Consider the following 72,089-nt stretch of genomic DNA (forward strand, 5'->3'; position numbering starts at 1 on the left):
ACCTTTTTAAATGAAAATAGTGTCTTTTGCAGCCCCTTTGTAGAGCTTGGATATATTTGATATCATTTCTTTTCCCAATTCCTACGTGCCCAAAAGGTCAGAAGAATCTTTCAGATAATTCTTGCCTTGGTTTGGTAAAATAAGTAGGAATTGAACAAAAAAATCTTTAGGCAAAGGATCTTTTATTTTAGCCACCAGACTGCAAATAATTTGATATAACGTAGCCAGTAATATCTAAAACAATTTACATACTCTTACTATTATTGTGACTGACTTGGAGGACATTAAGTAATTACAAAACTTTTCAGAATTTTACTCTAAAATGCTATCTGATGCTTACGTTTTTGACCCAAAGGAGGGGTCAAAATTTTTCTTCTATTTCTAACTCTCAGTTGCACCGAAAGAAAATATTAGCAGTTTTCAAACCCTTCCATTTTTTTAGTCAATGGAATTCTATCGTATTTGGCAGTCTTTGATCTGAGTTTCCATAAACCTCTACCTGCATTGACTTCAGTAGAATGGCACACAGCTCTCTGACTGAAGTTGAAACCCATCACCCTGGTATGTTATCACCATTCCTACTTCAAGGCAAAATGAAATAGTGTTGTTAGTTTTATGGCTTTGGAAATTCCTCCAGTAGGGGGATAGAGAGTACGTTGAACTATTTCTCACTGTATTATTTTCCTACCTAGCTAAAGAGAAAGGCAGTAGAGTAGAATAAAGCCTGTTTACACAGCTTTTTCAGCACTTCTCTTCTGTGCCATACCTGCATTTAAGTATTTTATGTCTCCCTAAATCTTTACTTTCGTCCTACTCCTTTTCCCTCTCCATCTTCAGACAGCAAATGGAACCATAACAATGTGTAAGTAGGATTTGTAACTCTCCCTGAGGGGTTTGAACTCTACATGGGCCACAAGAAGACAGATACTGATGGGGTGATTTGCCTGTGGGATGAGGAAAAGCTCCCACACTTTTGTAGCATACCTTTTCTAATGCAATGTGACAGAATGATCTTAGCCCAAAACGTAGAGTCAAGTCAATTTCTCATTGGCCTTCAGTGAGGATTTTGCTTAAGTGTTGAAGTACTTAACCCATCACTCAGTAATTGTCTCCAGTAGGAACATTACTGAAAACTAGATTTGAAATGGCAGTAGTATTGGTGCTTTGTTTGGCAATAGATGTTGCATGAATTCAGCTGCAGTTAGACAAGCCAAGCTTTCAATTACTACAGACACCGTGGTGGAAAGAGGATCAGCATGTGGGCAATAATTTTAATTGTTTGCTTTACTCCTGTATCCTTTGGTAGCCAGCTGGTGATGGATGGGAAGTAGTGTAATGATGCAACCTCCCTCTTCCAAAAGCTGTTTTGTACAGCAATCCAGATACTAATAAAACTCCATGAAATACCACATTTTTATGAACTGCTAAAGTGATATGACTGTTATATGCTGATAATGATAAACTGAAGGAGTAATTGGCAATAATTTATTATCCTTTTCCTTGAAAGAAAATTACTCATATAGCTAAATGATACCAGTATGTTATGAAAATAAAGTTATTCTCTTCCCAGACTATGCCTCTCACAGCTAGAAGCCATGTCTGCTATTTTTGCATCTTTCACTGCTGTCCAATTCTGAACTCCATGCAAAAAGGACTACTCTTTCTCTTCTTTTTGTGGTACACAGAATGCTATGATCCAGACGAGGATCACAGGGTTTAAATCTTCCAATAGGAATAACAGCACCAAAATATTTTTGTAACCTAAGGAGATTGAAAGAAAACATTTCTTTATACAGTGCATAATGATACAGTCTAATTTCCTGAACAGGTCACTGGTTCAAGATAGTAATGCAACAAATATCTTACTGAGGAAAAAAAATATCAAAATTAATTAAAGAGGTAGAAAGAGAGAATTATCTGAATAATTATAGCTATGGAAAGCAAGATTAGTATGCAAGAATACCTCTTTAGTCCTCATCTCTGAAAACATATCAAGGACTACCTCCTTCGGATGAGAAAGAAATTCATTACATCATTAGTCACCCAGTAGAATGATTCACCCCAACAAAATTTGTCTTCTGTCAAGTTTGTAATTTCGGAGATGTCATGGCTAGGCTTCGCGAATGAAGATTTGGGAAGGGCACTACCCACATTTGTTGCAAGCGTGTTGGTGGCTAAAAAGGCCAATACGAGATAGACACATCCGGTTGCAAAAGGCACAGCAGAAAGACTCCCTAGGTGGTATATTCTGCAGGGCACAATTCTTTCTGCATTGTCTTTTCTCCTCAAGGGTGATCCTGCGTGCTTTCTCAAAGGCATCAGCAGCATTATAGATAGTGTGTATCCAGGCCTCCCAATTGGAGGCCAGAGTAGACCAGTTATGGTGATCAATATGCCCGAGGCTGAGATATTGTTTCAGGGACTCCTTGTATCTTCTCTTTGGGGCTCCTCTCTTGCGGCAGCCGGCGGCAAGTTCACCATAAAGCAGGATCTTAGGGAGGCAGTGATCTTTCATCCTTGAAACGTGTCCTGCCCAACGCAGCTGTGTTCTCAGCAACATGGCCTCAATACTTGAGATTGCTGCTTGTTCTAGAACAGATGTATTGGTCACATAATCTGACCAGTGGATGTTTAGGATTGTGCAGAGACAGCATTGATGGAAGCATTCTAGGAGACGCAGGTGGTGGCAGTAGGTGACCCATGATTCAGATCCGTATAAGAGAGTAGACAGCACTATGGCTCTGTAAACACTGATCTTTGTACTTTTCTTCAGGTGTTTATTTCGCCAAACTCTTTTATGAAGCTTTCCAAAGGCACTGTATGTCTTTGGTAACCTGTTGTCTATCTCTCCATCAATCTTATCATCTGAGGAGATGAGGCTACCTAGGTAATTAAACTGCTGGACTGATTTGAGTTCTGACTGGCCAATGATGATGTGGGGATGATGGAAGAGTTCCTGAGGTGCAGGTTGATAGAGAACTTCTGTCTTCTTTAAGCTGACTTCCAGCCCAAAGAGCTCAGCAGCATCTGCAAAGCAGGATGTTAAACGCTGCAGAGCTGCTTCTATGTGGGCAACAAGGGCGGCGTCATCAGCACAAAGCAGCTCCCGGACAAGATGGTTTAAGGTCTTAGTGTGGGCCTTCAGTCGCCTTAGGTTGAATAGGCTTCCATCAGTACGATATGGAATGTAGATACCATCCTGATCATCGAGGTCTGCCGTGGCCCTTTGGAGCATCATGCTGAAAAAGACTGTGAATAGGGTAGGAGCGAGAACACAGCCTTGTTTCACACCATTCTTTATTAGAAAGGGCTCAGAAAGTGCATTGCCATATCTGACTTAGCCGTGCTGATCTTCATGCAGTGAGATGATCATTTTAAGGAACTTGGGGGAACAACCTAAACATTCCAAAATCACAATCCAAATCACAGCATCGAAAGCCTTGGTGAGGTCGGCAAAGGTTACATAGAGACCTTTGTTCTGTTCCCTACACTTCTCTTGCGGTTGTCTGAGAACAAACACCATGTCTGTGGTACTCCTGTTGGCTCTGAAACCACACCGACTTTCAGGCAGAATTCCTTCTGCTATAGCGGGTATTAGTCTGTTCAAGAGTATTCTTGCCAGGATTTTGCCAGCAATGGAAAGCAGAGTAATACCACGGTAATTTGAGCAGTCTGATTTAATTCCTTTCTTCTTATACAAAGTGATGATGACTGCATCACGAAGGTCTGATGGTAGTTCGCCTACTTCCCAACAGCGCACCACAAACTCGTGAAATTTAGCATGGAGTGCAAGGCCCCCATGTTTCCAGACTTCGGGTGGAATTCCATCAACCCCAGCCGCCTTGCCGATTTTCACCTGCTGTATGGCCTTGAGGGTTTCTCCTAAGGTGGGGGCGGTATCCAATTCATGTTTCACCGGTTGTTGTGTGAGGGACTGAATTGCTGAGTCTTGGACTACATGGTTGGTACTGAAAAGAGTCTGAAAGTGTTCAGACCATCAATTCAGAATGGAGGTTTTATCTGTTAGAAGTGTTTGACCATCAGCCCTGAGTAGAGGGCTTTGTACCTGGTATGTAGGCCCCTATGCTGTTTTCAGGACCTCATAGAATCCTTTGTGATCACCGGTATCTGTGCATAATTGAGTTTTTTCAGCTAGATCAATCCACCACTTGTTCTGGATGCCACGGAGTTTCTATTGGAGCTTGCTGCATGCAAGACGAAAGGCTGTTTTTCTTGCGTGACAGGATGGCAGTGCAAGGTGTGCTTGGTGGGCAGTTCTCTTCTTCCTCAACAATTCCTGGATCTCTTGATTGTTTTCATCAAACCAGTCCTTGTTCTTCTTGAAGGAGAACCCTAAGGATTCTTCAGAGGATTGCAGGATACTGTTTCTAATACGGAGCCAAATTTTTTCAGGAGAGGAATCTGTAGAGTCTATAGAGTGGTTTTCGAGCCTAGTTTGGAGGTTTGCCTGGAATCTTTCTCTTACTGTGTCTGATTGGAGATTGTTAACTTGGAGTCTTCTCCTTGGGATACTGCCCCTTTTAGGTTTGAATTTGAGATTGAAGTTGAGTTTGCAGCGCACAAGCCGATGGTCTGTTTGGCATTCTGCACTGGGCATCACGCGGGTATGGTGGACATCGTGGACATCTCTCCATCACACCAAGATACAATCGATGAGGTACCAATGCTTAGACCTGGGGTGCATCCAGGTTGTCTTCAGACTATTTTTCTGCTGAAAGATAGTTAGTGATGGTGAACTGTTGCTCTGCACAGAATTCTAGCAGAAATCGACCATTATCGGTGCAGTTTCCAACACCATGCTTGCCTAATATTCCTTTCCAGGCTTCAAAAGTCTTACCTACTCTGGCGTTGAAGTCACCAAGGATAATGATCTTATCATCTGCAGGCACCTTTTGGTTAAGGCGGTGCAGGTCAGTGTAAAATTTATCTTTTTCAGCAGGGTCAGCTTGGAGAATTGGGGCATATATACTAAAGACGACAACGTGTTGCTTGTTGTGTAGCAGAAGGCGTAGGGAGATACTGCGGTCAGAGTGACCTGTCAGCAGATTTTCCAGTTTGGGAAGAATAGAGTTTTTGATCATGAAGCCAACTCCTGAGAGATGTTTTTCAGTTCTGGGCTTACCTGACCAAAAGAGTGTGTAACCGGCACCATGTTCTCTGAAGCTGCCTTCCTCGTGAAGGCGAACTTCACTGAGAGCAGCTATGTCGATGTTCAGACGAGCCAGTTCATGGGCAATTAGGGCAGAACGACACTCAGGACGTCTGCTATCCGCAGAATCGAGCATGGTTCTGATGTTCCAACATGCTAGAGTTAATTTGGGAACACCTTTGGAGGCAGGTGCATGCCTTTGTCTTTTGCTCTTTGTGCGACCGCATTGGAAGAAGATGCCCGTTGGCTGCGGTTAACCAACGGGGTGAAGGTGGAGATAAGATCTGTTTAGGCCACCTTTTCTAGGCCCCTCTCCGAGTGGAGCAAGCAGTGCTGTCCTTGAAAAGACTGCTTGGTCGTTCAGGGTGCTGCCCCAAGAGACTGTCATCTCCGGTCAGTCTCAAATGACCAATATCCTGCAGGGATGGGTCTGCGGCTCCCAGTGCACCTTTCACCTGCCGTTTCGACCCTCGCCCGTCGCTACAGGGCTTTTTGAATGTGGGTAAAGCCTTCAAGCCTGCGCAATGGGTTTTTTAGGTGAGATGCAGCATGCACGGAACTGAACCTACCCTTTAATCCTAAGGTTCATCTGCCAGGGCCGAGAGAGCTTGGAGAGTGGCAGCGAGGTCCTCAGGACGTAGGTTTGATTAGAGTGACCTTCTCTTAGATGGGTGGCCTTACAGGGCTAAGCGAGCTCCATCTGCCCAGATTTGGGATGAGAGTTGTCCTTCTCCTAGGATGACTGCCAGAAGGCTAACGAGCTCATCCTGCCCAAGAATGGATTGTATCTGGTCCTATGGTTTTGACCTGTCTGGCATGGACAACCCTACCAAAGGCATGTACCATCGCCAGCGTAGCTCACAACCACATAGGGGTACACAGGTTTCGTTCCTATTAGAACGAATAGGGCAAGTCTTTCATTTTCTACTTTACTTCACCTATCTATATGGCAGTCTCAAGGAAATACTCAGGAACAACCCTTTGTCCTGTCCACCCTTTCAGGATGTAACAGAGCAAAGCTAATATATCCAGAACATGCCAAACGTGGGCAGTAGCCACAGGTGAGCCAAAAACAAACAAACAAACAAACAGTTCTGGCCCCCATACTCATCCAAGGCTGGGGTGCCTTTCAAGGCCCCAGCCCAGCTGGGACCCCCATCACTCTAAAAGAACCCACTATCTGTGGGGTGAAGTCGCAGCCCCACAATTGAAGTTTGAAAGGTTTGAGGTATTGCAAAAGTTAGGCCGTGTTCCATGGGAGCAGTGGAGCTAACTAGATAGTTTCCATGGACACAGCCTTGAGTTGTAAAGACTACAAGGTTAAAGCTGTTTGGTAATGTGCAGGTGCCGAATTCCTGTGTATTTTTGTGAGAATATGTTTATGTTGTGTGGGGGGGAAAGTAGAGGTTAGCGATCTCAATAAAGGCTGCCTGCTGTGCTGAGCAGGCAGACATCTCTCCGTCTCATCACCCTACTGTGTCTCATCACCTTATTGTGTGCCGTGCGTCTTTCTTCCCCCACGGACCAAGACCCTCCGACAGGTACCCTATGACAATGGTGGCCCGTGTGAGGAACCAGAAAAAGACTGTCGAGTATTGCCCGTGTCATCTGGGATGTCACGACCAGAGGTAATTAAGCTGCGGGGCGAGGCAGCAAGGTCTGGGTGCTCAGGAGCTGTTTAGCAGCAGGACAACGCAGGATCCGGGTCCAATTATTTTTTTCACACCTGAAGGCAAGTGTTTCTGCCACACTTTGAAGGCACAAGATGCCTGGAGAGCCTGGGTGCATCTGGCACTTGGTAGGGCACAGGTGAGCTCCTGAGATTTTTTTTCCTAGTCACTATGGGGGCAGATCATGAGTGCAAACGAAAGGTGTGTTTTTATCGCCTGGAAAGCTTTGTTATGGCATCTTGGTGTTAGACGCTAGGAAGCTGAGTTATGTCGCTTGTTACTGTTGCGTCTTCGGAATGGGAGAGAAGCTGCTTTGCCTGGGAGGACATTAGAGCATTAAAGAAGAGGGGCCGACCGGAGCTGAAGGGAGTCGAAGTGGGATCGGAGGTCGCGGAGCGGGGCCGGGGGCAGCTGAGCGGCCCCACTAAGATGAACGCGGTGCTGGCGATTCGGCAGTACTTGTCTAAGATAATCAAGGACAGCTACGGCATGAATGTGCTACTGATGGACCAAGAAACGATCTTGCGAACGCAGTGACTGATTTTCACCTTAAGGAGCTTTCTACGTCTCCTCCGGACAGTACCGTGGCTGTGCACCCAGTGCCGGGTTCATACGCCATGACTCCAGGTGCCTGCGGGGTGGCGCCGGGTCCAGCCTCGGCGCCGCCGAGTCCGTCTGTGCCTGCGCGGGCAGCAGCAACCGCGGTGCAACCCCGGCAGCAGCGGACGCAGCCCTGGGTGCCGGCGGGCTGGTAGCAGCTGCGGTCCCAGGCGCCGGCTCTGGGCAGAGCGGCCGCGGCCCCGGCCCCAACCCCGGCCCTGGCCCTGGCCTCGGCGCGGCGGGCGGCAGCGGCGTTATGCGTGGCGCTGGCCGGCACACTGCTGGGGGCTGCAGAGCCGGGGGGCAGTGGGATTGCTGCGGCAGCCCCAGCACTCCAAGCGGCGCGCCCACGCATGCACCGGTGGCAACTTCGTGCACAGAGGCAACTCCGTGCCTGGCGCCCGTGGCGCCGACCTCGGGCAGCACTGTGCCCTGTGTGGCAGTGGCTGCGGGTGGCGCAGCATCGGTAGCGGTGGCCGCGGCCCCGAGGGCCAGCGCAGCGGACGGCAGGGGAGTCTGTTTCCCTCGCGCTGCTGACAGCCATGGTCCCGAGCTGTATGAAGGGGGGGTATCCCTCCCTCTTCTTCAGTAATTCTACTTTCGCGGCGGGTGTTTCCCCTGACAATCCTCCTCTCCCTTGCAGCGTGCCTGCAGCAGCGCTGACCCTGGGGGGGTGGCAGGCTGGCAGCGGCGGTCGCAGTGTTAGGCAGTGCAGTGGGGGGACTGTCTGTCTTCTCCTTTGTTTTGCACCACCACCCCACCCCCCACCCCCCCGGAACGTGTCCATCTGCAGCTGTTCCTCTCCTCCTATGTATCACTCTTTTTCTGCAGACCACATAGCTAAAGTTGCGACATGAGGAGAGCAAAGGCAATTTGACTCCTCTTCTCAATTTTTCTCCGAATGAACCCAACCTCTATTCCCCCTCCTCCCCCTCCCTCCCTCCCTCCCTCTCCACGGAAGATGCAGGGGGGGCAAAGAGCGGGAAAAGGTGAAGAAGGGAAGACAAAAGGGGGTAGTCCTGCCCCCTGCAGAAGTCGTTCTGTTGCCTAGAGATCCTGGTTCTTTTTGGGAAGGTGTTCAACAAAAGGCTACCCTGAGTGGAAAATGGAATTTTTGTGATAAAACAAGGGTGCCCTTGTTCTACGAAACAGTTTGAAACTTCCCAGGATGGTATCCTGGCCTTTCCTGTTGTACTTGTCTTTTGCATGGAAAGTTGTACAAGATTTCTAATTTAATGTTACCAAATGTGGTTTAAATTCCCCTCAAGTTATGAGACTGATAAGAAGTACACAGCTAATAACTACTTAAAATGTGTGTGTGAGTGACAGATGACTGAGGTGGCCACCTATGCCTGCTGGGAAAAAGACTGTGTGAGAGAGAGAAACTGTGTGGAAATGCAACTATGCAGACTTAAAAATACTTTCCGTAAGTGTCAAGATTTAAAAAAGATGTGTAACATAATTCTGTTGAACCATAGTGAGTCCTTATTCTGGATGGTATATGAACTCTTCAAATTCCCACTATAAGTAATTCCACTCTTATGGAACCTGGTGAGGTTTTGGTTATTTCAGGACTACCCCTGTCTGACTGGCCATTTGATTAGGACTGAAGTTAAATAAGAGACTCTTGCAAAATTTGGTGTTCTATTTCAGCCTTGTATGAGGTTTGTGGAGGTTGAATCTCAGGTGGAGCCTTTCCACTAATGTTGTTCCTTTTTCATGTGTCGTGCTGCCTATGGGCTGTATCTGTGTGGGCTGTGCAGGAGGCAGAGTCGTTTGAGCTTTTCTGTGTTTTCCAGGGTTTAAATCAAAGGTCGTCAATGTTACTGCCCTGCTTGATCAGCCTGTTGCGAGGGGGCCCTGCAGACTGTCAGGGCCATCCGGCGTGCTTTCTCAGAGGTATCAGCTGCGTTATAGATACTGTGTCTCCAGGCCTCCTGGTTGGAGGCCAGAATGGACCAGTTATGTTGATCAGTGTGCCCAGGGCTGAGATGATGTTTCAGGGAGTCCTTGTGTCTTCTCTTTGGGACTCCTCTCGTGCGGCAGCTGGTGGCAAATTCACTGTAAAGCATGATCTTGGGGAGGCTGTGGTCCTTCATCCTCGAGACGTGCCCTGCCCAGCGCACCTGTGTTTTCACCAGGATGACCTCAATACTTATGACTACTGCTTGTTCTAGAACAGACGTATTACTCACATAATCCGACTAGTGGATTTTTAGCATTGTACGAAGGCAGCGTGGGTTAAGTGCCTTGTTAATTAGCCGTTCTAGTAGCACAATTGCGGGATTTTGGGATTTTTTTTTTGTTTGTGTTGGATTCATTGATGCTAATTATGCGGGACAGATCTCTGCTATAGTTTCCACACCTTATCCACCAGTGACAATTCCTAAAAGGGACATGAATAGCTCCACTTATACCTTTTCTGAGTTGTGTTCCCCAAGCAGAGCCTTGTGAGCGTCGGGATGGAGGATTTGGTTCTACTGATGCACCACGTCTTTTGGTCAGTGCCGATCTCTGCGCAACATCCACAGCTGACTTGTACTCTCCACAATACTCAAAGCTTGTCGTCAGTTGTCCAGTGAACGAACTTCTGCATTCGGGAGCTGACGTAACTATCATTGTATGGACATCCTGACCGACCTCCTGGCCCGTGCTCACACCAGGGGTCGGGGTTGTGAGACTGGGAGGTTCTGCTCAGAGTTTTCTTTTAGAACATGCAGTGTTCATTACTGATACTGAGGATCAGCTGTGTGTGTGTGTGTGTGTGTGTGTGTTGGAGCTGTAGCGAGAGGAACCCTGGAAGCATTTTAGGGTTCAAAATTACACGGAAAGTAGTTATTCCTCAGCCAGTCCAATTGAATATTAATGTCAAAACTCTTACTGATGTACAAAAGCTATTAGGGTCTTTGAATTGGATTGGGTCCTATTTGGAATTGACAAACACCCAGCTGGCACCTCTATTTGACCTACTCAAATATTCTGACAATCCTCAGGAACCAAGGGAACTGACTAAAAGAGCAGTTCAAACCATCCAGCGAGTAGAGCAGGCTTTACATTCTAAATTTGTTTCATGAATTGATCATTGTCAAATTGTCCAATTTTTCATTCTTGCAGATCACAGTGTTTCTTTTGGAGCATTGGTACAGTGGTCGAACCACTGGTCTGATCCACCACACATCCTAGAGTGGCTATTTTTGCCTTATCGGGCCCCAAAAAAAACCAAAACAAAACAAAACAAAAAAAACAACCAAACAAAAAAAACACACCTGCTCCTGGCTTGTTTGAGCTCATAGCTCAAATCATCATTAAGGCTAGAAAAAAGGTGCGTAGAGTGTATTGGCAGAGATCCAGCTCGCATTGTTGTACCCGTACAATCTCATTACTCTGAATGGTGTCTAGAAAACAAATATGAATTGCAAGCTGCTTTAGCTGGGTTCCACGGCCAAATTTCTTATCATTCACCTTTACAACCCCTTCTTAAGTTTTTTAGGGAAATTCCAAGTGGGCAAAAATACTATGCAGCAAAGAACCCCTTGATGGTCTTACAGTCTTTATGGACAGCTCAAGGAAGGCAGGTAAAGCTGCAGTAGTGTGGACAACAGAATGTGGATGGTAGCATCAAATCGTTCATCAAGAGGATTCTCCTCAATTTGTGGAACTTCAAGCTGTAACTCTTGCTTTTCAGTTATTTCCTAATCAGCCTTTAAATGTTATTACTGATTTTGCATATGTTGTTAATTTGTTACAGCAACTTAATCAAGCAGTGTTGTATTGTCCATTTCCAGGTCTTATTTTTCAAGAGTTGTTTGTACTTTAAAGAACTCCTTTGTAGAGGTTAGAGTCTGGCCAGGAATCCCTGCACAGCCAATAGGGGGGCCTTGTACATCTGGAAGGTTGGTGATTGTGGTGGTGTTGCTGATGCTGCCTTATCTACTGTCATTCCTGCAAAGGGCCCTGCAGGATACGATACGGGCAGTCTTTGTTGCACAACTAGAGACAAGGGGGGAATTGTGTGGTGAAGTCGCAGCCCCACAATTGAAGTTTGAAAGGTTTGAGGTATTGCAAAAGTTAGGCCGTGTTCCATGGGAGCAGTGGAGCTAACTAGATAGTTTCCATGGACACAGCCTTGAGTTGCAAAGACTACAAGGTTAAAGCTGTTTGGTAATGTGCAGGTGCTGAATTCCTGTGTATTTTTGTGAGAATATGTTTATGTTGTGTGGGGGGGAAAGTAGAGGTTAGCGATCTCAATAAAGGCTGCCTGCTGTGCTGAGCAGGCAGACATCTCTCCGTCTCATCACCCTACTGTGTCTCATCACCTTATTGTGTGCCGTGCGTCTTTCTTCCCCCACGGACCAAGACCTTCCGACAGTTACCCTACGACAACTATCCACCCTGACCTTATCCTTCCCCCACTGTGTTGCCACATATCTTCAGGCACACCGCTCACCTGCGACATTTCATACAGGATTGTCCCGCTCACCCACCCGCCAGTCCAAGGACCCCCACAGCCTGCTCGACACCCCTCCCCTCCCCCTCCCCCCACCCCCCTCACCCCCTCCTTCCTCCCTCCTTCCCCCCTCCAAACCTGGAACGGTAAACCTCTGTGTGCTCCGAAGCTCCCCTCTCCTCTTCCACAGGGGCATAGTACCCACCAGCGAGGCTCCCCTCTCTCTCCTTTCTCCTGTTGGGGCCAGGGCGGGGGCCGACTGCGCCTGCGGCGCGGGGGCTTCCAGGGTCCCCAGAGCTCTTGTGGAGGTGTAATAAATACACAAATAGCATGGAATATCCTTCAAAGAGCCAAAGGAAAGTTTTTTATGGCCATGTTGACAGTGGCATGAGCTCTCCTGAGCATTTTTTTAATAGGAAATGTTTAATTGCTCTTTATTGAGCAGAACCTTTCCTTCTGCTTGTAAAAGAAGTTATTGCTTTCTCCCTCTGGATCAGTCAAAGGAAGTTAATAGTCCAAGTTTCCTCTGGCAACAGAGACAGTTAATGACTGGGAGACTATCATAAACGGGGTTTATTGCCCAAATTATAATCCAGTTCCTAACTAGCCTTCTCAGTTCAGATTGTCCTCCTGGCATTTTTGTGGTTTTCTGTCTTATTATCTGGTTCACAAAGACAGTTCTCTGATGTTTAAAAATTTAACATGCTGGGCTTTTTATAGTATTCACACAATATTGCTGGAAATTTTCAAGATCAGTGTGATAGGTACGTTCATTGACTTCATGACACCAAAGTGCTTCTCAGCAAAGGTGATTCTTTGGCATGCAGCAACACCTACGTTCACATATAAAAAGTAAGTAATTTCCTGTCTGCCCTCATGCTGTTAATTTTGGTGTGATGTCTAAGAGCTGTTATGAAGGCATTCATATAAAAAATATAATTTTACATGCAAATACTTGTAAAATCTTTAAGGTAAAAAAAATTATTACAGTTAATAATCATTCTTACTATGACATCATAAATGCACACAGAGATTTGCAGTAAAAAGACTAAAATCTCTGCTTTATAGTGCTAACAAAGAAAGCAAATGTAATGACCAGGTGCAGCAGGTATTGTGGCTGGAACACATCATGGAATGAGGAGACTTGAAGTTTAAGATAGGTTTTCTCTAATTATTTAGCAATTTAGAAATGAGAAGCGTTATACAAAACAAAACCTAAAAATTGAATTTCTTTGAAGGAGAGATTTCAGAAATGAAGATTTTGGGAATTTCTTTTTGAGAATTTCTTTGCTATTACACCTCATAATTAGATGCTAGATTTTCTAAATAGATAGATAGAGAGATCTGAGGCAGACACTAACTCAGAGTGATATACAGCAGCAAGAAATGTAAAAGCCAAAATTCCTACCACGACAAGGACATCAATACAAACACTGTGTGAACTCAAGCTTGAAATGTGATCAAGTCTCACCATGAACTCCAAATACCATTATTGAATTTTTGTATCAAACAAGCCAAAATTTTGCATAATTAAAAAAAAAAAGAGGGTATGCAGAAAAAAAATCTGAAATCCATTGGAAGTGGGAAAAAACAGTGATTCTTCCTAAATATACCACCCCATCCCTAAGCCTCTGAAGCATCTGAAGACTTCCAGCTCTATCAGGGCACATCCCTGTTCTCAATAATTCAGACTGGTGGTCTTTTGAATTTAGAAGTGTTGTATTATCATGGGTATTGCAATTCTGAAAACATTTACCATCACTACATCAAGATTTTTACATCTCACATCGTCATTTTTATACCCTAAATATAAATAACTAGGAATATATTATGTCTTTTAACTCTTCATTGAACATAATGAAGCTACTATAAAGCATTTCAATGTTGATGGGAAAAAACCCCAGCTATTTAGTGTAGAGATAACATCTAGTCTGCTTATGGTTAAGGATTCATACAAGAGTGTATCCATATCTCTATAAGAGGAGTTGCAACAGGCACAATAAAGATATTGTAAATACTTTGAAAAATAAGGATGATTTATTGGAATGTTCAATTAATATTTATAGAGCATTTCAATATCACTGGCTACTACATGCTACAGGATTGAATTAGAAATCAGCAATAGCAAGTTACAGAGGACTGTGTAGCCAGGGGATAAATGACAAGTCTTCCAAATATTGCTTACTGTTAGCTATAGTATAGTAGAGATGGTAAAAATAAATGTATTATTTCTGAAAAGCATAGACTACTCTGAAATGTAGAATTTTGTTTAAATCCAGTTTCAGCCTTGCTTTATTCTTTCCATACTGTGTCAGTATTCTCTTTGGCTCAGAAACTTATTTTGTGCAGGGTGAAATACAGAATAATAATGCAAAAGACTGCAGCTAATGACAAATCCCTTAACACTTTTATTTCATGTTAACTACTGTGATATATAACAGGTGATTTCCTGAGTCTAGTACCACACTCTTTGGGGACCACAGTATGTGTACAGATGTTCCAAAATAGCTGCTCCACTCCCCAGTTTCTGCCCGGAAATTGCAAGCTCTTCCACAACATTAGTAACAGCTGTCCCCCAAACACACTATAAGACTTACATCAATCTGAGAGAAAAAAAACACTATAAATTAGCCCTGCTCAGTAGCACCACTTTCAAGGGAGCTCTCTTTCTAATAAAAGCCATCAGACATGAAATTTGTCACTGTGTGTCTTTCAGCAAGCAAGTGTCATCATTTCACATTGACAGGAGAGAAAGGAATTAGTAGCCTCTTTAAAAAGTATCAAACAGACATGCCTTGAGTAGTACATGAAAGTCAAGTTGAGGGCTAGGTTGTTGTCTGCACCAGGTACTTATTTCAACAATTCCAGCAGTGGGAGAGAAAAAGGATATCTGAAACCAAACCAGAGCCTTGTAACAGTGACAAAACAGCTGCTTCAGCATTTCTATTCCAGCATGTCATCTTAAGACCTTCAATCTATATTTCAACCTGACTAAATTCTGAATGCCTTGTCCGAGTGCTAAATAGACAATAAGAGGACTTGGAAATCAGAGCCTAACATAGAAAGAAGCATGATACAAGAAGGGCACCTTGCAGAGCATCCCTTATGACAAAAGTGCACCCCAATTTTTTCAGATCCCACTGTCTGAGCATAATACTCAGCCCCATCTTATAGACATCTCCCCTACTCCCAAAAAATGTACCGGCACTCCATGCACCTGCAATGCACATATTTGATAACTGTCTCATGGCACAAGCCTGTAAAAAAGAAGGATAACCTGAGGTTTTGGGGCTGGCCTCTGCTTAAGAGGAGATATCCCCTGGAGCAGCCCAGTGCCTTACTACCTGCTCTGGCACTTGAGCTCCCTAGTCTGGTCTGGGACAAAACAGACTGGCATTATGGTAAACTCAGTAGCCTGTAGCTCTGTTCTTAAGTTTCAGAAAGGCAGACCATATGCTATATGTATAAACTATACGTACAACAACACTGTACTGTTACTTTACATGTACTGTTAATGGGACCTTTACTTTTTAAGTGAAACAAGATCAAAACAGATTAATTTGATCTCTCAACCTCATGGGTTGGAGATGAGAAGATAACTAGTTTGGGGTTGAAAGATGTGCAAGTTTGGAGCTGGCTTCCCGTCAAGTCTCCAAAACTCAACAACAGAGCCTGCTTCCCAGAAAGGGAAGGGAAAAAAACCAAACAGCCAAAGCTATTGCAAAAAATATATTTTACATATAAAACAGATATATACAGTGAGAATACTATATACCTATAACCCCAGAAACCCCAAATAGCTTCCTAAAAGGGAGCGGGGGAAGGGAGAAGGGAAAAAGGACAAAAAAAGGACGAAAAGGGACAGAAACAAAACAGGTCTACACAATCTAAAAATCCAGTAACCAGCAAAATAGAGAACTGGCAAAATCTCACCACTTCCCTTGAGAGAAGCAGGACGGCTGGACGTGGCCCAGCACCCTCCCCTCACGTGTGGCAGACAACAGCAGTCGATACAGGCCTCAACTTCAGACAAGCAAGACCACGTAGGGATCTACTGTTCTTGAACCTTGTTGGAAGAGAAGACAGCGAGCTCTCTTATCTATGCCTTATTTATACCTCAGGTTACGTAAAGGAATACTTCCTTGGTCACTTTCCTAGTGACCACTTGGTCCTAGTTCCTTCCTGGTTACAAGCTGGTCTCCAGGAAGGCCTAGACTGAAACCATCACAAAAGAGCCATACCAATTAAATTTATATCCACTTATTCCCAAACTAAAAGACTACGTACAGTTTAAAAATAAGATATTACAAAGTATGTTTTGTATGTTTGGCAGACAGCCTTTCCTTTCTATCACTAAACACCATATTAATGACCAATTAAAGAATCCCCCTGAACTAGCCCATTTAGTTCTAGAGGTAAGTTTTTAAACCATATTTTAGAAAACATTTGAAAACGCCTTAGCATGCAGCATATTGGAAAGTACTGTGCATCAGAAAGATCTATGCCATTTGCAGCGACAAAGCAGTCCACAACCATTCACTCAGTTACACTTCAAGCAGTACTCAACACCACCTCAGGAAAATCAGATCTGGAGCATTAAACACTCCCCTTAAATTAAGTGACAGTAGTGGTGCAGCTGTGGGTAACAGGGACACCACAGTGCAGGCTGCTGCAGGGTAGGGGCTTGCTATCTGCTGTAAGGAAGGAACTGAAATAACCAGCAGTGACTGCAATAAAATACACTGCCTTTTCTAAAGCCTTGCTTCACTGAAATAATTACAAATATCTAACACCAAAGCCCATATGCTTAGTCTCAAGACTTTGGGTAATTCCAGGGTATATTGTCAATTATTGCCCAAGTGGAAAGGCGCAGGATGGGCATCATAGTTTAAATGTAGGACACGGAGACTCATCTACCTCTTCACAAACAATGGCAGCCTCAGCCATAAGAGGCCTCCAGCTGGCAAGCTGAGCTATCTGCCCTTTGCCCAGTTTACCCTCAATTTTCACAGATTAAGAAAGAATGAGGAAAACAAAAGAAAAAATGCATACATCAGTCCTTTTTAATAGCAAAAGAATAATCAGGTCATTTGCTCCACTTCCTGCCAAAAGTCCCATCACCAAGAATGCAGGGCTACAGACTTCTGCAGACCAGGTTTCTTACAGGAGGGCCCTCAGCCTGCTGCTACTTGGGCCCTGGAGGGGCTGGTGGAAAGAACCAGGCTGAAGCCTGCCTGTTTCTCACCCCCTGACTGATGGCAGGTACCTGCTGTCTTAATGCAGCCTTGAAAATAAAGATATCTAAATTTTTGACCTTAATGCAGCACCTCTCCACCTTAACAGCACTCATTTTGTGAGCACTTGGCTGAACACTCAGCAGCAGCAATTGTTGACACTGGTGCTGAAGCCCTGACTTCTCACCCATGCAACTCGTTCCTTCTCTTTTGCATTACGTCAGTCTTCATTTCCCATACTGCAGCCATCTAGCCTTGGATCTCCCACACCATTTTGATCTATCTCACTTCAAAAGGCAGACTCTCTGGGGATCTAAGCCACAAATGTGATTTCTGAAAGATTTATAGCATGGGCAAGTCTAGCAATGGAGCTTGAGCATTTCATGCAAGGACTCTTAAAACTCCTGTTCCAGAATATGGGAACTTGCCAGTTAAGTAATGCTGGTCATCTCTTATTCCTTGCTGCCAACAGATCTACCTTCTTTCTGAAATTCAGAAAGAGCTGAACAATTCCTCTCATCTTTGCTATGATTCCTAGCTCCATCTCTGAGTCCCTCATCTTCTCTTGTTCAGAATGTTGTCTCAAGTGTGAATCCAAACTGTCTCTGTCTTATATACTTCTTACTGAATAGTGTTTTTTTAATAGGATGATAAACCACTGCATATTTTGTCACAGGCAGCACAGCTGTAATTTATAGTGTGTTTCATACTTATTGTTTCTCAAGTAGTGGAAATTGTTTTTCCTTCTCCTTTATCCTAGCGCGGGACACATTGTGTGACCACCGAGTCCTGATTGTGCTGCTCTCCCTTCATTAGTCCTTATGTATCCCACTCAATAGACAAAACATTGCCATTAGCAGCTGCATGGTTTCTTGGGAGCATTGTTATCTCTGTGGTGAACCACAAAGCATCCTACAATATACTGTAACCGATAACACATCATCTTTAGCCAGCTAACCTGGCTGATGGAAGGTTTGAATGGGGAAGGAAATTTAGGTGTCATGCCTCAGAATATGCAAGAAATAGTATATTCCAAGGCCCACTGCCACTATAACTTTACATCTTGTTGCTAAAACTGACAATCTGATATCAGTTCTCCTTAACACCATGAGCATCACTAATGGAATGAGGGCCATAAAATCCTCTTTTAGCCTACATTTTAAGAGTAATTATATTCTTTTTAGAGAATAATCACTGCTTTCTAGAACTGAGCTTTTAATAGTATTGCAAGAATTTAATACAGGAACTGGAATTTTTGAGACTTCATTTTAGACTACATAATATCTCTTACAGATAAAAAAAAATCATAAGGTAAGCAGCGCTTCAAGAATAAACTCAAAGCAGCCTCCACACTCAGAAGTCGGGGACATTTCAACCCATAAGCTCTCTTAGTTCTCAGGTTTTTGAGATGGGTTGCTAGATGTATATCATCTGTTAAACAGCCTGAAGATACCCTGAACATAGTTAGCTAGATAACCAATTCTGCCCTTCAAATCCTTAAATGAAAACAATTTCTCTTTCATGGTTCCATGCTGCAGCATCAGGATGTCTTGATTTCTCAGAGATATACTGCAACTTGTCCCCAATTACCTGTGGTGACTGGAAACTTCCCTATTTGAGAGACAGAGTGCTTATCTGAGGCAGGAGATTTAGGCCTTGCAAGTCACATCAGAGCTGTGGTGATCTGGTGATCTCTGGTGATGTCCTGATTCAAGTAAAACAGTGCTCTCTTCTGCAACTTATTATTAACTGTCTCTGTTTATTATTCTAGGACCTCTGCTCTACACAGAGCTGAATCACACTAAGCTATGAATAGTCAACAAAATAGATTTCTTCCAGACCTGAACAACAATTTGCTCTGCAGAGTGTAAGTTCGTTAAGCCTTGTAATATGCTAATGTGTTTACTGACCTTTTGCGATCTTTTGCCTGGAGTTGAACTTTCCAGATTGACTCACGCCTAAACACTGATCATTTGCTTTATACTGAGTAGGGCTCCATCTCGATGTCTTTTGCACACACAAGCACACAGAGTGCATGCAAACACTGAGACACTTCAACAGAGAGTGAGGAGAAGTGTGATACTGTGAATCACTGATCCCCTTCTGCCCTTGTGGACCTTTCCCATCAATATCTCCAGCGACAGAGAACTTCCCGGCCTTTCACATTTTCTAAATTGTTAGCCTGTTTGTTTGGTTTAATCTGAAATAAAAGACATCAGACTGAAATACAAGGTTATTCTTTGTGTGGGAAAGACATTACAAGGAGCCTTTCACGTTCTCTGGACGTTAACACAGAGGATAATGAGTATCAACACTCCAGACTGTTTATGCTGTCTTTCCAGCATCTTCCTCTGTGAATATAGTTTTCTTATTCTACAGACATATAGTTCTTGTCTACTTCTGGCTCAGCCTCATTCCAGAACTAAAACTCTTAACAAGGTGTCTTTTTACAAAATGTACTCCCTTTCACAGAGATGGGGAGAGCCACACAAAGTTTGTGCTGCTTCGTATCGCATCTGCAGATATCTGATCCTTTAAGTAAATTCCCCAATGCCTTTCACTCTGCATGAGCATCCTTAATATAATAAGCTCTGTATTTTCTACAGTAAGGAATGAGAATCCTAAATTAAATGAATTCTCTAAATAAACACAATTTTATGAAAGAACTCAAAGTAAACATACTGGACCCAGCAGTCATCCAATGCTGTTCATTTTGCTCCAGCAAGGATCTAGCAATGCTCAGCAACATTTTGGCTCAATATTTGCAGGTGTTATTTCAGTATTGCTGAGCCACGGCTATTCTGTTCAGAGAATTGCCCCTATTATTTGTTCATCCCATTCTGAGCATGGACTGTCACCATAATTTCTACCATATTTCAAGGTGTCGAACTGATTCACTACTGGTAAAATCTTGAATTAAGATTTACACTAGCATTACTCCAAAATAAGAGATTTGTTTAATCATAGAGTGGTTTGTGTTGGAAGGGATCTTCAAAGACAAACTAGTCCAACTCCCTTGTTGAGGGCAGGGACACCTTCTACTAGACCCTGTTGCTCAAAGCCCCTGGCCTTGAACACTTCCCAGCTTCTCTGGGCTATCTGTTCTAATGCCTCACCATCTTCACCATAAAAAATTTCTTCCTGATGTCCTATCTAAATCTAAGCTTTCAGTTATCCCCTTGTCCTTTTACTACAGATCCTGATAAAAAGTCTTGCTCCATCTTCCTCATAAGATCCCTTTGTATACTAAAAGGCCATAATACGGTCTCCCCAGAGCAATATCCATGGAAGAACTGTAGAACTATTTCCATACTGGATAAATAAGTCACATTTCAGGGTATATATAAAATCATGGGAATCAACATAATCAGAACACAAATTAAAACTTCCTAAAAGCAAGGATATCTAATATTCATCTATGCATGCTGTCTTTTAAAATTTGAAGGATCTGTGGCTGATTTTTAGGATGCATTCCCTTCATGTGTATCACAGAACTAGCATGGCTGGAAGGGATCACAGTGGGTCATGAGGTCCAATTTCCCTGCTCTAGCAGGGTTATCCTAAAGCACATGGCAGAGGATTGTGTCCGGGCGGTTCTTGAGTATCTCCAGTGAGGATACACTGCACAGTAACAAGTTCCTCCTCATATTCACATGAAACTTCCTCTGCATCAGTTTCTGTCCATTGCCTCTTGTCCTGTCGCTCAGCATCACCAAGAAGAGCCTGGCTCCACCCTTCTGACACCTTCCCTTCAGATGCTTATAGACACTGATAAGGTTCTCCTCTCAGTCGTCTCTTCTTAGGGCTGAACAGGCCTAACTCTCTCAGCCTTTTCTCATAAGAGAGATACTCCAGTCCCTTAATTATGTTTGTTGCTCTCCACTGAACTTGCTCCAGGAGCATCATGTCTCTCTCAGACTGAGGAGACCAGAACTGGACACATCACTCCAGATGTGGCCTCACCAGGGCTGAGTAAAGGGGTAGGATCACCTCCGTCAGTCTGCTGGCAACGCACATTCTAATGCAACCCAGGATACCGCTGGTCTTCTTGGCCACAAGGGCAAAAGTTTGGGGTTGTTTTTTTTCCATTCAGTTGTAGTTCAGAGTATCTACCAACCAGCAGTGAGGTAGATAAAACTTAGCAGAGAGCTACTGTCAGAATCCCAGATGTGGTTGCCTACTCAGTGCCAAATGTCATAGGGATAGAAATAGTATTCTAGCTTCCTTTACACGTATAAATTTGTGTATTTTGCACAAAAAAAGAGAAAGATTTTCTGGTAATATGTGGATTTTTCACTTACAGAAATGTACACTCCACTGTCAGTTAAAATTTCTGAATAGTGCTGCCAAACAAGGAATTAGCTTTCAAAGTAATGCTGTAATTAAAACTATAGCTATAGCTAGAGGGCATGTGGAACACAATGGGACCGCTTCTCTGATTATAACCGAGATGTAAAGAAGTTATTGAATCAAGAATTTTGTTCATCTGCAGCTATTGTTACAATATGGATCCAGTAAATTACACATTGGGGGTCATTACATGGCTGTGCATGCAAAATGAGAGTGTAGTTCAACCCTGACATTTAACTGACATACATAGGTGTGTTCTGCCTACTTTTCCAGTCTAGCTACATTTTTGCTATGGCCCTTATGGTGATATTAGTAGTCATGGAGCAAAACAAGCAGTACCCCTCCTGGATGATAAGGGCAGGGAAGTTAGACAGAGGACCACCTCTTAAAAGTGATTCTAATTCGTACACCAATAGCTAACAATATAACAACTTTATGTTGTATTACATTCTTAATGTTTTTCTTCTGTTTCTATTCTTCTCCTTTAATTTTAAACAAAACCTTGCAATATATCCTCCTATTCACCAGCTGTCACCCAGCATTCACCTTGCCCCTACCTCATCACTAACTTGGTCCAATGCCTCTTCCAGAAGTCTCAGAGCACATAGCTCTGCTATCAGTCTCTTTTTCTTGCCACATCATAGGACCCCTCACAGCACCAGAGCAATGTCCTGTCTTATGTGAAATGACTTCACACCATCAGACAGATTTAGGTAATTGAAGACAAGCTTCCCTGCCATACCAGGAAGGAGGAGGTACAGTTTAGGTGGCTGAGTCAAATACATCCACAGACAAAATCTTCAATTTCAGTCCTGATAGAGGGACCAGACCTGACAGATAACTTGGAGTACCAGGACATCAGGTGAAGCACAATCACAACTGAGACAAGCATTAACACATGCCTAACACTAAGGAAAGAGGTGTGTCCTCACAATAAAAATGTGTCCAAAAGCAGTATGACTGGGGCCACAAAACAGTGTGACCCTACACTGGCAGAGCACTGCCAGCCCAGAACTAACTTTTCCAGCTTTTATAATTTTTTAGGTCTGGTTTGCCAAGCTACAAAACCTAGCACCAGAGTCTTAAAGTTTCATACAGGTGTTTCAATTACAAAGACTATTCCTCACAGTATGGAAGAATATTTACTCAGTTTTACAGCAAAGAATGTTTGTTACTATTATCCTTAGTTTTAGCAATACGTCTCTCAATGTGGAAGACATTGCAGAAACTTGGTTAGTAGAAAGAGGACACGAGAGAGATTCTATAGCTCTGGTCTCACGCTAAAGGAAAAGTTATCAGAAGGTCACTGTTCACTGTGTTTGTGAAACTGCATTGTCTAAGAATATGTGAAGCTGCATTGTCTGCTGAGAAGCTGCATTGTCTATGAAGTTGCATACGTGATAGAAAAATTAGAGCAACAGGATGGGAAAGGTAGAGAAAGTAGCAAAGTAGCAAATAAAGTAACTATAGCCATGAGAAAGAAGCAGCATTTACGCAAATATAACTTAGGTAATTAGGAGCCAATGATGAGCTTACGCTTGGAATATGTATGAGGCTAATTATTAATCTTTATAAGCACAAAGCTTACAGCAATAAAGTTGGATTAGTCATGATCAATACTGTGGTCGTGTGATACTTTTCCCGTCGTCCACAACATCTCAAATCTCTTCAGTTTACATCATGGAACTAAAACATAGAATCATACTCAGATGTGTTCATTTTATTATAAATTCTAAGCAGCATAATGGTAATTTCTCTTAAAATAGTTTAGCAAATTTCAACCTCTCTCACATGATTTCTTCATATATCTCTTGCAACTATTCCATTTATTAAAATATTCCATTTTTGCCTTCTATGCATAGCCTAAATGTAGGCGATAGTATTCAAATTTGCCAGGATTTCAGAATCCATGCAGCTTTAGTTTCTGTCACTTCAAATACACATTTATTCTTTAGCTACTTAAGGCGAAAATATCTCCTTGCATCTCTTTGATGACACTCCTCTAACCATTCAGTAATCTGTCGGTAATTATAACTTCTTAGCTTCTTTAGCCTAAAAGGGTTGAATTGCCACAGATTGTCATGAATCCTGGTTTTAAAACTATCAAGAGCCCAATTTCTGACTGGGATGGGGAAACTTCTTTCCAATTAAAGTGACTGCTTGCATGTAAAACCATGTAACATTTCACTTTTTAATTAGGTATATCCTTATCAAATACAAAGAGGTCCATCCTCATTTTATTTTCTACCCAGAGAATGAAATATAGTGAAAATTAATCATACACCAATATAGTGCCAGACCTGATAATACTTTCAGCATACCCTGACTACTAATACATCAGTAAACGATGTCTTCTATTCCTGTTTTATTCCAAACATCTACTTGGAAGTCAAGAATAGGCTTAAACTTTTTACATCCAAACATCCCTGGGTACATCTAAAAATATTAAGCCAGTTATAAGTTAAAAAGAAAAAAATGGGATTAATTTAAACAGAAACAGGAAAATTCATGAAAATACAGAGCATCAGCTGACACCAGAGCAGGACTGCCCACACTGCTGTCATATGAGTCATTCATCTCCACTAAAATTACTAGTTAAATAAGAATGTGACAATCCAGACTGCTAATTCTCATGTAATTCTTGTCTGGCTAACAGATGGCAACTACCAAAGGAAGTCCATATCGTGGACAACTGACAGGACTCTCCCAGGACACAGTACCTTCCTGATGGATACTTCTCACCTGGGCTAAAGCCTCACTGCACAGAGCAGAAAGAAGCAGCATGCAACTTTCTCAGCAGCTTTCTCTTGTTAGGCCAGGCCTGGGAAAGACACTGGCTAGGGACTTTTATACTACAAACAAAGGAGAATGCTAGCAACTGGTTCTGTGAAATCAAACACAAGAGCCAGGAGACAGAGACAACCCACTAGAAGATGAACTGAAAGAACTGCTCATTGAAAAGAGCCCTTCTTAAAATTTCCATTCTACATGGGCAAACTCAGATGAGACCCGTATAATACTTCTTTATTTTTAACACCTTTTAATGCCTCAGGATTCATATCACACCAAGAAAAGCTCTACCTCCAATTATTGACCCAGCTGCAAGTGCTGACATAAAAGGAACAGACCAGGACTCTCAGCAACCTGTTGCTGAAGTTCCACCCCTTAATCTGATGAGGGGAATCAAGGTCTCAAAACCCCAAATACACCACTCAGAAGAACAGCTTGGAAGGGCCTAGAACTGCTGCATGAACAAGTCTGAAACAAACCTCAAGTAACTAACTCATCCAGCACATGCTCCAGTTCCCAGTATTCCTGTATTCTTCTCACTTGATATTCAGTCAATCATTGTCTGCTTAATGTAGTCTGCACTCTATATTTTACTTCTACAAGATTTTTGCCTTACTGTGTTAAAAAAAATTGACAAGATGCTAGACACAATTCAGAAGCAGGAAGAGGTTCCCTGTTGGGTTGATGAATCAGCTGCATAAATCAGTGCAAGCTTTTTTGTAAACACACACAAAAGCATGCCTGCTAAGAGGAATGCAAGGCTATTATAAAATAGAAAGGTTGACTAGCTTTTGGAAAAAGGTAAGCCAGAGCTACTATTGAGAGCAAGTACAAAGTTCAGAAGAATAATTTTATAAAGTTAAAAAGCTCAATATGGAACCCAAATTAAATATTAATTATTGGCAGGACAAAAAGACTTTCTGAAGCCTTTTCATAATAATACTTTTGTTTCCACACTCATTATAGAAAAGAGTCTTCTTGGAAAGAAATAAAACACACATGAGGGAAGCTTGCTTTTTAGGGAAAAGGTGGATACCAGAATCTAAAATTCTAACACATGTTATTCATGACTTCTCATCCTTCTGAAAGTGACAAAAGCAAAAAGTTTCACACACTGATACTTCACGTCATGACATGATTAAGTTTTATTTTCTTCACATAATTTGTTTAATTACTTTGTGTTACACTAAGTTGACAAAACACTGAAAACAGTAGTCTTAAAATGATGACTTGTCAGATAGGAATGTAACTAAAACCCAGCACATTCCACTGACTTGCTGTGAAGTTCCATCAACAAAGGGACAACACATCATTATCATTATTAAATTGTTACTACTGTACTGATGTTACATAAAAATAAAAAAAAAATCCCCATTCTGTACCAGAGTTTACAGCCCGAAAACAGCTGCAGTAATGATAAACACTGTGATAGTAGGAGATAGCTTCTATGCAAGTTACAATAGGAGGTTAGTGTCAATATATGGTCATTGGCGGTAAAGTCACAAGTTGAGAAAGAAAAGTAACTCAAGGGTACTATATTAGAAGATCTGAAGATCTTTGCATAACCACAGTTCCTTCTCTAGCCCAGAGTATCAAAGTCTGCAATAAGGCAGAAGGATCAAGTGAGACAGTAGGACCAAAAGTGGGACGTAGTGTCAGGAAAAGGCAGAGAAGTCAAGACTTGCATTTACTACAGCTGGACAAAGTTCCACATACAAAAGCCTACAGAACTGAAACAACGAAAAGGCAGAAAAAGTACTGGAGCAATTGGAGAGGGAAGACATTTAAGAAGCACCAGACAAGCAGATCTGCAGCACTTTGGGCTAGGAAGTCAGTGCAGAGAAATTCACCAATCCACTGAGTGGAATACAGCAATTCAGTTTGGCCCAAAGTTAACAAATTAAGAACAAGTTTTTGGCAGCAGCAAAGATGCATACTACAAAATAAGAATATAAAATTAATAATCTAGGATTTTAATATACAAAATGCATCGAGAAGTAAAAAAATCTTATAAATTGATTTAATCAGACTCATGAATCTTAGCTTTAAACTATCAATGATAATAGGAAAAGAGACCCAGTCCTACAGACTTTAACCACAGTCAGTTATTTGCAATTGTTATGATAGTACTTCAAGCATGGGAGGAGTAGTCTGAAGGCAGGGTTTTCAAGTTAGGAACACTGATATTAACTCCTAAATACTGCTGGTGGTATATTGTTGGAATATATCCAATAAGGCAACTAGATGTCCTTAGGGACCACATTAGCTTCATTGTGCAGTCACAGAGTACTTGTAAAGCATTACAGAAAGTTTACGACAAATTTTGCCTTCTGAAGTTTACTGAAAACAAGACATTGCTGAAGTCCTTTGTGACTAGAAGCAAGAAACAGACTCAGATCCATAGCATCATACAATGCTACTCATGTTTTAACTACACATTGAGAATACTGTTTTTCAAATTTCGGAACTAATCATGATCAGTCTAGGGATCCTCACCTTCAGCAAAGACAAGATTGCCAAGTCATTGCAAGACTGGGCCTCAATCCCACACAGTTAACTGAAGTAGCTACAGGAACTAAAAGAAAATACAACTTGTGTGCTATAGCTGTGCAGTACCACAGTAACTTTCAAACTCTTTAGCTTTTATTTCATAGATGTGCAGCATGGCTCTAACCCATGGGCATTTATGACTGATGCATCTGCATGAAGCTTCTCATGAACGTTGCAAGCTTCTGAACATCTTCTACAGTCACCGCATTATATAAAGAGGCACGGATTCCTCCCACAGATCTGAATTGAAAAGAAGAGAGGAGAAAAAAACCAAAAAGTTTTGTATATTCTAAAAAAAACCCCCACATTAATAACATGCACAGACATTTAAACCCATCCCTACTCCAAAAGGATAAAACTCACATTTTACGTGACTGAGAAGCACTATTTAATTCTTCAAGGCAAGCTTGCAATCTAGAGAAGCTTAGTATTTATTACTTATTTACAGCTCCAAAGCTGTAGCTCTATGACATCAAAAGCTAATCCCACAAACACTACTGAACATGGGAAAGAACTCTTGCCACTAGGCAGACAAGCCACCTGAGAGACTTCATACAATGACACCATCTAACATCGAGTGACACCTTCTTTGGCATTTGCACAGAGACAGATTTGCCAAAGAAAGCAGAATTAAGCAGAATGCTCTCTGAAGCCCACCACCACACCTAAGCACTAGCTGAGCTACCAGTAGTCTCTGATTACAGTCTCTAGACTACTCTCAAGTGATGCCAAACCAATATGAGAAAGAGCTTATGATGAGAAAGGCTGGTAAGTCAATGCACAATGCCTGCTGCTGTATCACTACTGTAGTAATAGTTTGTTCTGCATAGGAAAGAGATTCGTCTGACTAATACTTACCGATGTCCTTTCAGAGATATCATGTTAAGTTCCACAGCCTTCTCAAGAAATTTCTTTTCCAGGGCTTCATCACCCTTAACACTGCCAATACGGAAAGGGATATTCATTCTGCTTCGGTTCTTTCTCTCCACTGGACATCTAGAAAGATTGCAGAATGTAATACTTAGCCCATTTCATGCTAAATTTATGTTTTCAGCTATATACAATTTCAGAATGTGAATAATCACATCTGTTTAGAACCAAAGTTGATCCTCTATAATCAAAAAGGTCATTACTTTCTGTGAAAGAAAGCAATCTTCCTTTTTTAACCAAGGATATTAATGGAAATGGTAAAGTGGAAGGCTTATTAACCCTTCCTGACATACTCAAAATTGCCCCAGAGAAATGTGTAAGAGGCTTGTATATAGATCAAAAAAAAAACAAAACAAAACAAAACAAAAAAAAAAACCACAACACCAAAAAAAAGAAAAAAAACACTCCAAGAAAAACCAAAACAGAAAGAAAACAGTTACTTAGGATAAGTGAGTTTAGGTACAGTGAATTTTGAATAAGTCTCAAGGAGTTTCTTTTCTTTGTCTTCAAAGACTGACACACTTATTTGTACTCAGCTAGTCAAACATGATACCAGAATCAGACTCAGCTAAACAAAGGTAAAGGAAGTATAAAAATACAGCATTACAAAATTTCCACAGACATCAGTGACTTCTGTTAGTGGTTTCAGTCCACTTTCTAAATCAGTATTACTCAGAATCATCTCTTCAAGGAGAGAAGAGGCATCTCTAGAACAAATGCAGCATTGCATACATGGCCACAACATATACAAGATGCACCACAGCTCTTTAATACCTTAAAATCCAACCTAATCTAAAGTGGAAAATTCAAAATACATTTCTTTTCTCTTCAATTATTTTGTGAAGGTAAGAAAGGATGGGGAAATGGGAGAAGATTTAAATATCTTTCTTCAGTGGTTGTAGTTACAAAGGAGATATGAAGCCGTCAGATTTATTCTTTCCTCAGACTGTGATGTAGATTCTTGCAGGCATTCATTAGGAGCAAGTTCTCATAAACTGCATGTATATTTCATACCTATTATTATTCTATTTGGCAAAGAAAGGGTATCATTCTTCTTAGTTTCTCCCTTGTTCCTTTGTCCATATGTCTCCATAATGAAAAAAAAAAAAATCATAATACCTGCCTACTCAAATTTTCTGCTTCAGGCTCAACCACAAAAACACTCTTCAAAAAGGCCTATGCTTAAAAGCATTCCCATGCCTGAATTACTGTAGCCATGCTATAGTTTTTAGAATATCCAGTTGCTATTAGACAATCTGACATACCTCAGTGCACAGACTTTGGAAAGCAAACTGCGAATGGCACATAGCACTTTGTGGAAGAAAGGCTCCATTTGCTAAATGGCTTGCCACACTGCTTACCCAGGGAAGCATTCCACAGATTAGGTGGCACATTACAGCTGGGAAGGCATCTTCAGATTAAGTCTTCCTTTTAGTCATGGATACAATAAAAAATTCGCAATCTTAACTGTATTGCTTCAGAAGATGCATTACAGCTCAGTCAGTGAAGCTTGTTCTGCTTTCCCAGATGACTACTTACCATCCCATCTGCATTGCATTTCCCACTAACTGCCTTACAGACCAACTTGACAGAAACAGATTCCTGTTTGTTACAAAATGTTTTTCTCAAGGCTTTATCTCCTTTCTGAGGTTTATGAAAAGTCCTCCAGATTTTGTTGGAGTAGGATCACAATCCCAATGTACTATATATTATGATGAAACCTTATCCCTGCCAATTAAGATTGCAACCAGCTTTAATCTAAAATCCAAATTTAATTTGCCCTATCCTAACTAGGACTTGAAAATTAGTTAAATCCCCAAACTATTGCTTTTATACTGCAAGTGAAGGAAAATATTTTGCATTTTCATACTCAATTACTGGGTTGGTGAATATTAAAATTATTACATCTTCAGCTAGGTCCTGTGAGCTGAAAAATACCTTCCAACAATACGTAAAAATCAGAGGGTTAAATCTGCTTTGGAAAGCCATCAAAATAACTGAAGAAAATAAACAGTACATAAAGTACATACAGAAAATTTATTCCATTTTGAGGTCTGATCTTCTTTTATTTCAGAAAGCATTTCAGTACTTAGCATGATTAGCAAATAAAAATGCACTGCTTGACAGAGAAAAAGCAGATTTTTTGACTACTGAAAGAGGTGGTAGGGAGAATACAATGCAAAAGTGGTCTCTACAATTTCTTTCTTACAGGCCACGTTCTCTGTTTTGTTCTGTGTTTCCCCAAGAAATTCAGTAAGCATACAAACCAGAATCTGCCTATCTGTGTTTGGTATACTCTTCTCCTAGGCTCCTGCATTTTATTAAATTTACAATATGTTTTCAGTATGCTTCAATATTGATCTATACAGGATAACTTGGAGTAACTTCCTACTGGAATGGAAGTCAGCCTTGGGCAGTTACCAAGTAAATGGTTTGCACAAATAATTTCTGTGGGAGTCCTCAAAAACGGTGACTTGAAAAATACACTGCAATCAAACTCTTGAAAGTTATGAATATGTTTGGCTCTGTAACAAATATCGAAACCAAAAGGAAAAGCATAGCAACTTACGCATAAAATCCATTAGATTTGTCTATAATATCATAAATCATTTGTGATTTGATTAAACTAAGTTTATCCATAGCTGCAGCTCCACCATTATTCTTTATCCATTCCAGTACCAATCCCATGATATAAATACTGCAAAAGGAAAAGAACATTCCTCAGTGAGATTATTTAAACAGAAAAGAAAAAAGTCTTGTCTAATAGTTCACAAAATGTTTCAGCCACAAATCTGCTGGACCAAAGTTAATCTTTTGTAGCACAGAAGGACATGTCCTGCAGGTTTCCTGCAGCCTTGCAGGGCTCCCAAGGACATCCCTAGACATGTTGCATGGACTGCCAATTTGTTGGCTACACAACTGCCTGTCAGGTCCTAGAAGGAGCCAGATTTAGCACAAAAGTTAATAGCATTCACCCTGTGCAGCTGCTCTAGCAAAAATACAATGGTGAATCTCAAATGCATGTGCATGAATAATGCCAGAAATTTAGCCACATTTTCACAAATGTTAAAAATAAAAACTTTAATCCCATTTCTGTCTAAAAAGACCTTTTGCCCACATGAACTGTGAAGTTTGGCAAAACAAATAATGGTGTAATACACTTAATTATTCATTATCATTCAAGTTCTAAATAGAGATCTGGAAGCCTACTGGCATGACATGGCTTGGGACCAAGTATTTCAAAGCTAGTTACTAAGTGCAACATAAAAAATCCTTGAGGCCTTTTGCCTCTGTGCTTTTCCTACAAAACTCAGCTTGTTCAAGTTCAGGCATTCCCCACGACTACAACAATTTACATAAAAACATGCTCACAAGTTTTCATGGCCTATTTCCAACAAGTTTGTTCTTATTAATTCCTTCATTATAGATTTCAAGGGAGTGCTCAGAGAACATTACCCTAGAAGTTTCCCTAACACCTATCTAGCAGAAGGCTGTTTTAATTTTGCTGCTTTTAATTTCTAAGAGGATGACAGTACCAAATTTTTGAACACTGTAGAAAAGCTGCAGATTAATCAGGGTTACAGATTGCCTTTTATAAGCACCTTATAGCTCTGAGAGCACAATCTTGCCACACTTATAACAGCATGCTGTCAACTACCCCAGTACAAAGGATTTAAGTGAAGTATAGCCTACACCCTTGCCAAATATACAGGGCCACATTCACCTCTTGTCCTCACTTCCTTGAGCAAAACTTCTTGGACAAGTTCACTCCAAGAAGTCAGTCTTACAGTCATTCACAAAGCCGGGACAGATGAAATCTTTTATCCTTCTCTTATGTCAGTGAAAATAATGTTTCTGGAACAAATTTAAATGCAAAATGCATTCCAGAGCTTGGAAATGAGATTTGTATAGCAAATTCATTGCCAATTTTAGCTAAACAGATTAGGGTCATAGAGTCAACTCTGTAGTGCCATGAGTTTAAAGCCATTAGCATCACCTTAATTTATAACATCCCGCTGAAGTAGCTTTTGCAAATTCAGTTAATATTTCATGCCTGTTTGCCAGCAAACCATTAGCAAGTGAAAGGAAAAGAGTAGAGAAAAAGAGAACTAAGAAGCTTTGCCAGTTCCTTAAACTGGAACAGACAGTTAGAGCCAAGCCAAACATGCATATCCTGCCAACATTTCAGTCCATTACATTCTGGATTCTGGAGTATACTCCAGTGTGGGTCTGCAGCATGAAGTGAAATCTGGCAAGACAGTGATCAGAAATGAGAAAGACTGTTAGTTTAACTTTATTTTCTGCTCCCTTAACCTCCCACTGCCCTGTTAAGGTTACTGACAGATACTGAGTTTATACCTAAAGCAGCACTTTCTTTTCGTGAGTTCTTTGCCATGGCTAAAATAAAGCTGCAGAATTTTATTTGTTTTGCTATTCAAACAGAGGAACAACACTGTGTTCAAGTGCTGCGACTAAGCAGAACTTCAGTTTTTCAAATGGAAATAGCTTTGTACTTGGAAAACATGAATGGCCAGATTTAAAAGCTGGCATTTTCAAGTATACAGTGTCCAAAAACAGTATGTGTGACTTGGCAAGTAATCGATCATGAAATAGCAGCTTCATCAGTCACTGGGGAAAAAAAAAAGACATACATACTGCCTATGTTACAAAGCTACATTTAGAAGACAAAAATCTAGAAACACTGTATAGTTAATTCTTAACAGCAGCCCTAAGGATACTGGGTGTACCCAGCCAATAGGGTAGACAGGCTGCCAGCAAGAATACATCATTACAGTACTACATACTCTACAGTACACATATGACTGGGGAAAACAAATTCTGCACTGTAAGATCTGCAATAAACAAATGCTCACAAGATATACTGTTCTTCTGATAAAGACAACTGCCCCTATGTCATTGCAACAATACACTGCAGTGACAATCAGCAGAGTCAGAGATAAAATCAGTATCCCCTCAAATTTTACTGAATTCAAGTAAGCAATGGCATTAAGTTATAGGCCTTACATGCAGGAATCACTGAGCTTTACGCCTATACAGTGCATTTAATATCTCCTGGGACTCATGAGGCAGCCTAACATTGCAAATTCTGCCATGTATGAACAAGATGTTAGAGCTGAGACTTACACTGCCTTATCAGATTATGTGAATGAAAAGGAAATCTTACCTTGAAAAGTAGAAATTGTTATTTTCAAAGTGATTTTTTAAAAATGACGGAAAAAAGGATACCTGAATTGAATTATTTTTTTCTTTTAATCATTTCAGTGGACTCTGGTATAAAAATTCTTCCGATTAAGAATGGGAAGGTATACTGGCTCAAAATCTAAATATTCCAGTAGAAAATCATCATTTCATTAGCTATCAATCAGAAGCTAGGAGATAGCGATTTTAAAAAACCAAGGTGTAGTCTGTTCTGCTTCTTGTATACATGAAATCATCAGGTACATGAAAATTTCATGATCTTGACTGTTAGCAATGATTAGGAAGCTAGATCCATTTTATTTTTGGATACCAAGTCAAACACTGAGACAGTAGTCAAAGAAATACAGAAAATTGTAGTAGAGAATAAAGCAAAGCAATGACTAAACTGCCTTTTAAAAAAATTCTTTTACACTTTCATTTCAAAACCAACAGTTGTGAATACATAGTTTTGTGATACTTTATATTACTTAAAACTTTAATAACAATATTTACTATTTTCCAGTAAAGAAAATCAAGAGGTATCTGGAGTTTCAAATGCTGAGAATAACCTGAGGAGGAAACTGTACTTAGTGTCCAAGAAGAAAGTCTAAGTGCCAAACTACCTATTTGTAATGACCAAAGTATCACCACTGAACTGACTAGAGCTGTGTTCTTGTAAATCAGAACTGCATCCTTAAACTTATACAGTGGAGTAACGACATATAATATTTACTTTGAAAAAGACCACCCCCTTTATGGCTGAGTTGCACTATGCAACCCAAACGCTACTACAGCCACAGGGCTGGACACCCCACGTTTTCACAGGAGTCACATGAAAGACTCCAACATATCAGTGACTTGAGGGCAAATACTCAACTTTGGAAGCTTTTCTAGGTAAGAGCAGCAGATGGCAGTGCAGCAGCTTTCTGATTAAGGGAAAGCACATAGCACGGAGACTTACCTGTAGCATGGTGGAGTGTTATACAAAGAGCTATTCGCTGCCTGTGTTTTGTAATCCAGTACGATAGGGCACTCCTTCAGTGCAAATCCCAGCAAGTCCTCACGTACTATTACAACAGTAACTCCAGCACAGCCAACATTTTTCTGAGCACCAGCAAAAATCACACCAAACTTTAAAAGGAAGAAGAAAAGAAAGACTTGCTACATGCATTCACTTCCAACTGAGTAAAACACCAGTATCCTTATACAACAGGCATACTATTCAGCTGAACATACCAGAGAATGTGTTGAAAATGAGCAAGTTGTAGGTCAAAAGAAGAGTTAGGAGAAGTTCTGATTTCAAAGTGCACTTAACAGCTATTCAACTGAGGAAGATAATCACAAGTTTCACAATTTGCTAAATGTTTATTTAATAACCACAAATAATTCTCAAGGAAGCCTGCCCAAATTTCACACTACTCTGAGCAAATCTACTAAAAATAAATTCAGACACAGCTCACAGTATTTTCAACCCATCTAGTATTTCAGAACAGGCATCATAAAATCCACCTGCTCAAAGACGAAGATCAGGAGAGGCCATGATGAATGCACTAAAAATTACTCCTTTTTGCTGCACACAGGTAAGAAACGTCAAACACGCTACTTCATTAGTCAGTAATACTTCTACTCATAACACATTTTACAAACATAGGCAAGTACTGTGTTCTGCCTCTGTATTATCTGTGAAGCAGACACCATAATTATGCAGCACAGGAAGCTTTGGGAGCTTAAAAGGGGTTACAGATTTCTCATTTAAGAGGCAGGATTAAAAAAATCTGATTCACAGTACCCTGTATAGCCTATATATATACTATCTACAGACTAAATATGATTCAGATGATATTTTTTAAAGTTTGAATTATAGTATATATTATAAATATATAATGGATTAGAATTACTATTCTCATAGTAGTTAATAATGTTGGTCATTTAACATGAGTGCTTGACCCTCAGTCGCAACCAGAACTATCGACAGAGGGACTTTAATGAATAATTTGAGCAAGTAATTTTTGTGAGTGTATGAGCAACACTTGCTCTGCACATGTAATTTACTGTACTATTGCACTTTCAAACTGAAGGGTCTCAAAGTGGAATTCTACTGTGAGCACTTCAGTGTGAAGTTCTTAGCCTGACAGAAAAGCCATGAAGGTAGCAATAGACAAAATTAAAAGTCAGCATTAATTTTGATGGAATGTCATTCAAGTTTCTGTGTACTATGATAGTACACAGTGAAGACCACCAAGACCACCAAATAATCTTGGGCAGCTATAAACATGAAAAATTTTAACACAGTTTAGTAAGTTTTCATGTAAAAATGAGGAAAACAGATAGACGTAGAAATCTCAAACTTGAAAATTCAACACTTCTATCCATGACGAGATATTCAATTAACAAAACATCCTTAATTTCACCGCTCAGCATCTCCGGCCATCCAGACATTTCTAGGCGCTTAATTACATGCATTCAAGTTTGAAAATGCTTTTTGTGGCCACTGCATCCAATACTTTACCTTGGAAACATCCACAGGTCTGGACAGGAAGTTTGATGACATATCACAAACCAAGACGGCTCCTTTGACATCAGGTACAAAATCAAACTCCACACCATGGACAGTTTCATTAGCACAGTAATAGATGTAAGATGCATCTGGATTAAGATTCCAAGTGCTTGGGTCAGGAATGTCTGAGACAGACAAAAAAGAAACCCAGAGATCAGTTGGAGACAAGTAATTTTCTTGGCATGCAATTTTACTTGAACGTGGAACCTAAGTGCAAATGCAGAACAGTTTCACAGTATAAAGTATTAATTATGTTGTTATCAGGAAGACAGTGTATCTGGTGAGCCATCATTAATCTTGTAAAACCTTTTTATTTTCACCCCTTATTTCTCAAACTATTTTCATCAAGTTTACAATTCCAGACTATAAACTACTGTCCTGGGGGCCAAAACAGCATTTGACAGGAATTCAGGCAGCAGGTTCAAGAATCCTCTTGCTGCCTTTGGAACCACTGAAGCATCCAAATTCTCACTGTCAAAGTTCTCTAAAGCCGTGTTTCTGTGCAAACCCAGAAGCATTTCAGTCTCACCCAAGCTGAACAAACACAAGGTTATCTACCTTCCTCCCATTTTAAGCTTTGCAACTGATTTACAAGATTTCCTATGTCAACAGGCAATATACAGGCATGTCCTGACAGCACAGAACAGGTTTTGCATAGAACAAATAATTGCTCTTCCTCTCTTTTCTCCAATCGCTCTTCCTTTCTTTTCTCCTCCTCCTGAGGGGAGACAGAGCCGGGGGAGGGGAAGATTATTTACTGCCTCTCCCCTTATCTACAGCTACCAAATAGTGAATATGCTCCCCCAGACTGGAAAGTTGTAGGTTCCATTCCTTCCTGTGTCTCAGAGAATATAAACTTATTTTCCAAGTTAGTGCCCTAATCACCAGTTAATATACTAACTCATACGGGGATATTCTTGGTCTTTCTTGTTGCCAATCTTCCCCATTCAAATGCTATAATTTGGACCAGAGGGAAGAAAAGTGAGAAAAACCAGCAGTAATAGAAACTAGAACTCATGCATTCCTGCTCAAGAATTATTTATGTATATTCAGTGATACAGGGCTGGGAAAGAGAAGTATTTAGGAATCCTTACAAGTAGGCAATAGAATTCAGGTCTCCCATATATTGGGTGAGGAGGGTTAAAATCCCAGACATGCCTCTAAATTTTAGAGAAATCTCATTACTGACTATATATGAAACTGAAATACCTCACAATATCCCTGTGAATAGCTTAAGAACTCAGTTAAATGTTAAAAGAAACTGAGACAACCCAGACCACTTCTCCACTTAGACACTTGCTTCTTGCCACTTATTTTCTGGAATCTGCTCAGCCTCATTTCACAATTATTTTTCTAGAGGAGACTGTTAAGTCATTTAACAGATCTCCCAGTGACGAATGCTGAGAGATGTGGCAGACAATCTTTTGAGTGCTGGGCAGTCAACTCTAGTTAACATTTAACAGCCCAATAGCTAAGTTAGATCCATTTTTAGAGCAAGGCTAAAAGCTAAGCATTCACGTAGATGGATGCAATAATCAACTTACTTGTATAGGCTCCTAGTTTTGGATGAATGATATTCACTTTGGCATATTTCTCCGCTTCTTTAGCAGCTTTTGCTGACCAACCTCCAGTAACCACATAATCTGCCTGTCTTCCCTCCTTTAAACCAATAAGGTTAAGTGGGACTGCACTGAACTGAGCAGATCCACCTCCTTGAAGGAAAAGAACTTTGTAGTTGTCTGGTATATTTCTGCATAAAAGAAATAATCATTTCTATTATTCCCAGAAGACACAGGATGCATATTACTCAATACTATGCATTTAACAGTAACTGAGGAAGAATGCTGTAATTTTCGAAGACTGTTTGCCAAGATGTTAGACCCAATCCCACTAACTTACCTCAGCACTGGCCTTGAGTAACAAATATTTAAGAATAATGCTATACATTTCAGTGATATAAGTTTTCTGAATAGCTTTCCTTCCCCGCCCCTGGGGACTGCATTAAACAAATTCATTCCTGAATAGCTGTACTATCATAGTACACAGAAACTTGAATGACATTCCATCAAAATTAATGCTGACTTTTAATTTTGTCTATTGCTACCTTCATGGCTTTTCTGTCAGGCTAAGAACTTCATACTTAAGTGCTCACAGTAGAATTCCACTTTGAGACCCTTCAGTTTGAAAGTGCAATGGTACAGTAAATTACATGTGCAGAGCAAGTGTTGCTCATACACTCACAAAAATTACTTGCTCAAATTATTCATTAAAGTCCCTCTGTCGATAGTTCTGGTTGCGACTGAGGGTCAAGCACTCATGTTAAATGACCAACATTATTAACTACTATGAGAATAGTAATTCTAATCCATTATATATTTATAATATATAATATAATTCAAACTTTAAAAAAATGTGTCATACTACATATAGGAAAAGATCTCTTGATCAATGATTCTAACACACATCCATAGAGCTTATGTTAATAAAATTGGACTTACAAGCAATGCAGAGATCACCCCTATACCACTAGAGAACTGATTTCTATTGTTTGCATTTATTCCTTTATGGTCATGTCTGTCATAAATTCTATAGAGGTGACAAAAATCCAAATTTCAAAATGTAGTCAACTTGTCAGTGTCCAGTAGTCATATAAAAAACATCTTAACTTAATAGGAGCTCTTTGTCAAATTCAAAAATATAAGTATCAGACGAACAGAAGATCAGTGTACTCCCCGAGATTATTACTCTATCATACACAGTACCTATGCATGGAAAAACAACCAAACAGGTGCCTTCATGGAAAGGTCTCCACATTATTGATGTAACTAGAACAACCACAAAATAAAAATAAGCAGAAAGTAATTCACTTACAGCAATTCACGCATGAGATTTTCAGTTGTATTTAAAATTGTTGTGAAATCTGAGGAACGATGGCTCATTTCTTTGATGGAACAGAAAATAAAAATAGCATGAAACAAGATGGTAATACATGAATTTGATTTAAAAATTCTGTTAAGCTTTAAACCTTTTACACTACTGACCCAAAATGCCTGAAGGTTGTCATTCCCAGTTCCCACTGCTATTTCTTTTCTTTTTCCTGACCCTTTCTAAATACCCAGAGAAGACTTATATCTACAGTCTTGTCCAGATACAGGCAAATCCTGTCCATTGACATTTGGACCCACATGACTCTACTACCCCCAAGAGCAACTACGTTTGCAGGGAAAAAAAAAATACTCCCTAGAAAGGTTTAATTTTTCCTCACTCTAAGAATCTCCTCTGCTAATAATGTTGTAGCAAGTATATAATAAAGTACAGGAGTTTGTTTTGTTCTATTATTTTTAGCAAGGCTTCTTCATACAGTAATGGTAATTAAACATTAAGGATACTTAATACTAACCCCTGTTATTAAATCCATAGGCTGCCTTCCATGTGTAGGCATACAATTTAAACATTAATCCAAACTGTGCAGCTGCACATTTTATTTTTAGCAACTAAACAGTTTCATAGGACTAGTAAAGTGCTGACCATCTTGTTGCAATAAATCTTTTGTGCAGCTCGGGTTGAAAAGCCAGTCAGCTACCTATATGGCACAGAAGACATATCCTCCTCATGGCAAGACAATACTACCTTCCTAATGGGAAGGGTGCTATACATCAAATGTATGTAAAGCATTTTGCCATCCAGTATGTAAGATACTATATATGGTATCTACACACATATATACAGACACATGTATACAGTACATCTGTATACAGTATGTGTATACGTACATAGTCTTTCATAGATATGCAAAATCTTTTTTTTATAAACTGCCTATATATATATATATATACACACATCTATTTCAAAGACCTGAAAGTACTAAAGTTTGACATATGACTTGTTATCTTTTGTCTCTAGTCCTTTGTTTTGAATCACTAAATATCAGGCTATGTATCATTTTAGTGTCCTCTAATGAATGGTAGAAATAAACCATGAAACAGTGGTCTCTGGACATACACGCTACCAGAATAAGGTATTAGAAAAGCAGCCGAAATACCAAGATCAAAAAGTCTTATTAAACAATTCTGTTAAACACTGAAATTCTGCAAAATGTAGAATTTTTAAAGTCTTACCAAGAACACTTATACCAAGCCCTTTGTAGTCCACCAAATCTTTCTGTGCTTCTAATAATACCTAACGAAAGAAAAAAAATCCAGAAATAAATTAAGGGATTTTTCAACTATGTGGAGTCACTGATGCATCACACCTATGCCAGCTGCTCTACACTGCAATAACCTGACACTTGTCGAGTGAGATTAACAGAAGTATAGTCACCATAATTTCATTGTATCTGGCAGCTGAAGGTTTTCATAAGATAGCAAACTCAAATCATATGCTTGTTGTGGAGACCATGTTTCAAGTTATTACCTTTCCAGATTTCGGAATGATTTCTAGAAGTCAAATGGAACTCTTAACCTTTACAAAACACCTAATGTTTCCATACATACTCTTTCTAAGCAAGCGTCCTGAATACCCATACCCACCCCTGTATCTGTGATCTTTCACTTGACTTGTATAAATAGGACAACCAAGGTATTGAAGAAAACATAAGGGAAAAGGTCAGCTTGGGGAATTGGATACCTTAAACCGAGCCAACAGGACAATGACTGGTTTTACGGAATGAAGCTCCACACTTTTTGAGGATGAGTCTTTTCTACGTTATTGAAAGTTAAGAAAGAAATGAAGCAAAATTTTGAGACAACCAAAAAAAACAGGTCACTCCTAGAAGTCCTAGCCAAGTAATCTTCTGCTTCAGCCTTCCATTTTTTCCTGTCTTCTCCCATAGCTCTTGAATATTAACGAAGTAGAATGAGATTCTGGCCACTGGATCTGCAGCTTCTGATTTCAGTAAATTCTCGTATGAGAGCCAGAACACTCCTGGCTTTCCTAAAGGAAATGGGAGAAGAGGGAGCCCCAGTAGAACAATCACCAAAACAAATGCTACATGAATGCACCCCAGGATCTAACAAGAAACTGCACACTCTGGACAGGTTCAGGAACAAGAGATCTACCTTGCTGACAGGGTATCTGCACGGCCTATAAACTGTAACAGCTGGTCAGCAAGAGGTCATCTGAAAACAACTGTGCTGCTTTTCATTTTAGCGATTAGTTTTAAATACCATGTTCCACAATCAAATTTATCCATGCCAGAAAAGGGGGGAAAAAGTGAAAGGGAGCACACAGACTACTAGAACTGCTTGATAAAATCCAGTTCTGCTAGTAATATTTATCAGACAATCTGCCCATGCCTGACAATAGACATCAACAACACGTCTTATAATGGCCACAAATTGCTCCATCCACCTTCATGCTTCAGTGAGTCTGAGTACTTCATGTGAAGCACAATCAAAGAGAAACAAGCGAGATGATAGAGTAGTCCACATAAGAACACAGCATTTCAAGAGAAGAAAACATATTAATAATACAGAGTTCAGCTATGACCTACTCAAGCCCTAAATCCAGTTTTCAGTAGTCTGTCAGAGACCTGGGTACTACAGCAGTCCCATTGAGAGCACCTTTTGGAAACCAAAGATTCAAGACAGAACAACAAATTTCTTGGCAACCTCATCTACAAAGGACATTTCCGAGAGAAAAAAGAAGGGGGGGGGAGGAGAGTGGAGGGAGAGGGAACAAACAAACAAACAAACAAAAAAATCAAGTAAGCTGCTCTGCAGCAAATTCATTTGCCTAAAGAAACTTTCTAAAGAAATAACACGTCTATTCCCTTCCCCTATGAAGGGAACTAAGAAAAGAACCAAGAAAAAAAATAATTCCACAGTACATAACCCTTAGTTGAAAGTCAGATGCGTGCAATTTGGAAAAAAACACCCTCTCTCCATATCCCACTGGGTAATCCACGGCTGCTGATGCAACATTCCAGAGGGTTGAGTCTACGCTACACTCACTATAATTTCTTAAATAAAGACGACTCATGGAATACTCTACACAGCTACCCTTCTGCACAGAGTACCTACTTCCCATCCTAAAACTAACGAAATGCCCTTGATGCCATATGATCTGGTTTGGAAAAAAACCGACTCCGAGAGCAATCAAAACACACTAGGGCTCGCTTCCAAAACTCCGAGCTTACCATGGCAGTTCGTTGGGTGGAGAAGGGAGAAGAAAGGAGGTTTCGGCGCTGTGCGGCTTAACTCTTTTAATGACTATTTACTCGAGCTTTCCCAGCCGCTGCTTTGCAGCCGGCGCCCGCAGGGAAGCCGTGAGGACGAGGACACCCACCCGTGCCGTGCCCCAGCCCGGCCCTTACTCACGGAGCGCGGCAGCTTCGCCGGCCCGGCCCCGAAGTTCGCCACCTGCCGCCCGCCGTCCATCGTACTGGGGATGGTGTCACTGCTGACTCCGGCGGTCCCCCAGGCGGGCCGATATAAACCCCCCGCCGCCGGGAGCCTGGTGGGGTCCGCCCCTGTCCCGGACGCCCATTGGCAGCGCGGCGGGGAGGCGGTGGGACCGGGCGGGGCCGAGCGCAGCGGGGAGCTGGCAGCCCGTGCCGCGATTACCGTGACGGGGCTTGATCTGCCTTTACCTACCTGCCTAGCGTTTGGGAAACCTAGTGAACCTTGGCGAAGTGCCAGCGCACACGCAGCCGTCGGTGGGTAGACATGCAGGCAGGCGCACGCACACACACACAAAGAACGCATGTCCTACTGTAACTTTACTTGTGCTTTTCCCCACGCGGTTGCTGCTGCAGGGTTGGGACACTTTTTCCAAAAGCAATCTGCATGAAGACGTGAGAAATTACAAACAGCGATCCACAGTGATGCCCAGAGAGGTTGTGGAATCTCTCACTGGAGACATTCAGAACTGTCTGGATGCAATCCTGTGCCACGTGCTCTAGGATGACTCTGCTCAAGCAGGGAGGTTGGACCAGATGACCCACTGTTGTTCCTTCCATACTGACCAATTCTGTGATTCATCTTTAAAGAGGTAGTTTTACGGTACCCAAATGTTCTCATATTTTGGGTGAAATTCTTTCCTCATAGAGGAGGAGGATCCCTGCCTTCTCCAACCGAAAAGTACCAGCATGTTGCGCACTGTTTTCCTGAAAAGTTTGTTGCAGGCAAATTGCCACTTGAATTCATAGGAAGAGAATAAAACCAAGAGAGCTCTGAAACTTAATTCATTTCACAGATAGCAGAGCGTGGACTTGCCTTGAGGTCTGCCAAAGCCTAGGCTAATATTCCTGAATATTAAACCATACTTTCCACACATACCTTGGTTCATTGAAAACATAGAGGTTGTACAGTTAAACTGTTGTAACTGAAGGAAAGATATTAGCTCACCCAATTTCTTCTGGTTGTTTTAGGGAGAGACATGGCGCCTAACAGTTTTCAGAAGTTACAGGCAGTAGCAGTAAATCAATTTTGACAAAACAAGCCATGAAGTATGACTGAAAACAGATGGGCATCACAAAATCCCATAGTCTTCAAGTATCTCTCATATGTACAAAGCACATCTCCTGAACACCTTAGACTACCCAGTGTTACCTGTAACAGTGGCCCTTCTTTAGTCCCTTGCACGTTCACCAAGCTTATCAACATTAATTGTCTGTATTTAAATCTGCATTTTTTTCAGAAATGAAAGTGTCAATGCCTGTTACTTAGCAAATACTGAGATTTATATAAAATATCATTTTTCATTCCTTTTGCTGTCAAGTGAGGTGATACCTAGAACAGTAAAAAGAATTTACAGATCACAGCCTGATCTGGTATTTAGTTAACACATTACATAAGCTATTTTGTTTAAAAGACTGAAAACAGAGACATTGGTTTGAGGGCAAAGATAACCTTCATTTCAATAATGGCTATAGTTTAAGAAAAACCTACCAAACTTGCTTTAAGACACCAGAAACCTCCTCAGTTCTGAAGATAATTGCAAACTTCACAGACATTGTAGGCTGAACACATTATCTTCAAAACAGCAAGGTATTTTTAAACTATGTCTCAGGCCACAACCTCCAAAACAACTACACTACTTCTAATTATTAAAATCAGTTCTAATTAAATGGAAGCTTCTACTGAAATGCTAAGTAGCAAGATAGATGTGACTACAATTTAATTATTTTTATTAGTGTCTGAAATAAAACTGGCTCCAGAGATACAGGCTCCTCATATGGGCTTTTCCCAGTATTAAATCCAAACCACTTATGTCTGCCTAGAGAGGCAGCTTCAAAGTCCAATCTGCTAGAGCAGATTGCTATCCTAGGCAGGAAGAGGTAATGGAAGCAGTCAGGAGTAGTGTAGGTTAATGATTCAGGTCAGAAAGTGTTTTGACATCTGAGTAGGATCAGTCTTGAATCCTGTGTGGCACAAACCACAACGTAAATTAAAACTTTGGAGTTAAAAACGTAATTCAATCCTTTGGCAGAGAGCTAGAACACAAAAATAGAAACTAGGCAAGCTAGTGCTGGTATCAGCTCAGAGCACTGGGAGTAAATACCAGGTATTGTAGTTTTCACCTCACCAAAGTCCCATCCTGACCAGAAGGGTCAAAAATAGCAGCTCCTATGAGATCAGAGGACAGCAGTGCTGGAAGCTTTGCCATGCAGAGCTTTAGAAAAGTTCACATTGTGCATTGACAGGAAGTATAGAAAATTGATAAGAATGTATAAACCAGAAATTTTTGCTTTGGGCAAGGGATTATTATGCTTTTGCAGTTGGAAAGAATGAAGAGAAACAGTACAGGTCACATAAGAGTTTTGTTTCTACTGAATTAAGATTTCTCCTATTTTAATATTTTGCTATCAGCAATTATGATTTAATGTTTTTATTACATCAAAACCCATGAATTCATCATATCAATATTCATAGTCACCTATTATGAAATAGAGGCTTTCAAACCCATGACTTCCAGGAATGCTTCTGGCTTCTACCACTTGTCAGAGATTTTGACCCTTCCATTGCCACAAATCCCTGGGGATAAACATGAATTTGCATAATTAATACAGAAGCAGAGAGAGCTGTATTTACTATGTTGCATAACTGGAAAAACAAGAGAGATTTAAAAAAAACACAAAAAAACACAGAAAAAGTGTAAATAAAGTTTCAGAGTTTTCAGCGAACTTTTATTAGGCTCATGGTGACTTCATGTTGTGCTGGACAGCAAACCTTGATTGACTACTGCTGGAAAAGGATCAGCTCACTCAAGGAGAGCAAGTGTACGCGAGTTCTCTGTCTGGTACTATACCTGACAAACTGACGTCATTACTAAAGACAAATAATACTGACTACATAGCAACCTGGCAACTGTTTCTAGAGGCAGCTGCAATGTCTGGTGCAGCAAACTAGTGAGACAAGCAAATTTTGCTGAAACCTAAAATACAGGTAAGTTCAAACAGGAGTTTGAGGTTAATTTGTTTGCCAGAGATCGCAGTTCTGAACTGTGAAAAGTAGTTCTTCGGAAGCCTAAATGAAGAGAGAAAAAAATATTGAGTTTTATGAGTAAACAGTAACGTTCTCTAGCAAATAGCTGGCCTATTGATTTCAGGCTTTTATGTCAGACAAGAACACAAATATGTAAAATATTAACTAACAGCAAAAGGATGAAACAGTTTATATCAGAACTCACAATAATTTTAAACAAAAATATTTTACTTTATATCAAAATATTGTTAAATATACATACAAAAGAATTATTTGTATGTATAAAATATTTTTTGTAAATGCATTTTTAAATTGTAAGCAAAACCCTTGAAACTTCTGAAATATTAAAATTAAAAAAAATACTTCTCCTCTCGGTGACTTCAATCCATTGTCTCTACTGACTTCAGATCCAACATGGAACTATATATAAAGAAGGCACTACAGATTCTTACAGGAAGAGTGCTATACCACAGCACCAGTGATGAGATGAAGAATCCTTCATGTTTCTGATTTTACAGAAAAAAAAAGGTTAAGTATTAATCCACTGGAAAAAAATATGCCAATCTCAATTGCAAACTGCCTGATCAATTTTGTTTTAAATTATTATTTTTTACATAATTCATATTGTCAAAGCAAATATATAAAATTAAGTACTTAACATAAAAGGTATTTTATGTCACCTGCTTATAGGCCTTCAATACATAAACTGTTCTAAGTTCTTTTTGCTATTTTTCAGGACAAATAACAGATTCCTAATTGCTAACCTCACAAATCCAAACACTTTTGAATTTATAATTTTACCCAGCATTTCTCAGGGATTAGCTTTAGAGTTTTAAATTTAAAAAAAAGGAACAGATAGCATTTTAATGCTGAATATTCAGATTGCATGCAATTGTTCAATCAAACCAAAATCACAAGCAAAGGATGACTGAAGAATTAGACAAACAGTTGGGAAAGTATGTGAAAAATAACACAGATTAATGTATTACCTTCCATTATTCTGAAGTGACAAAGTCTGTACAAAGAACATACTTTCATTGTGCAATTACTTGTGCAATATTGCAGTAGTTAAGGTAAACTTGTGCTATTTGTTTTGTAGAAAACTTCCATTTGAGGATTCGTGAGTTTTTTCATAATTATAAAGCAACAGGAGTCAGGAATTTCTACAGATCTTCTGTGTTCCAGAACTCACATGACACATCTCAGAATAAAAAAGAAAGTTACACAATATTTTTCCCCCCAGTTCAACCTAAAGCATCCTGCCTAATTCCTGTATGTGAAAAATATCTTCTAGTTCAGAAGCTGCAAATCAGCTGCCTATGCACAGGGACTGAAACAAGAAACTGGGGGAAAAATCCCAGGAGTTTTAGAACAATTATATTATTTTAGTTTTATTTTCTCACATTTCTCTAGGTCCTGAGAGCAAGCTAACTGAGCTGGACTAGACATCCTCCAAAGGTCCCTTCCAATGTGTTACTCTATAATCTGCACCATACCAATAACTGGTATGACTGGTTATATTTAAAGATTTCTTGCAGAGATGTTTCTGGGCTCATTTTTGAATCTGAAACTTCCGCTACTTTTGGAAATGTCATACCCACACACTGTTACGCAGAAATTGATGTTTCCCCCAAAACCGTTTTTGCCTTACTTTGGAATACACTGGAAATAAACACTGGAAAAAAACTGTACTCAAATTAACTTTATTGGCTCAAAACAGTTTACAATCTACACCAAGATCAGTGTAGATAATGAAATCCATATGCCAGGAGTTCTCTGTATGTAGTACAAACTGATGGGTACCATTTTAAGTGTATCACATGTTTCCAAAATTCAAAATCTCATGACAAGGAATGCAAACATGAAACAACATGCAATGTTTTAAAAAGTCACAAGTCTTCATTACCTTACAAAAAATTCACAAACTATACTGAAACATCCAAAATCTATTATTAATATTCCAAGTGTAAAGAACAGTCCAAACATTTTAGAACCATTTCAAATGCTGGTAACACTTTGTATACTTTCTTGTATTTCAGAACCAGATCCTAAAGTGTCACTTCCAGAGCTGTTTACTGCTTGTAGTGTACTTTGGTTTCCTCTCGCTCCAGTAGCTGGAGCTGCCATTTCATTTGCTCTAGGGATGTACTTCTTACAGGAAGAATTTTTGCTTTTTTCAATAGACATACCACTGGATACTCTGCTGTCATCATTTTTAATATGTACACAGGAATCAGTAAATGAATGCAACTGCCTTGCTGAGTGACCTTTTGCTTGTTCATTTTGTTTGACTCTCCTCTCAGAGAATATTGGTGTACTACTGCGAGGCTTATCCTCTTTATTTTGGTCAATTCTTTGAGCTTCATTTTCCTTCCATGAGCCTAGCTGGTACTGCTGTCCCACAGTCTGAAGTTCTTGTATTTCTCTAAGTGCAGAAAAGGCATTATTCATAACCATCTGGGACTGAAACGTGCCAGGAAGAGACAGTTGGATGTCCCCTATTCTGTTCTGAAACAAGAGATTCCAATGAAGATACTGATGCAAATAGAGAGGAAAAAAGCCAGTATTGCAACTGCCATATATACACAGAGTAGACACATTACAGTTTCCCATCTAGCTTTAAATCTATACTACAAAGATGTGTCAGTTACACTGAAGCAGCCAAAGCCTAATCATGTCTATCATTCCAAAATACCTGCAATTCATTATGTTTGCTTGCAGTTCACAAAGGTGTAGTCCCAAAAGTCTATCCCACAATAACTCGCCATTACAAGAATCTAAACTAATCACCAGGACTAGGAGATAAGAACAAGAGTCTTCAAACTGGAAAACTGGAAATTGTTTTCCACACTTTTAAAATTTTTTATTTTTTTTTAAGCCCAAAATTTTTAACATGTTTTAGAAGCTCATGGCGTTCTTGAGGAATGTGGAACAGTTAAAGGAACACATTGGAATGCAGAGTGATTCTCAGATATGACAGTTTTATTCAACTTGGACAAGGCTATAGGCTGCCAGTATCTTCATTTTTAGTAGCCTTAAAACCTTAAGCCTGGGCTTTTTTTGTTGTTCTTTTGGGTTTGATTTTCTTTGTTTGTTTTGGGTTTGGGTTTTTTTGTTTGTTTTGCTACAGGAACTTGAGTATCTCCTTTGAAAAAACCATAGGATTTTCTACTAATTGACAGAGTAGAAATGAAAACCTTATGAACTATCTACAAATACTGAAAATTTGTAATTGCCTCAAATACATGTCATGGCCACACAGAAATCCATCAGGACTGGACATATACACCGTAATTACTTAGAGGATAATTTGTGAGTTTCAGCAGGTACATTGTACTAGCCTCTACTATGAGACTAGTTTTTAAAACCACTATATATCATTATTAAATGTTTCTAAAAAATGTAGTCATGGTATTTTCTATTTTTAATGAATGTATACCACTATTGGAACTTCTTATTTCAGAGTAAGAAACAACATAATTACCACCAATACTTTTAATACATTACAAAATACTATGTTTTATGTTCCAAATGGTAAACACTTTAAAAGCTTACATTACTCACTGAAATATTACCATCTGTATAAATGCAGCTGCAGTAAAAGGCTGAAGTAATACTTCACGAATCAGAGGGGGATAACAGCTTGAAAGTACATTAAAAAGTATCCATTAGACTTGTCTCTAGCATTCTCTCTGTAGACTTACTTTGCTGTTCTGGGTATGTTCCTGTCTTTCTTCTTCAAAAGACTTTTCCTTTACCATGTTAGCAGGCTTACTGAGAGTAGAATTCATTTGCGGACACCCCAAAAGGCCAAAATCTGACTGGTCTATCCCAGCTAATAAAGCAAGTTGTCCAAGTCTGTAAAATAAAGTTCAGTAGAAAATGACACAAACAATTCTTAGCTTTTGAAAGACCTAAACAATCAAAAGCAGAAAAAGAAGTAGAATCTGTTTAAAGCTCTGAAGATAGTTTTCCACTATTTTATGATAAGCCCAATATCTTAACCAAGATGAAACCAAGTAGCTAGAGGTATTTTCTTATCTTTGCACGAATTAGCCTGCAGGTTCAAAACTCAAGTGTTATGAGGCTGAAAATGAAGTTCTCCTAGTTAGCACTGCACTCAGAGCAGGATGCTGACAGGCAGATTCCATGTCAGACAGAACAAAGATCAAAACTCTGTCATTAAAGCAGAAGATTGGCGCACAACTCCAATCTAGCATAATATGTAATGAATGCCATGACATGCTTCACAAATACAGTGATGTGTCACTTGCCAGTTTACAAGTTGGTCAAACCAACTACTTGTGTGTTTTAAGCCTCAGTAAGAAGTCAGAAGTTGCAGCCATCAGATATGATATACAGAAGCTTATGAGAAGAACACTCTTTGTGATTAGGACTCTGTAACTTTCAGAGCAGCTCCCTAGTACTACGAATAGTCATAGGGCCTGTATGGTAAAATATTTTTCATGTAGTGAAAATGCCTTTGTCCCTTCCTCAAAAGTTTTGAATTAATTCTTGAAGTAATGCCAGCTCCGCACATTGATTGTCACAAAATCAGAACACAGCCTTGGGGTGAACTTTACAGTAAATTAGAATCATAGATTCATGGAATCATTAAGATTGAAAAACACCTCCAATATCATGAAGTCCAGCCGTTAATCTAACACTGCCAGGTCCATCACTAAACAAAGTTTTAGATGTTTAGTTTCTAGATGTTTTCTGAACACTTCCAGAGATGGTGATTCCACTACATCCCTGGGCAGTCTGTTCCAATGTCTGACCATCCTTTCAGTGAAGAAATTTTTCTTAATATCCAGTCTAAACCTGGGACAACTTGAGGCCATTGTTACTTGTTCTGAGTTACATCATTACAGTTTGCAAGTGGGAGGCAAATAATATCTTTTTTGATCTTCTCTGAATATGCAGAGTAGACTACAATATATATTCATAGCATTCCTTTATTCTTGTGGATGGGATTGCTATGGCTGGCTACATAAGCTTTACGAATCAGGTTTAAGCTGACATTCTTTGACAAATGGGAAGGATGAACCACCCTATGAGAAACTGCAGGTACAGTGGTAAGACAAACTTAAATCAATACTCTCTAAAATAATTCAAATAATAATAAATAACCCAGAATTTAAATACAGAGACCAGATTCATTTATCTAGATTTCCGTACTTCAATTAGAAAATGGAGAGCACAAGGCAATAGGACACTTTCTGAAGCCAATTCAACTGCATTTTGAGCCTTTCATCTCATGGGAATGCTAAGAGCCACATGTGATTCAATAAAGACTTGGAAACGTTATAATAGAAGCTTTCTGCTCTTTCGGAATGGGCTTCTTGAAAGCCTTTCCCAAGGACAGATACATGAACGTGCTTGGATCACATTTTTCCCACTTGGAAAAGACTAAACAGTAGGTACATGGCTAATTTATTTTCCTTTGCTCTTTGGAATTACAGTTCTATAAATCTGGGGGGTAGAAGGCAGCATACTTCATTGTGAAAATAATTTTGGAAAAAGATCTAAGGAGAAACAGGAAGACTTAAGTAAAGTGACAACCTACCCAGCATCTTTAAGGAGGTCTAAAAAAGCATGAAACTTTTGAAAAGAGTTCTCAATGCTGCCTAGAACACCTTCATCTTCCAAAATCGTGCTGGTTACTGACTGTGCATGAAGAACCTCGGATAGGGAGATATTTAGATTCCTTAATCTTGCATTTTCAATTTCCAGCTATGTGGAGTGGGGGGGAAAAAAAGAAATTTTTTTCATTTTCAGTTAAAAAACCCCAAAATATCAAACCTCACGAGCCTAAAGAGCAGCATCACAAAGTAAAATACCCATAGTAACTGATGTAACAGATACAGAGTTTGCTGTACCAGACACATTGAGGGCACTGTTATATTGAGCTCTGTGCAGATCTGTTTATCCACAGCTGTAATTCTATGTTACCATAGTGATATTGCTGCAGGCACTCAAAACTGCTGACTCAGGACTGTCTTCAGTATGTACAGAATGTTACAGAGCAAGTATAAGCAGAAAAAAATTAGCTTTCAACATAGTAGTGAGTATGTTATATGACACATTAACACCAAAGAATTTGTTTTACTAGTAAAAAAAACATAATGAAGGCCAATGTTCTCCTTATAGTCACCCCTCTGTATCAGAGGGAATGCATACTACTGTTACGTCTCCCCTGCACTGTGCATCTGAAAATTGAAAGTTAAAGATAATTCAATTTTTCTCCACCCTGAACATTAATCAAATTGATGACAGACTAAAAGTTGAATGATAACTGCAGGATATACAAAGTTTTGTGTTTGAGGGAAGCATTAACTCAGACACTCATTTAAGATTACAGCTATGCAATCAAATGTTACCACAGGCTTTCCTTCTTTCATTTATTATGAGAGGGCAAAAAAATTATACATTCTGTAGTATGCTGCAGATGTTAAATGAGCATCAAAATGAACAATTTTAAAGATTGGTTTATCCACTGTCCTGAAGCAAGGTGCTACATCCAACCAGTCTAGGATGACAGAGAAAGATTTCTTGCAGGGGGTGTTTAGCCTAAAAAGCATTTAGGTATTCAAACAACAGATACCCAGAAGAGCACACTGGTGCAAATCACATTACAGGAGGATGCGGATGATTGCACAAGATCTCTACAATGAACCTTGTGGAGTGCAGTCCTTTGTGGATATCTGCTCCCTGTACTGTGGGGTACCATTTGGTGCTCAAATTTCAACAGGTATCATCACTTCAGTCCCCTCCACTCACATCTAAGAACTAAATCCATTTGCTTACACTATCTTACATGCAACTCTATTAGAAGAAATTCTGCTTATTGATGCAAAAGAATATTTTTAGGTCAGCAACAGCAGACAGGAGAAAGAAGACTTCACAATTTAACTGTGATAAGTTGTTCAGTTTTGTAAAACTAAGCTGCACTTCGCAACAACTGGCATGGAGATGACCATCCAACATGGTTATTGCCTGTGGAAACAAAGCTTAAAAATCAAAGGTACAGAATAAGCCAAAATAAACAATAATTGCAACAAAGAGGTTCTCAGCACAAGTCATGATAAATGAGTTGGGAGACAAAGAACTATCCATGTGTGCAAACTGCAAACAGATTTAATCACTTTCTCAAGAAAAATAAGTATCAGGATGCCCCAGATCATAAAACAGCAAATGAACAAAGCCCATTGAAAGAGTAGCTTGATCTGGAGTTCAAGGCTCTGGAACAGGATCAGGAGATTAATAAACAGAGATTTCATCATTGCCCTTAGACTAGTAAATGATCCACGTGACTTTGAACTGAAACTCTGGAAGCCACCACATTAGTGGTCATAGATAATTACTCCTAATTAAGCACATGGACACTTTGATCAGTGCCTCCTTTAAAGATTATTAACAGTTACGTATCTTACCTCCGTTACCCGTTCCTCAGCCTTCTCTCTAGCTCTTTGTTCTTCCTTTAGTTTTAACATGCATTCTTCCAGCTCCAACTATCAAACACAGATAAACGATCAAGAAATTTACCTCAAAATGTCAGATTAACATGCAATATACAAAAACTCAACACATCCAATTAACAACTAGCACATGGCATTCCAAACAAAAACTTATCTGCTACGAAAATACATGACAGATGTCTACCAGTACATAACTCTAGGATGCAAAAAATTAAGAAGAAATTAAGAAGAAATCTGTTTAACAGATTTGTAATATTGCAACAGATAACATGAAATTGCAGCACAAGTCTCTAGATTATCAGCCTGTATTCTTTATCCAGGATTTTATTCCTTCTTACAGCAATAAGAATAGAAAATTCTGAGCTGCAAGAACTGTACTCTTTCCATCTGGTTTCACTTATTTCTTCAGTAGAAAAGTAAGATTTTCACAATCCCAAGTTTAGTGTTGAATTAACAGAAACACATCCAAACCTCTAATAAACATATTCTGTTCTTATTCATGAGATGCCTACATGTGTATTTTAACTATTAGTTTTAAGAGGTGAATCTCAGTTTCAGTAACAGTAGTCAGAATTTGACAAGCAATACTACATTTTCTTGTATCCCAGCAGAGCATTATCATCTTTAATTCTGACGTGGAAGAACAAACCAGAATTTTTGTTCACCTTAACAGAGCCTTCTGGTTTGAAAGGTGAAAACTGTTAAAACTATCAAGCTAATCTATTTTTCAGAGGGTAGACTATATGAAATAATAGTATACAAAACTTCTTCATTTCTCTACACACTTGATATACGAGCACCTATATGTAAAAAGACACAGCTTTTTATACACATTTTATCAACCAGTTCTACAGAGAAGCAGAGATCCGAATAGTACTGAAATCCTTTGTTTCCTATAAAAGTATATTCAAGAGCGTACTATTGTACTTCATATAGGCAATCATCTGAGAAGACTGGTGTGCAAAAGAATGCACAGTAAAACTAATCCTTCTCCAAATGCAAAGAGGTCCTCACAGGTCTTAAAAGATGCAAGGGATTTTTGCATCTGATTCAAAGATGCAGGTTTTAGAATAATCTAGATATAGGCCTCACAGTGACAACCACTCTTAAGTGATGGTTATGAGTCTGTCACTACTGCCCAGTGAAGCCCACTCCTATGATCCCTAGAGTAGCATCAACCAAGCTAACCCTGGAACTAGAAAGCTAGTCTTATCTTTATCATCGGAACACATGAGCATCACCTGTAGAAGTCAGAAGGTGTAAGAAAAACATATTTCAAGACACTATTTAACAGTATCTAACCCACAGGCATAGAGTTGGGGGCAATTCTCTAAGGAGAACCATCCAAAAGTACCACAGTCTTACTGCAATCAACGTTAGAACATGTGGAAGTAATGTCTCTTACAGACACACAAGCACTGTACAGGAAATAGTGACCATAATTTTCTGCATTCACAACTTGACATGTAACTTGGAATCCCATAACCTAGCTCTGAAGACCACAGACCTGAAGAATGCTTACATTTCCATTTATAATGTGTGTGCATACATATATGTATGTATTTTACAGTTTCTGAGATGTAGGGGGTTTTTGGCAAGGAACTCTACTTTAGAAACCTTAGTTCTATAGTATTTTTGTTGTGAACAGATTTTAGATCATTTTAAAGGTGACAGCAATGACCTTTTTTCTCAAATTGCAGGTTTGTAATGTCAAAGGGCAATGGTTTAGAAAGTAGTTAAATTACCACGGTTTTTTAAACAGAAATGTGGAATTTTTCTTGTTTTGTTTAAACTTGATTTATCACACTGTAAATGTACACAATATTTGATCACAGAATCAGAGAATCACAGAACATGCCGAATTGGAAGGGACCCACAAGGATCATTGTCCTGGGTTAAGCAGCCCCCCTCGGGTGGGGCCCTGAGTTAGAAATGGTCAGTTCCAGTTGAGATTCCGGCCAGCAGGACCAATAGCAGCTGTTCTTTTTTGCTCCTGTGGAATTTGATATTACAACAGCCAGAAGTCAGTTGGCAGAGGCAGTCTGCTGCTGTGTCTGAGTGAGTGTGTGAGAGAGAATAGCCAAGGGGTGGACGGAGGCCTCCTCCCAACTCGGGGGGGGGGGGGGCTGTGCCCCCACAGCTCTGGCCAAGCTAGGGCTGAAGGCAGGATGTAAGAGAGAGTGTCTGTTGTGAGGTAAGGGACTCACAGCAGCTGAAGGTAAGCAGGAGAGAGAGGCAAGCTCCTCCTGACGAGGCCAGGCCCTCCCCTCCTTTCTAGGCACACTCAGAGAGAGTTTATAACTGCACCGAACACTTGTAGCAAAAAGCTGAGTGGGGGCTTTTTTCCCTTTCACTGTAAGTGGGAGGCAAGGCAAGGCTTAGTATTTTGAAGCTGAGCCAAAGAGGACGGGCTGAATGAAGCTCGGCGCCAGGGAGAAAAAACCCCAGGCGAAATTGGAGACAGACAGAGGCAGATTCAGCAGTGCCTACATTGGATTTAGATGTGGCTACCGAAATGGAAAACTACAGCAGCTGCGGAACCGAGGGAGAGAGAGAGAGAGAGAGAGAATCACACAGCAGAGATTGGCACAGAACTAAGGAGCACAGACTCAAACTATTTTCTTGGACTTCGTAAGGAAGAAAAGACTTCAGTAAACAGCTGGAGGTTGGTGGGGAGTGGATCAGAGAAAAACCCTTTTCCCTGAACACTCCAATGAGAGAAAGACTGTTTACCTATCAGCCTGAGGGCTTCTCCTGGACTGAATTAAGGGAGGGGCTTAGCGGGATGATAGAAGTGTGTAATATTGTATACATATAGTTGCTTTTAGCTTGTATAGTATTTATCTGTATAGAATAAACCTTGTAAGTATTTTCCCTTCCCCCTATAGAGGTGTGCCTGCCTGAAAGTTACTCTTTGGTGTTGAGGTAAAATTGTGGGAAGGTGGGGGAAGCTTGGATTTTTGTGGGGGTCAAACCACCACAATCATCAAGTCCAACTCCTGGCCCAGCACAGGAACATCCCCAAGAGTCACACTATGTGCCTGAGAGTATCATCCAAATGCTGCTTGAACTCTTATCAGGCTTGGTGCTGTGACCACTTCTGTGGGGAGCCTGTTCCAGTGTCCAACCACTCTCTGGGTGAAGAACCTCTTTTTAACATCTGACCTAAACCTCCCTTGACTACATTTCAGGCCACTCCCTCAGGACCAATGACCACAGAGAAGAGATCAGTGCCTGCCCCTCCTCTTCCCCTCATGAGGAAGTTTTGACTCAGCCTCCTCTTGTCCAGGTTGAACACACGGCTTCCCCTCAAGGCCCTTCACCATCTTCGTTGCCCTCCTTTGGACATTCTCTAAGAGCTTAATATCTTTCTTATATTGTGGTGCCCAAAACTGCACACAATATTCAAGGTGAGGCCGCCCCAGTGCAGAGCAGAGTGGGACAATCCCCTCCCTCGACCGGCTGGCGACGCTTTGCCTGATGCCCCCCAGGAAATGGTTGGCCCTCCTGGCTGCCAGGGCACTGCTGACTCATATTCAACTTGCCATCAACCAGGACCCCCACGTCCCTTTCTGTGGCACTGCTTTTCAGCACCTCATTCCCCAGTACATCCAGGGTACAACCAGGGTTGCCCCATCCCAGGTGCAGAATCCAGCACTTCCCCTTGTTGAACTTCATCTGCTTGGTGATTGCCCAGTCCTCTAATTTTTTGAGGTCTCTCTGCAGGGCCTCCCTGCCTTCCAGGGAGTCAACAGCTCCTCTGAGTGTTTTGTCATCTGCAAACTTGCTTAGTATCCCTTCCAGTCCTGTGTCCAAGTCATTTATGAAGATGTTGAAGAGCACAGGGCCCAAGATGGAGCTGAAATCCAAAAAGATTACATCAACTGGCTTCCCTTAATCAACTTAGGTGGATTATGTAAGAAGAAATCAGGTTGGATAAGCAGGACTTTCCTCTCATGAGGCTGTGCTGGCTGTGACCAATGCTTGTGTTGTCTTTCAGGTGTTTCTCAATATTTCCCAGAATAACCTTCTCCATAACTTTACCAGGCACTGAAGTGACAGGCCTGTAGTTTCCGTCATCCTACTTGCCTTTCTTGAAAATTGGGACAACATTTGCCAGCTTCCAGTCAGCTGCAACCCCTCTGGATGGTAATGGACTGACTTCAAAAACAAACTGAACGCTGCAGCTGCATCTCCTCATAAGCAGTATCAGAGTTAGCATTTAAAGGAAGATGCCTTACACCTTACAATATGTGTTAACATATTTGTCAACATTAAATTACAAGTATATGCACACTTTATTCTTTCATTTGCTTTTAAGAAATTCACTAGTTGACACAATGCCCTAGGTCTTTTTCCAGAAAAAAAAATTTAAAATGCATCAGAGAGAGCTAAATGTACATCCAAGCTACAAGACTAAGCCTTCAATAAGTATAGCCCAGAAAGACAGCACTGACAGCCTTTAAGATGAAATCGCATACCAAAAATATATATAGCCCTCAGAATTAATGTATGCAGTATGACTATTCAACACTAGACAGAGTTATAAAACTCAAGTTAAAAAATTAAAATATATTTAAAAAAATTTAGGAACTAATTAGCCATGTTTCTCTCCATGAATACATTGCTGTCCTTATTTTAAAAAAAGTTGTAATGCAATCTCTACTTCTTTGTAATGCACAAAGTAGTAATATGTGGAAAGAGCTGACCTGGTAACTAGACTAAGGGTGAAGTTCACCATTTAAATCATTAGTTAAAATTTAAAAATATGAGAGTTACCTCAAGTACATTCTTCATCAGAACCCACTCTGACATTCGATTCCCTCTAGTGGAAGGAATGAGTATCTATCAGTTCTTATTTTTCATTTAAGCAGAAATAAAGCCTTTCATTACCCAAGACATTTTTTTTTTACAGAAAACACAACTAAGTACTACTTGTTTCACTAAGTACCATGCTTAGAGCCCCTTTCTGAGCAGAAGGATGCAGAGAAGTTCTCATAGACTTGCATACTAAAGTGAAAGTCTGGTCATTTAGTCACATCATAAAATGTTTGGAGAGCTTTCATGGCAAAGTGGCAGTTTAAGGAGTTCCCATCTCTCACTGTTTATTCCAATTCTGCATTCTCATCATTGTTCTAGCTAGCACAGCTGTTGTCTCACTTGACTGAGAGGCCTGCTACAATCAAATACACTGGATTACTTTTCAGTTAGGTAAGTTGCTCAAGACAACTCCTCCCTCAAGCTGCTGTGCATTAAAAGCTGTTTAATGACAGTACCTAAGCCAAATTAATACAGATAAAAAGAGTCCTCCACTTCCTCTCTCGCCTTATGAGCCACAGACTTCTGCCACTTACCATACTCGGGGGTTCTGAAACACCCCCAATCACATAAACTAATGTGAGTCATTAAGATAGCTGAACACTATCCTGGAAAAATATCACAGACTGGTTGAGATTGGAAGGGATCTCTGGAAGTCATCTGGTACAACCCTCTGCTCAAGCAGGGTCACTTACAACAATGTTCAGATGTTGTTTAATATCTTTTAAGGGGAGACGCCACCACTGCCCTGCGCAACCCATGCCAGTGCTCAGTTAATCTTACAGTGAAAGAGTGTTTCCTGATGTTCAGAATGAAACTCCTATGTTTCAGCTTCTGCCCATTGTGTAACGTCCTGTCACTAGGCACCAGAGAAAAGAGGTGGTCTCCATCCTATTTGCACCCTCTTCTTTGGGCATTTATCCCTTCCCAAGCCTTCTCTCCTTCAGGCTGAACAGTCCCAGCTCTCTCAGCCTTTTCTCACAGGAGAGGTGCTCCAGTCCCTTAACCATCCTTGTGGCTCTTTGTTGGACTCTTTCCAGTCTGCCCACATTTCTCTTGTACTGGAGAGTCCAGAGTTGGACACAGTATTCTAACTGTGGCCTCACAAGCACAGAGGAAGGATCGCCTCCCTCAGCCTGCTCATAACATTCCTCCTAACATAGTCCAGCATGCTATTCACCTCCTTTGCTGCAAGGGTACACTGGTGGCTCACGTTCAACTTTGGTGTCCACCAGAGCCCCCAGGGCCTTTTTTTGCAGCACTGTTTTCCAGATGATCTGCCCTCAGCAGATAGTGGTGCTTGGGGTTGTTCTTCCCTGGTGCAGGACTTTGCACTTCTCCTTGTTCAACTACATGGGTTTTCTCCATATCAGCAAGTTGAATCAACTTAGAAAAACATGAAAAAAGACATAAGAGAAAAAGACTGAAGCAAGAAATGAAAAAGCACTAAGAGACAGAGAAGAAATAGACATCCCCATTCAATGGACAAGTTGGTAGTTCAGTTCTGCCATAATGTGAAACCTGCTTTGTGTCAATATAATAACAAGGATGGGTAAGGCACAGGAACAGCTGCAGACTCCTTAAACAGTGCATCTGATATGCAACCATGGCATAAAAAAGTATTTTGGTTTTCAAATTCAGAAAGTCAGGAAAATCTGGAGTTTTACAAGCACAGAAAATTTAAAATCAATTTTGGGGTAGGTTGCTAAAATTGGTAGTTTTACCTCCAAGGAAGCTCAAATTAATCACAAATTATCCCTTCCTTACAGTTGCTCTACAGGTAACACTGATGTCATAGGTCAGTATGACAACCCTTCCCCAAAGCACAAGATATGTCTGACTCTGCCCTGTGTCCTGAAGATAATATTCCTCCCTCTCAAAACACCAAGAATAAATACATAAAGTGTTTCCTGAAAGCAATTTTCACATGAGATGGAATTCTATGATTCCATACACAATGCTTTTGATAAGTGCTGAAGCCACCAACACAGCACAATGTTGATAAATTACAAACGAACAGTAACAAACTCACCCCCAAAGAAAGTCCCTATACAACTTTAAGTCTCAGCAACATGTGAAAACCTTGAAACCTTCCTGAACAAAAGTTCTAGAGAGAAAAAAGGTAGGTCTAAAGAAAAAGTTTACACAGGTTTAAAAAACAAACAAAACAAACAAACAAACAAACAAATAAAAAATCCCCAAGAAAGTCTAATAGTATTGCAATATTTGTACAGTCCTTTTGCTCTAAGCCACCCTAAACTCAATTATAAAATGAAGCTCTAACGCTCTTTCAGCTATTTTTGTAATTATTTTTACACAACAATCATTACCATATTTTAGCTCTTTGAAATAACATTAAAATACTTTTATGAAAGAAATATTTGGAAGAAAATACAACAGAAATAACATTAAATTACTTTAACAAAGGAAATACTTGGATGAAAATACAACAAGCAATAACACTGATCGAAAGATTTGCAAACTATGGTTCAAGACTGGAAGAGAGAAATTGCATATATTGCAGTTGTGTGTACTAAGTTAAGTTCTTTCTTATTAAGGCACTGATTTGACAATATGCTTATAGCGTATGTATCTGTATTATAATATTAAGAAATTGAACATCCAGTGCAATATTTGACATACATCTTTTGAAATGAAACCCTGTGTGACATAATGCAGGATAATTAAGAGCTATTCTGAAATCCTGCTCCATGGCTACTTATTTGTTTAACAACAGTTTTCTGAATAAAACATGGTTTAATTGATATAAGTTGCCTTTATGGAGTCTAAGGCACAGAACATGCTTCTTACCTCTAATTGTTGATACTCTGTTACATTAATCTTATCAATTGATTTTGCCAGACCAGGATAGTGGATGACATCATCTAAATCTTCTGTGTCTTCAGTATCAAATGTAGAAGCACTTTCTACTGTCACTTTCACAGGAACACCTGTCTAATTACACCAGAAAACCACACCAACTTACAGCATTACAATGCGCAGCAAAAATCAAAGATTAAATTGTATCAAAAGCTTAATTTAAATGTAGTTGTTTCCTAGAGTCCCTGACAATGTATATACATTGTCCAGCTATATAATTTTGAAATAAATTTGCATAAAACAATATTAAAAAAAATCAATCCTATGTGTGCATATATTGGGTACATGTGGTGAGGATTTAGCAGGGTCCCTGTGAGGCACAGCTAGGGCTACCCCATGTCAGACAGCTGGTCCCACCTGATCCATTGCAGGGCAGAGCTGGGCTCAGCAGTGAAGCTGGTGGAGCATCGGGGTGAGATGGTTTAACAAAGGGCAAAAAATGCCAGACAGGAAGAAGAGGTGGGAACAAAGAGAGTAAGAAAAAACAGAGGGAACAGCAGACTAGGAGCAGGAAGAGGTGTTCCATGGTGGAGCCAATACCCTCACTCCGGCCAGGAAGACCCACGTCAGAGCAGATGGATGGATCAAAGGAGCTGCAGTGCATGGGAATCCTGTGGCAGTGCAGGTTTTCCCAAAGGGAAAGTCCATGGGAAGCCTACACCAGAGCAGGGTATAAGTGAGCAGCCATCACACCCTTCTGTGAGCCAGTTTAATTTATTAGTATATAAAAATGTACTTCTCCAGCTATTCTACAGTGGGCAAGGTAGGAGGGAAGATGGAAGTAAAATGCAAAGGAGATGGAAGAAAGTGGGGATTTTTCTTCTCCTGCTGGTATGTTTACTGGAGCAGTTCACAGAGCAGTTCAAACACAAGTACGTAATCCAAGTCCAAGACAGAAAAGATGGTGCAAAAGCCTTCAGATAAAAATGCTGTTAATCCTCTTATTGCCTCTGAAGGGATTGTGCCCATACTCCAACCCAGCTTGCTCATATGACTAGGAAACCAAAAGATACAGATACAGAAATGGAAGTAAACTAACTAGCAAAGAAGTTTCAACCAAATGCTGATGTAAACTATTTTTTTGCACTTCCATGAGAGATTATCTTTAAAAGTATGTTCCAGTCTTAACTTTTAGACAATAAATTCTGTTGAGAAAGAACATTTTCATCTTTTTTTGGCATTCACCTAATAAAGAAACCACTATGAGAGAAAAAGTACCTGAATCTCCACTGGCAATTCTCCAGTACGATCCAGAGCCCCACCTCTACAGTTAGGAAAAAAAAACAACAAAACACTTCTGAGAAAGTAAGTTTGTAATGTCACCATTGCTACATTCATTTCCAAATACAGGATTCTAGGGCAGGTGAAGCACAAGAGTAAAAACAGCATTAGACACTGCACTGTATCCCTTTAACCCTCATTAGATCCTCACTTTGTTCTATTAGCACCCCCTACCTAATCATGACTTAGAGCAACATTACTGGATGCTAACATTAATATCTTCAGTAGGCATCTTGCTTAGTTAATTATTTTGAACTAAAGTCAAGAGGAGAATTTGGTGCTCAGCATTTTAAAAAATAAGTTTAATAACTACAGTTATGATAGAGCAATAAGGAATTTTTTTTGTTTAAATAGTTATACAGTCTCCATTTTGCAAGGCCAAGGTCAAGGGTATAGATTTAAAAAAAAACAAACAAACCCAAACAAAAGCTGTTTCAAAAGAGAGCTTCCATGCGTTACTTTTTTTAGTTTTATTTTAAGTCACTGGACTTAGATGATCACAATAATTATGCTTGTATTGGGGGAAATGAAGCAGAAAGAAGAGGTGGAAAAAATACCTAGGCATCAAATGCCAAATCAACTATACTACAAGTTTACAACACTAACTTGCACCTTCAGCTATGATACATCTGATAAATTATTATTAACAAAAGAACAAGCAGGCAAGGTAGGTTTGGTTCTGCTGGGGTTTTTTGCTACATCTGAATATTCCTATGGCCATCATTTATTTTTGTGTATTTTAAATACTTACTAGAACAGAATTTATGTAAAATCCCCAAAATTTATATAAACAGAAAAAAAAAGGATGCAATATGAAATTACATGTGTAACTTTCAAATAATATTTTAAAAAGACTAACACTGTTCTCTACTATATTTATCATGCTGGTTTTATGCTTTATTATTTTCCCTTGTACTATGAAAACCTCACCTGCATCTCTTTGCACGCTCTGCAGTCCGCCATGGAAGGAAGCCTTTTGTGCCTGGTGGTAGTGGTTTTGGTGAGTAACTCTCTTTCAAAGATGTAATTTTTTTCCCAGGACTTACCGATTTTTTAGACAATAGTCCTGTATTGAACAGCAAGATTAGAAGAAAAGAGTATTCGTTATACCTAATTATTTACATACAAATTCACAGCATACTGTTCCTAAGTAACACCTCCTGTGTAATAAAAGGGACTATTAATATAATAACTATTATTAATAGTAAGTAGGAAATCTGCCATTCAGCCTAGCTATGCTAAAGTGTCCAAAAACTTGCAATTTTAAGCCAATATACTTAACTGCTACGTTAGGTTGATGCAGCTAAGACAAGCTGTTATTCAAAAAGGAAGTAAAATTTTGTAGCTGAAGAGGTTCATGAACATTACTAATTTCAGATACCTAATTCCATTGGCTCACATGGGAGACAATCCATGTAGACAATAAAGCTATCTATGTGCTTCAAACTGCCCTCTAGTGGCTTTAGTGTGAAGAACGTTGGTTTATTTGTGGGCAAAATGGTTACAAATAAAGCTGGCACTCGTGGATTGCTTGTACTTGACACTGGCAATCTCTTCACTTAAGAGAACTAGTAATGAAAAAAGTCGTGTTCACCAGCCCAGTCTTTTGCTTTTGTTTAAATCATATACTATTAAAGTAGATTCAGAAAAGAAACCTAATGTGGATGAGCACTAACTCAGGCTGCTCTAAGTCAGAAATTAACAAGTCCAGAAAACTTAAATTTGTTCACCTAATATTTCATACAGTTAAACTAGCGAGAATTAGGGTTATTATTTCTCTGAGATCAATAAAACAACTGATTTTGTAATGGTATGGACATGTATAATTATGGTAATGAGATTCAAAATTTCAATTCCGTCTCAAAATAGTAAACAAGATAGTTTTCACCTCCTGACTCCCTCCCTCTCTTAAAAAAACCCCAAAACACACCAAAAAAAAACAAAAAGAAAGAGGAAGGGAAAAAAAAACAAACAAAAAACAAAAAACCCCACACCAAAAACCCCCCACACCACCACAACTATATATGTCAAGCATTTTCTTCCACCACCCTGATCACCACAGTTTATTTGTACAAAGACTTCAATTTGATTTATGCTTACCTCTCTGTTTCCAGATAACTAGAGCAAAGATGAGAAATAGTCAAATGTACTACATTGAAATTTTTAGTAGCTTACTGAAAAAGTGTATTGCAGCTATCAGTACTAAATTATAAATATTCAAAATACCTATCTTATTTTAAACATACTATTTATAATAGGTTTACATTGAGTTTAAAAAAAAATCTTAGAACATTTTGTACATCAGTAAAAAATGCATGTTTGTTTGTTTGTTCTGGCAAAGGACAGCTTGCTACAGAAAGGTTACAATAGCAGAAGAACTAGGCAACTTACTACAGCCAAGCTTCGCAGAAGTGAAATCTTGTGGAGAGGATGCACTCAGAATAAATATGTGCAATTCTTCCACATATTTAAGTCAGCATGTCCTACCGTTTTTCCAGCCGCTATCTAGCAGCACTAAAAACAAAAGCAAGTTTCCTATAGATACCAGTGATGATAGAAGATGCACTACTGAATTAATAATAAATTGAATTTTTTTGGAGACAAGTGTTCTGTAAAACACTAACATCGTATATTTTACAATTAAAGCTCTTAAGCATTAATTTTGTAGACTAAATTTACTGTAGTCAGAGAAAATAAAGACAGTATTACCGATACGAATAGTAGCTTTTCCTTTTCGACCACTTCCTAGGACAATAGTTCTTTTCTTTGGTCTATTTTTCAAAGCATCCTTGGAAGATGGAGATGTCAGCCACTTATACTGGAATTTTTTTTTAAAGAAAGATAAATCAGTTTAGTAACTGATAGCTAAAGAGGTACTTATTTAAAATAGGAGGGGGTTTTGTCATATATAGAGAACACTGGTACTTACAGAAAACTTAATAAACTGTAAAATCAGGAAAAAAAAACAGAAGTCCCACAAAGCCCAAATTCAAACATAGATTTGATGCAAGTCTGAGTGCTACATTATCAGAAAGTGTTCCCAAAACTATAATATCCCATCTGATATTTTCCTATCTCCTGTGCAAAACACTTCTTTTATAGCAAAAAACCCACAGCATCAACCCTATAAAGAGACAACTCTGGCTTCTGCATTTCATTCTCAGAAAACTGGCTTGATAGGAATGGCTGGCTCAGGCCAAAGTTCTCCAGAGTAATAAAAGCTTCCCTAACATGATTTTGCATTACCAATAATATCAGTATTTCAAAAAATACAAAGTTGTATTTTCACTGCCTTGTAAAGAAAATTCATCCTTACAAAGTAAAAGCCCCCAAACTAAAATTAAGAGACAGTGATGATCAAAGCCCAAGCTGTACTACAAACTTCATTTCCTTACAGCAATAGCTCTATTCTTACAGCTTCCCTTTGCCCTGATAAAGTTTCATTACTCCTGGTAGAGACATTTAAGTTACACTGCAATTGTTTTTCTATGTGCATCCCTAATACAGGGTCTACTGCTAAGCAGCTGTTGAAGGAAATACAGATGACATTAACACAAAGTTTTTCTCAGCTTTAAACACCACATCAGAGTAGGAGGAATTGTATGGCAAAATTATTCCCATCTAAAGCACAGGGAAGATTAAAATGCCATTACTGTGCTCTAACCAACCAAATTTAGCCCAAATTTATCATTGGCAAGAAAAACCTTTTTTTTCCACTTGGGACTCAAATAATTCTTCTGTAAGTTCTGCAGGGTCTACAGCTACATCTAGCTCCTCAAGATAATGAATTGTTCTTTTTAAACCAAAAACAGACAAAGAATAAAATGAAATTGTAAACGTCTAAGAGCATCTTAATTTTGTTTTACGAGATACATAAAAGGGCAGCTTTACTAGGTTAACCCTAAAGCTCATCTAGACCAGTAACCTGTCTCTTGTCTAAGTGCCTGCTGCTTTTGTTGCATCCAAGTATAAAGACAGCAAAACATTAACACTATGTTTTGAAAGCAGCTTGTTTTATAGACACCTTGTAGTGGGTTGACCCTGGCTGGACAGCAGGTACCCACTAAAGCCGCTCTCTCACTCTTCAACTGGACAGAGGAGAGAAAATATAACGAAGGATTCATGAATTGAGATAAGAACTGGGAGAAATCACCCACTGACCACCGTCACAGGCAAAACAGTTGGAAGTGGGGATATTAATTAAATTGATTACTAATGAAATCAGAGGAGATGAATAAGAAGTAAAATAAATCTTAAAAACACCTTCCCCCCATCCCTCCTTCCTTCTCAAGTTCTACCTCCTCCCTCTGCAGTGGCACAGGGAGATGGGGAATGGGAGTTACGGTCAGTTCATCACAGGTTGTTTTCTGCCACCGCTCAGGGAGGGGAGTCCTTCCCCTGCTCCCTGTGGGGCCCCTCCCATGGGAGACAGTCCTTCATGAACTTCTCCAGCCTGAGTCCGTCTCACAGGTAACAATTCTTCACAAACTGCTTCAATGTGGGTCATTTTTCCACAGGGTGTAGTCCTTCAGGCATAGGCTGCTCCAGTGTGGGTCCCCCACAGGGCCACCCACAAGTCCTACCAGGAAAACCTGCTCCAGCATAGACTCCTCTCCCCATGGGTCAGCAGGTCCCTGCCAGGACCCTGCTCCAGTACAGGCCCCCCACAGGGTCACAGGCTCCTTCAGGCACCCACCCACTCCAGTGTGGGTCTCCTCCACTGGCTGCTTGTGGATCTATGCATCCCTGTTCTTCACATCCATGGGCTGCAGGGGCACAGCGGCTTCACCATGGGCTGCACCACAGGCTGCAGGGGAACCTCAGCTCCGCTGCCTGGAGCACCTCCTCCCACTCCTTCTCCACTGACCTTGGTGTCTGCAGAGTTTTTCACGTGTTCTCACTCTGCTCTTCTCTGGACGCAATTTTCATCTGCCACACAACTTTTTTTCTCCTTCCTAAATATGTTATCACAGAGGCATTACTGTCATTCCTGATTGGCTCAGCCTTGGCCAGCAGCAGGTCCATCATGGAACCTAACTGGCATTGGCTCTACCAGACATGGGGGAAGCTTCTAGCAGCTTCTTACAGAAGCCACCCCTACCAAACCAAAACCTGGCAACTCAAACCTGATACACACTTTCAATGGCTTTTTCTTTAACGTATTCAGTCTCTCAGAAACTCCACAAACTTTCACCACCTATAACACTCAGTCATATCCACAATTACAATTCATTATACTGATACACAGTGCTGCTAAAATAATACAACTTTCTTTTGTTTTAGCTGCCCACCAAATTTAAAGGCATAAATTAGCAGCAGGGAACTAACGCTTCTTGCAAACCTGAAAACCCAACCCAAAAGGCAATCACCTACATGCTATTGAAAAACAAAGAGAAACAACGCAAAAGAGGATGGAAGGACTGCTGGGACTGGTGGAATAATACGCTACTTATCAAGTACTGACTGCTGGTCAGTACTTCTTCAGTCATGTTGTTAATGAAGTATGAAGAATTGCCAGTAAAACTTTAGACACTGCACTAAGTGGCAAAATATAAAACTAATGTCTTGAGTCAAGTTATCTCTTAGTATAAGGGAGATTCCCCAGAGTTGCTTCTTTTCATGGTTTGACTTTCCAAACAGATGCTATTTTCATGTGATCCCTGCAACATTTTGCAAGTATTGATTGCATCTGCCAGGGAGACAGAGCTTCACAACCAAGGTCAATTTCTCAAAAAAAGTCTTCTAGAGATTGAAGTGGGGAACTGTACTAATCCTCAAGGAATTTTACACACAAATTCTCAGATTATTAGATACTCCCTACAGATCCACAGCCCTGACTTTTAAGTCTTTTCAAACTGAAAAGAGTAATAAGTTCCAGAACAAGAACTGGGATAGCTGCGGTTCTGTGAAAGAAAGAACAACACTTATTTCTTTCCTGTCTCCTCTGGGAGCTGAATCAGGTTTTTTTGTATTTGAACAGTGTATCTAATAATAAATACTCCAGATACTCAGTTTATGCACATTACTGTGAACTCTCTGTGGACTGTTAGATAAAGATGAAAGGGTGTACTGCACTTTAACTGAACTCTGTTTTCTTAGACGGTTTGCATTGGAAAGGACAGTCTTGAGTAACTTAAAAAAAATCTTAATTATATAAATTAGTGACATGAAGTAAGTTTCAAAATAAATTAAGTTTTGAATTTTAAATTGCAGTTTCCTTTACTTTTAATGAAAATTTATTATTACCATGTTAATAAGAACATGTGTAGTAGAAAGCCCTCCAGCAGCAATATTTATTTAACGTTCTACAGTAATGCCCACGTACACACACATTTCCATTTTTCTTTTCATTAAATGTATATTCTGGTTTTTTTACATGTTACACCTTAAATTCCATGAGAAACCATACAAAAGCCCAATACAATATCTTGTTGCTGACAGTGTTTTTAGGTTTTTCCCAACATAGTGGGGTTTGTTGGTTTTTAAACTGCCTAAAAGTCAAACTTCTGTTCATAACTAGAATAGCTGTTTTAGATTCATTTTGAACAAAGTTGTGCAATGGCAGCTGCAAAGAAAACTCCAAACTCATTCCAAAATCCGTAAAACATACCTCTGAATTAGCACTATTTCCATTCTTAAGAACTCTTTCAATAATGTTTTTCATCAGAACATGACCTAGAATGAATTAAAATACATTACTAAGAATTCTTGTATGAAACAACTCTTTATGTGAACAAAGAGATCATTGAATAAGCAGTACGCATTACCTATCCTTCTTGTTTTCCTAATTTTAAAAATGTTTAGCAAATTACTGTGGCATGGTTTTATTTCTTAAAACCAGTTTACCTTTCCACTTATAGTTACTGAAGAAGAAAAAAAAAACACCACCACACAAACAAGACGAAGGCAGACACAAATACATACCTATTAATGGATTTTTTCTTATGTCAAGTACCACTAATGTTGTATTAGTTTGAAGAGCATCTAATAATGATCTTGCTCCCTCACTGGATATTCCACACTGCTGCAAATCAAGTGCTGAAATGTTTAAGGAGGTAAAAAAAAAAAAAAAAATTCATTGCACTAATGACATTTAGTTAATAATTTAATTTAATAGTCAATATCTAAAAAAATTAACCCACATATGCTGAAAATCTCCATTTCATAGAACAGGAAGCATAAGAAACAGGGACATGATAACAGCCATGCGTAAAACAGGAGTATTACTTTAAAAGAAGAAAACTAAAAAATTTAAATTGGTATTTTAGATCAACTTAAATAACTGTTAACAACTGCAAAGAAAGTAATATAAACCACTCTACAACCACTGTGGGCAACCTGTGCCAGTGTTCAGACACCCTCGCAGTGAGAAAGTTTCCTGACGTTCAGGAGAAATCTCCTGTGTTTTAATCTGTACCCACTTCCTCTTGCCTTGTCACCAAGTACCACCAGAAACAGTCTGTTTCCAACTCCTCTACAGCCTCCCTTCAGATATTTGTATGCCTTGTAAGACCCCACTCTGAACCATCTCTTCTCCAAGCCAAACAGTCCCAGCTTCCTCAGCCTGTTCTGCAATGAGAGTTGCTCTAGTCCCTTCATCATCTTAGTGGCCCTTCACTGGACTCTCTCCAGTAGCTCCAGTTCTCTCCTGTATTGGGGAATCCACATGTGGCCTCACTTTTGTTAAAAGGAAGAATCACCTCCCTCAACCTCCTCACAAGTCTTTCCCTATTGCACTCCGGGATACCACTGGCCTTCTTTGCCATGAAAGCACTTTGCTGGCTCATGGACAGCCTGTTGTCCACCAGGACCTGCAGGACCTTTCTACAAAGCTGCTTTTCAGCCATACAGACCCCAGCATGTTCTGGTGCATGGGTTTATTCCAGCCTGGGTACAGGACTTTGCACTTCCTTTTCTTAAACTCTGTGAGGTTCCCATCAGCATCTTTTCCAGCCTGCTGAGGTCCCTCTAGATGGCATCCCAACCCTGCCTTCCCAGGGATCCAAGTAAGGCTGACTAGCCTTTAGGTTCCTGGGTCCTTCTTCCCAGACTTCTCAAAGATAAGGGTGACATTAGCTATCCTCCAGTGCTCATGCACCTGTTTTCCCAATCACCATGCTCTTCCAAGGATTATTGAGAGTGGCCTCAAAATGACATCAGCCAGCTCCCTCAGCACTTGTGGATGCATCCCATTAGGACCTATGGACAACTGTTTGTCCAGTTTGTTTAAGTATTCTCTAACCTGATCCTCTTCCATCAGTATGCATGTTATCTGTAAACCTGCCTCAAACTATAAAACAGTTTCAACAGGTATTTAATTCCACGTACAGAATGCTATGATTTACACCACCACCTTTAGTAATTTTGTACAGATATAATGTAGAACAAATTAATTCTCAAAAATACTAGAGGACAATACTAGATGACACAAAAGTATTTGGATACTTTGGCAATTCAAAAGAGAAAGAAAAATTTCTTTTGAAAAAAAGAGTATTCTTCCCCAACTGCATAGCGAGTTACTCTTCTGGTGGCAATTGTTATAACTGACAATTTTAAGTTTTCTGCCTGCCACTACCATATCTTAAGAGTCTATTTTGCAATACCTTTCAGCCAAAGGTCCTCTCCTAGACAGTCTGCAAAGGCACTTGCTCCTCTATCTCCAACAAGCATGTTGCAGTTCAAAGTAACCCGTCTCAAGCCTGTCATATATTCAAGATCAGGTCGCCTGTAACGCAGGCTTTCAGCCCAAGCTTCACCATGTCTTCTCACTGCCTGGTGCTTTGCAAACAAAGAAGCTGTTAACAATGCAAAGCCAAGGCCATTACTGATGAAAAGATCACAAGTTATCGTTCTTTGTAATTCATGCTCAATGGCTTGAGTGCGGATATAAAGAAACACAGTTATACTGTTTCGGAGTTTAAGAAATGCAAGTAATTTTTAAACCTTACAGTTAACTCATGTTTGTTCGGTTTACCCAGTTTGCAACACAAATCATTAAACTTTGCAACAAAATATCTTTTTACCTTCTTTTGGCAGACAGACACTTTCAACACATTGAACAGGAAATGCATGCATACTACAAAATTCTGTGCTTTCACAAAAACCACTGTTAACATTAATTAGAATATTGCACTAGTCACATGCTTACTGTTAGTTAATCAGTAGCTTCTAAACTGTAAAATCAATTATTCTTACCCAGTGCTTAAGAATACCTGAGATATTTAAATCCCACATTAGTAAACTAAGTTAGTTTTGGCATATAAAGTCACAGCTTTCAGGACTATACACTTCAGTATTCACATTATGCTCCTCACAAAGTGCTTTAATGGATTTAAGAGCTTGAAAGTAAAAGAAAAAAATCAAATGTATTAAGTTCTTGTGAACATTTTGTTCTAAGAAAGTTATTAAAATACCTTTAATACATTTGCTATATGTTCAGCCCCTCGCCATGTGAGGCTACATGCCGTGAAGTTTACAGATCTGATAGTAGCTGCATTTTTTATACTCTGGCAGACTGCTGAGGAACAAAAAAGAATGCATGTTATCTACACACATGACTTCCAGATTATCAAGACACAGTTTTTCACTGCCCTATGAAGAGGCTAAATCAGCTTTAACAGGCAAAAGCTTTGACAAAGAAATAGCGTTACGTGAGACGTATATTTTAAATACATTTAAAGTCTTCTAGGTTTATACATTTCTAGTGCAAATGTTTAGAAAAGAGTATCTGAACAACCTAGAACATATTTTATTTCAGTTTACTTGCGGAAACTCAGGAAAGAGTTAAGAAATATAAATACTGTTTTAAATACAAGTATAAACATCATTATAAAGTAGTATGGCTCTTTACTAGCATCAAGTCTTTAAAAGTTGTTGAATCATGTAGAATAAAGCGAGGATTGTTATTTTAATCATTACAGACAAATTTAAAACAGGAATGGAAATACTGAAAAACTTGCTGACCTATTTGGAAACTAAAAAAAGAGAAAAGTATATTTACACATTTTTGATTCTGAACTTACTTTCCAACCCTCCATCTCCAATTGGACAGTGGGCTAAAGAGACACTCTCCAGAGATGAAGCTGTGGCCAAGCCCTTAAGAATAAAACAATATTGTCAACTGGCTTTAAAGGCAAAAAAAGAGAAAAGACCAAGTCACCTAAACCACACAAACTCTGTGCTCCCTACAAGAAACTCTAGGGGTTCAGAGGAAAGTCAAAACATGCAAACCTTTAAGTCCAGTTACAGCTGGTTCATTTCTTTAGAACAAGAGGAACCTCCTTTCCTAGAAGCCACTCACTAGCAAATTCAAGTGTTCCAATAATACATCTTGAAGACCAGTTTTTATCTCCTTGGTGTACCACAACTCTCCTTCTATCATGTACATGCACAGTAATTTCAGTCAAAAGCATACATTATATGCCTCAAACACATGCCTGAGATGTTGCTAAGATCTTTCCACTAAGGCTTGATGAATGTGATTTTGAGACATTTGGATAAACTAGGTTATAGTAAAGATCTCAACAGAATCATTTGTATTATGCATAACACAAACATAACTTAGAAGAGAACCATCCTTGTCTGACAAATACTTAGAAAATTTAGTTGCTACTATTCTTTATTCTGGGCATATTTGCCATCTATTTGTATACTAATATATTCTCACCTTTGTTAAAAGTGTTAGATCTCTTTCCCTCAGAAGCAAAC

At 39.8% G+C, this 72,089-nt stretch overlaps 2 protein-coding genes across 9 annotated transcripts in view; both read right to left on the reverse strand.

Moving 5' to 3' along the window:
* Positions 1–25,382: 25,382 nt before the first annotated feature.
* PSAT1 (phosphoserine aminotransferase 1) lies at positions 25,383–41,944 on the reverse strand. Of its 2 annotated transcripts, none has more exons than XM_027670690.1 (9): positions 41,815–41,944; positions 39,616–39,676; positions 38,369–38,438; positions 37,042–37,247; positions 35,450–35,622; positions 33,902–34,071; positions 30,311–30,439; positions 27,670–27,807; positions 25,383–27,051 (listed from the first exon to the last, which is right to left on the reverse strand). In XM_027670690.1, the coding sequence occupies exons 1-9, from the start codon at positions 41,872–41,874 to the stop codon at positions 26,946–26,948; spliced, it is 1,113 nt and encodes a 370-aa protein (XP_027526491.1). In that variant the 5' UTR covers positions 41,875–41,944; the 3' UTR covers positions 25,383–26,945. The 2 variants fall into 2 exon arrangements, with proteins under 2 accessions (XP_027526491.1, XP_027526492.1); XM_027670691.1 differs by having other exon boundaries at positions 41,811–41,892.
* Positions 41,945–44,602: 2,658 nt separating this feature from the next.
* The window catches only part of CEP78 (centrosomal protein 78), a 30,341-nt gene continuing 2,854 nt past the window's right edge, over positions 44,603–72,089 (reverse strand). For 2 of the 7 annotated variants that reach the window (XM_027670708.1, XM_027670707.1), the window contains exons 3-16: positions 72,049–72,089; positions 71,405–71,477; positions 70,796–70,899; positions 69,986–70,160; positions 68,307–68,420; positions 67,993–68,057; positions 64,092–64,200; positions 62,313–62,448; positions 61,320–61,455; positions 60,033–60,176; positions 52,359–52,436; positions 50,492–50,658; positions 48,627–48,780; positions 46,606–47,457 (exon numbers count right to left, since the gene is read on the reverse strand). The exon at positions 72,049–72,089 is cut by the window's right edge and continues 135 nt beyond it. In XM_027670708.1, coding sequence (XP_027526509.1) covers positions 46,921–47,457; positions 48,627–48,780; positions 50,492–50,658; positions 52,359–52,436; positions 60,033–60,176; positions 61,320–61,455; positions 62,313–62,448; positions 64,092–64,200; positions 67,993–68,057; positions 68,307–68,420; positions 69,986–70,160; positions 70,796–70,899; positions 71,405–71,477; positions 72,049–72,089 — 2,033 coding nt within the window. In that variant the 3' untranslated portion in view covers positions 46,606–46,920. Of the gene's footprint in view, positions 44,965–45,374; positions 47,458–48,626; positions 48,781–50,491; positions 50,659–52,358; positions 52,437–60,032; positions 60,177–61,319; positions 61,456–62,312; positions 62,449–64,091; positions 64,201–67,992; positions 68,058–68,306; positions 68,421–69,985; positions 70,161–70,795; positions 70,900–71,404; positions 71,478–72,048 lie in introns of those variants that run through there. The other 5 variants (XR_003532126.1, XM_027670712.1, XM_027670710.1 and 2 more) reach the window with 5 other exon arrangements.

Source organism: Neopelma chrysocephalum, unplaced genomic scaffold (genome assembly GCF_003984885.1).
Source record: "Neopelma chrysocephalum unplaced genomic scaffold, ASM398488v2 Primary Assembly neopelma1_96926, whole genome shotgun sequence".
NCBI lineage: Eukaryota > Metazoa > Chordata > Aves > Passeriformes > Pipridae > Neopelma > Neopelma chrysocephalum.

What these genes read in the sequence shown, in the direction of transcription:
- PSAT1 (XM_027670690.1), bottom strand. Translation starts at nt 41,874, where the DNA reads ATGGACGGCGGGCGGCAGGTGGCGAACTTCGGGGCCGGGCCGGCGAAG. An exon ending in GCTTGGTATAAGTGTTCTTG is followed by an intron (nt 38,439 to 39,615) that starts GTAAGACTTTAA and finishes GTTCCATCAAAG; the next exon opens with AAATGAGCCATCGTTCCTCA. An exon ending in GACCTGTGGATGTTTCCAAG is followed by an intron (nt 34,072 to 35,449) that starts GTAAAGTATTGG and finishes TTCCTTTTAAAG; the next exon opens with TTTGGTGTGATTTTTGCTGG.